Raw genomic sequence first — 72,089 nt, 5'->3', positions numbered from 1 at the left:
TGTAGGCAAGAAAATTGACTTCTGCCTTGAAAGCCAAACAATTTTTTTACAGGGATTTTCCCTTTTTGGATCATTTCTTTTTCTTCCCACAGCATTCAGTGAGTGGGATGTAATATTAAATGGGCACCTGCTTTGGGCACTCATCAGTAAGCCCTAGCAGCAGGTGGCCTACTTCACAATGACTACTTATTCTGTTGGTTTTTTTCCTCCAAATAATGCACCTCATCCATCTGACATATTTGAAACTGAAAAAAAAAACAATTATTACCCATTTTAATACTTCCACTATTCTGGACCTTTGTAATATTAAGGCTGATTTAATTTATTTGGCTAAAGATGCGTTTGTTTAAGGTACTAATGACTGTCAGATTTTGCGTATGTATCTGAACAGTGTAATCCAGATTAATGTGCCTTTTAAAAATGCTGGAAATATGAAGCTGCAATGCAACCGCGTAAATATTGCTGCAGGCCTGAAAACATTTCCTCTGCTTCAGGGCTTAACAGATGGAAAGTATGCTGAGATGACACACAGAGCACAAGGCAGGTGTCAGAGTTACAGCTTGTTCTTCCAGATCTCAGAGAACAGAAAGCTCTGAAAGTTTCTCTTTCCCTAACCCTAATTCCCATTCTAGCATGTTTGTTCTGTGCCTGTTTGGCTCTACCAGTAAACACCTTTTAGCACAACTCCTAGTAATAAGTCACCCTATGAATCAAAGTGCTTGGCTTGCATTTTAAAGTGGAGGCTGCCATTCACTGACTCATATGAAGATAATATTCACCTCATATAGTCACCATAACCCAGAGCAATATCTGCATGCCAAAATTCAGACCTGATACTTTTCAGCTTAAGTTCTGTAATTTAGTTCCCCTACAAAGCTTCTCACTTCTCACACGAGGATGTGTAAAGGCACAGGCAAGAGGAACCTCAGGCTGATGAGACTTCAGGTCTCTCTCATTTCTTTAAGATTCTTACACCCAACAAACATTGCCACAGAATCACAAGTTTTCAGTTCTCTTCCTAATCTTATTCTTTTTGATGACACATCAAAAAAAAAAAAAAAAGGACAAAACATTGTCTCATTGCAGGCTTTCATTACTTGAAGGGAGCTTACAAGCAGGATGGGGACTGACTGTTTACACTGTCTGATTCTTCACTCAGAGGGTGATGAGGCACAGGAACAGGTTGCCCAGAGAAGCTTTGGATGCCCCACACCTGGAGGTGCTCAAGGCCAGTTTGGATGGGGCCCTGGGCAGCCTGATCTAGTAGTTGGCAGCTCTTCCCATGACTGGGGGGTTGGAGCTTGATAATCCCTTCTGACCCTTTCAACCTAAGCCATCCTATGATTCTACGATTGTACAGCAAAACATTTCAATACAATAAGAAATTAATTCTGGACCCTCAAAAATGATTTTCAGGAACCTAGTTCACACTCTCCTTCCATGGCAAATAAGGAATATAACATAGCAAGCACCACAGATTTGTTGAATATTTTGCATACTGTCAATGTAATGAACAAGAGCTATTCTAGACTGGTCTCTCTGTTTCAGACTGTGTTTCTCGCAAGTTTCACTTGCTTTCCTTTCTGCCCTGAGTATCCCTTCTGGTCCCATTTTAAGAACAATGTCAAAATTTCATTATTAAAATTCTACATTTTCTAAAATAATATCTCCATTGAGGTCCATGGGAATGCTTCCTGTACTTTATGATGTCTAAATATAATGATAAATGCTCAGTGTACTACACTTAACTGGAATAATGCATGGGTAAGCATCTGCATTAAAATAATAACAATTATAATAATAATAAAGAAAGAAAAGTAATAAAATTAACTTTTTAAAAGCATTTATGTCTTCAAGGGCTTAAATGAGCAGGGAAAGGAGTTATATGAATACTATCTTCTGTTTTATGTTAAATGATGCTGGCTACTGATGAAAAAAAAAATGATTATAAAACTACTATCAGGATGAGTTGCCAGAAGAAAGCAGGACAACAGAGCATAATTTTAATGTGTTCACTTTAATTTTTAATATGATTTTCCATGGAAACCAAACTTACATGAATGTGTTGTCAGGGTATTTTTTTCTGTTTTGTTTCTCCTACTAACTTGTGAACAGTTTGGCAGAAACTAAAGAAATTTTGTGCAAGGATGATGGTCAGACAGAAAATGCTGACCATGAGGTTTTTTTAAACTTTGAGAAAAGATGCAGAGTCAGCTTGTACATTATTAAACACTAACAAATCTATATGAGGAAGACGTCTTTTAAATACTCCTGCCATAGAAAAAGCTGTTGTCATTTCTAGAAACAAAACAAGTCAAGTGTATGGCCCATGTTTCTGACAAAATAAGCTAGTCCTTGTGATCAGAAATCTACCTGGTCCAAGAAACTGCAATATATTTTAAAGAAAGAAGAAATTAAAATATCTACCACTTTTTTTCCTGAACACAGTTTTTTTGAAATTGAATTCCTCCATGCTGAAAAAAATGAACCTGCTGAAATTCATTGATGCTTGCTGAACATTTATGGAGAAGAAACAATGGATATAAGCACAGTGAGGCAGTGGGTGCTGTGTTTCAACAGTGGTGGCCATGCAGATTTTTATGAGCGTGGCATGTAGGCTCTTGTTCATCACTGGTGAAAATGCATAGCTAATACTGGTGACTATGTTGAAACACAGTGTTTTGTAGCTGAGCATTTGCTTTATCAAATATTATTATTTTTATCTTTGCAGCTTTTGTAGTTTCCATGCAAATAAGTAGGAGGCATTATTTTTGGAGCAATTTATGTAATTCAGAAAGAGCTTGTAATTAAATGTCTTTAACTTTTATTTCCTTCCAGAATAATATTCGATTTTCTTTTGTCTAAAGATATCTATGCTGTTCTTTGTGTTTTTTATGCCTAGTGTTTGCCTCTGTATCTCTGTTCCTTATAAAGTTGAAGATATCATAGATAGTCTTCAAAACCTGGGTTTGTTTTTCTCAGTACAAGGCTGTCAGCAACACAGGTGCTTTTCCATCAAGGTAAACATACAGCACATCATAGTACATCACTTATTAGCCCTGTATATAAAACCAGGTGCTTTTAAGTTCATAATCCCCAATGTTCTTCTGCAAAGCGACTTGCGTACAGCTCTAAATCTCTCATTAGTGACAGCCAAAAGTAAATAATCTATTGTGAATGATGTAATTTTCAAAGCTGCTTTACTTTGTCTTTGTAAATATCATAACAATACTTTATGGCAGCTTTCATGACTGACACCTCACAGAATCCCTGGAAATTTTGATTTACTGTTTTTTTTTTTAAGTGCTTTCTATCTATACCTACCAGTGAAACCATGGGAAGATTCCCCTGGGTTTCAGTGGACTTCGGGTCAGGTCACCCTGAGATTAATGGTCTTTAAGACTCGAAGAGATTATCAAAATCATTTGATATGAGTTGATGCACATGGTGGATCAGTAGCAGACTAGCAATTAAATGCTGTTTAAGTCAGCAACTTGCTCTTGAATTGGATTATGTCAGTTAAAAACAAACCGTAAGGTCAATACCTAATAAAAATTACACAGCATTACTCTGATTCCATAAGCCGCATTTGAAGGCAAAAAAGCTTGTGCTAGTGAAGTACACATGCATGCCTCAATTTTCTGCTGCTTTTGGGGTATACATTCTCAGTCAGTGATTGTAGAATCATAGAGTTGGAAGTGACACTTAAAGGTTATCTAGTCCAACCTCTCTGCAATAAACAGAGACATCTACAGCTAGACCAGGTTGCTCAGAGCCTGGTCCAGCCTGACCTTGAATGTCTCCTAGGACCACCTCTCTGGGCAACCTGTGCCAGTGCATCACTACCCTTATTATAAAAAACTTTTTTTTCGTATATCCAGTCTAAATCTTCCCTGTGTTAGTTTGAAACCATTTCCCCTTGTCCTATCATAACAGACCCTGCTAAAGAGTCCATTTCCTTCTTTCTTCTAAAACCTTTTAGATACTGAAAGGCCGCTAACAGGTCTCCCTGAAACCTTCTCTTCTCCAGGCTGAACAGTCCCAGCTCTCTCAGCCTGTACTCACAGAAGTGTTCCATCTCTTGGATCATTTTTGTGGACCTCCTCAGGATGCATTCCAACAGGTCTATTTCTCTCCTGTACTGAGGACTCCACATCTTGCAGTACTTCAGGTGAGGTCTCACCATCACAGAGTGGTAGGATCACCCTCCCTCAACCTGCCGGCCATGTTTATTTGCTTGGCTTTCTGGGCTGTGAGGGCACACTGATGGCTCATGTTCAGTTTACCATCCACCAGTACCCTCAGGTCAGTTTCTGCAGGGCTGTGCTCAATCCATTTTTCCCCCAGCTTGTATTGACAGCAAGAGTTGCCACTACCCAGGTACAAATCCTTGCACTTCGATTTGTTGAACATCATGAGGTTCTTCTGGACCTCATGAGCTAGGTCTCTCTGGAGGGTATCCCATCCCTCAGGGGTGTCATCCACAAACTTGTTGAGGGTGCACTTGATCCTGCTGTCAATATCGCTGATGAAGATATTAAAGAACATTGGTCCCAGTACTGACCCCTGAGGGACACCGCTCATAAATGGACACTGAGCCATTGACCCCACTTTCTGGGTATAAACTCACAACTATTTCCTTGTTAACTGAACAGTCCACCCATCAAATCCACATCTTTCCAAATTGGAGAGAAGGATGTTATGAGGGACTATTTCACAGGCCTTACTAAAGTACAGATAGATGACATCAGTAGTTCTTCCCTTGACCATTTCTAGTCTCTTTATTTCAGGTTTATGCTGGTCATCCTTAGTGAGTGGCTGCAACAACTTGAAGAAAACTTTTTTAATAGTCAGCAATTTTCTTTTAACATCCAATGCAAGATTGTTCAGGGTCAACCTATATCTATTTGTTCTTGTGCCAACATTGTTCTTTTACTTAAACAGTCCTGTTCCCCGAGGAGATAAATCTTATTCCCTCTCAGCCTTCCTTTCACAAAGTTAAACAAGTCACACCCATCCACATCTCATTTGTCAGGTTCTCTGCATGTATTTGACCAGAGCTGTGACTGTTCCAGATGACTCCACACCAAGGCCTAGCACCATCAGCCTACTCTTTGGCTGTCCTCCTGAAACTGTTCTGGCATGGAATTTCTCAAAGCTACATTTGATTTTTACAAGACTTCATGACAATTCATAGACATGCTGTGATTGTCAATAATGCCTTGTATTTCTTAAATATTTTCCACCTAGAATATGCAAATTTACAGCAAATATTTTTTGTTATCGGATCCCAAATCATATACTCATAAAAATAAAGCTACATACGGATGACATTCTGGACTAAATCTCTTCTGAATAGATCAAACAGTAGCAAGAGACATGTGTGCGTGGGTAACAGCAGTTAAAGATGAAAGCATGGAGTGAAATTGCTAATCTTCTCATTTAACCACAATAGGATTAAGTGTAATGCTTGCTCATATAATAATAATCATTCAGAGAGAGAGAGAGAGAGAAGAAAAAAAACAAACGCAACACTTAGTAGCATCCAAGTGCAGAGAAATAAAAACAAATATTGTAAATCAATTCACAGTGGCTAGACATTCTGGTAAAATATTTTACATTTGGTGGGGTTTTTGTTATGCATCAAAATACTGAATACAGTGAACTGAATGCTTTTACAACACCGGTATTAGCATGAAAATAAATATTTTTTGTTTTGTCTACAAACCAGCCTGTGTAGAAAAGGCTGCCTCAGAATAAAATTGAAATGACTTCACAACTAACTGGCTGTTCATATCTCCCACCTCGTAAATGAACATCTTTAGCAGTGGAAAGTACAACCTGTACTTGCACCCCACATCAACTAAACACTGCACTGAAATGGGAGTCAAGGCATCATATTTCAGTAGTGAATGTCCCAGTGCCAAAATACAGTCACCCTTTTCCTTCCTGTTTAGCATGTCTTGGTGTTGGCTTTTTTTTTTCCTGCATATTCCACAGAATGGATGATTAAGTAGTTAGGAGTACTTAAGACAGACATTCAGCATCCACGAAGATGGTACTCTGAGGTAAAGGACAGGATTTCAAAATCTCTCAGGCAGAACAGAACACTAAACCCCCAAATCTGTGAATTTATTGTATTTTTATATTTTCTGGATCAACATCCAAAGCAGAGAGCTTATTTTTTATTTCTTTTTCCGTATCTTAATCACTGCAACTTCTTCCATCTGTGTGTTTTGACACTTTGACAGAAACTCCTAGGACTGTCCAGTGGGAGGAATTATTCTCTCACTTGCAAGTACTGCGTGAAGCATGCAGATATGTAACTTTTTAAAGGAGAACTCTGAAGCTGAGACTGAACAGCTTTCCCTGACCTTTTAGATCCTTCTGTGTATGACAGGGAAAGAACAACTCTGCAATTATTCATACAAAAATATTCAGTTACCTCCACAGAATACTGGTCTTTTGATCTGATTGTGTATAGATTTTTTAAAATTATATTACCTATTACTGAATATCTCAGGCACTGCCTTTAGCTCTGCCAAAAACTGCAGCTAATTGGCTAGAATTTCCCCAAAAATTTTAAAAAAACTTGATCATTTCCTTGTGCATTTATGCAAATTTAAGGACAAAATACTACCTCATAAGGATAACTCATTTTGACAGTTCATACTAGATGAAGTTTACACTTTAGTTTCCTAGTTCACATATTGATTCTCTATTTATATATTCTAAAGAAATCACTGAAGAAGCATTCTGCATTTACACTGAAGACACTGGCCACAACTGTGCTCACTATGGCTTTTTGTTTTAAGCCTTTTTATTCAGAATTAGCACACCACTGTCTCTGGTTTCTTTAACAGGTAATTCTTCACTCCCTTCAGTTGTGATCTGAGATGCCTTCAACTCAAAGCATATCTTCTGGCAGACTTCAAACACCTTCGCCAGACTTCCCCCAGATACACACTGGTAAATTCCTCAGAGAGGGCCACTGCTTTCTCTTTTGAAATGTTCACTGTGAACATTTTATCAAGCAGTAAGAATTGTGTTTTTAGTATCAGATAGTTTAGTTCCTGTTATTTTCTGTACAGTTCTGTGAGGTCTTAGAGGTTATCTGTCCTTTGTCCTAGTTTAAAGAATATGCTTTTGTAAGCAAGTAGGCTTGGCTAGAGGTGTAAAGCTGAAGTAATTTCAGCCTTTTTAAGAACATGGGAAATATATTATTTTTTAATTCCTACCCCTTACACATTAAATATGAATTCTCAACAGAGTAATGCCAGCTTATCAATGTAATGACTAAATTTGTATTACCAGAAAGTTTACTTTCCATAAAACAATGTTTCACGAGGTTACATTTGTTTCAGACCAATTCATTCCTTTCATTGTTATAAGAGCAGTGTAAGCATGAAGAGTAGTTCTTAATTACACCAGTCAGCAGTGATTTTTGATACGTTTTTAATGATATTTTTGTTCACTTAAGATTTCTATTTCCTGAAACATTTTTGTAGATGTAGTTAATTTTGATTTCACAATTATATAGGGTAGTACATGAATTTACTTTGACTTGACAGTATTTAATTATAAGATGCAGTGGATATGATATGATTATGTTAGAACTAGAAAAAATATCATTAGTTTTAATAGTTGGAAAATGTTTTTATGCCTTTTTCCTAATCTTTCCTTCATTGTTTGTTTGCTTGTTTTACTGAGGGTGGCAAGGTGCTGGAACAGGTTGCCCAGAGAGACTGCAGACACCTCATCCCTGGAGGTGTTCAAGACCAGGTTGGATGAGGCCCAGGGCAACCTGACCTACTGCTTTATCTAGCGGTTGGCAACCCTGCCCTCAGCAGGGGCGTTGGAACCTGATGATCCTTGAGTTCCCTTCCAGTCCAAGTAATTCTATGATTCTGTGATTCCTTCTTCCTTCCCTCCCTTCCTTGCTATGATCTACAGAACGTCAGTGGTCTCCTCTGCCACATGCAGAGTGTATTCTTTAGGAAGCAGCTGCAATAAAGCCTCCCACAAATTACTGTCAAGAGGGTGTCTGAGAGTATGGTACTTACAAGATGTTCTTATATACATGTTACATGGTGAACAGAAATATAGGCAACAGTCACATTATACAAATGCTCCTTCAGCTACCAATTACTAAGAGGTCCTAAATAACGTGCAAATATTTCTCTCTCCCTTCTCCTTTCCCTCTCTTCCTACAACGTCAATAAGCTAGAACTCCTACAGATGGGAAGAAGTAACTGGCAAATCATGCCTTATTCTGTGTGACAGGAAGAATGATCATTAGTAGCAGAAGAACCTGTTCTGGTAGTTCCTTTTCCTATATCCTTCTTGCACTTATGCTGTGATTCTGGCAAGAAGCTAATACTTTTCTGAAAGCACAGAGATTTCAGTGATGCCTGTCAAGTTTTCTGGATTTCTTTTCCTTACACAATAAATAATGCATCAGTGTTATGACTCATGAATGCTCAGAATGCCAATTTCCTAGAAAAGTAAATATTATTATTCACTTTTACATTTTAAAGTGACATCATCCACCTGGAAAACAGGTCTGCATACATTTTAGGAAACCTCTCATTTGTCATGCCGAAAATTACCATTTCATGTTGTCTCTGAAGATTTACTGCCACATTTCAAAACCTCTCCAGCATTTTTGCAGGCCCACTCATTCATGACATTGTACTTTTCCATAGACACTTCTGGGAGCATGTTATTCTTCATCTGATACAAACGTACAACTTGATAGGCTGTTCTTGTAGGACTTGTTCTCCTTACCATATGTTTTCATTTGATCCATGAGCCAGCACTATTCTACAGTTGTTAGCATCTCTGCCACAATCCTCTCTGTGCAGCAGTTCTCTTCTCACGGGACCAAAGGGAGTTGCCCTTTTTAACAAAACAGAGTATGAGGAACCTGTCACTGGAAAGAGTAGCAACTTCAAAACATCAAATATCTTTACTATTCTCAAGAAGAAAGCAAAATTACAATTAGTATCTGCATATTACACGGCCAAGGTCATATCTCCAGAGTGTTTTCAATCATATATTTGCTGCCTCTGAAAAGACTTGCTAAAGTCTGTTGAGCCACGTTGCTGAAACGAGCTAATGAAATCATGAGAAGCAACAGTAAGTGTTGTGTTCAGATTACTAGCAGACACAGAGCTTGCCTATTCTCCTGAAATAACCCTCTGGGGCATATCTGTTCTATGATTTTTTTCAATGTGTTTTATCACGTCTAACATCCCCACCCTTTTGGGATCACAGCCAAAAACTACAGTCTACATCTGCAGAGTTGGAAAATGGCCATTGTACCATTCAGTAGTATTGGAGTCAAAAGCTGACGGAGTTTAGCAATTGTAAGAGGAGACAGTATCTACCAAGTAATATGTCACTCAGTCCTCTAGTAGGGAACTTCTCCAGCTAGGTGCTGTGGAAAAAAATATCTTGCCAGAACTGAAAGCAGACCACTGTTACAGAATGAAGTAGTAATCTCTGGGAAATGGCCAGCAATGGGACTGACTAGAAATGATGGTCTTCCACATCATGAACATTCTCAAAGTGATGAGCTGTGCCTCAAGGTCAGAGTTTGGCTTAGGCCATCTCATACCAATTCCTGGGATTTATGTTGCAAAACTTACAGATTAGTTGAACAGCTTCCTCTTCTTTCATAAGAAGACTTCTTTCTGTTTCTCCTGAAGTACTGCTCAGAGAAATGCTGCCTGTGAACAGCCTGTACTGCTGTTCCTAGAACCATAAACACAGCTTGTGGCTTTGGAAACTGTAAGGCCGCCAGATCAAGCAGCGATAATGCATTATCAGAGGTAGTTTTCCCTCTCCAACGAGACAATAAAGAATAACAATACCCAATTTCTCATCATTCAAAATTATAATTATTTATGCAACCAGCCTGCTTTTTTGCTGCTTCTATTTCTACTCCTCTGGGCAGTCTTTTCCCTTCCCAGCTACAGACAGGCCCAATTTCAAATTTTCAGCTACAATGAGGGTCAGACTGTAAGTGTGACCAGAATTTGCTACAGTGAAACTAGAGCATCATCATTGGTGTAAATTCACAGAGTCAACAAACACATGAAATACTGTATAACAGAAGTAGAACTCCAAACTGAGTAGAAATGGTGAAACCACAATGATATAAGATAAGCATTTTTTCAATTAACTCAAGCACATTACCAGAAATTTTGCAGAAGGCAATACAACCCACGTGTCTTCAGTTTACCAGTATTTTTTGCAGAAAATTTCAAGACAAAATTTGAAAGCTCAGATGCTCAGAGAGTATTCTCTGATTGCCTGAAATATCTGCTCTCTGTTCAGGAATAATACAATGGTGTCAGCATTTAGCAGCAAACTGAGGAACTAAAATCCTTCTAAGGACGTACAAGTGAATAATCACTTGATTTCACCTGTGCAGTAAACGGTCTGCATAGAAACTATTGGCATAAAGTCACCACAGCTAAATTAAATGCTAGTGATGAATCTATTCGGTAAACTGAAATGCATAACAGACTCACATGTCCTAGAGGCACCTTTTTTTTTTTTTAATTTCATCTTCCAAATACAAAGGTGATATTTTCTTGGAGTCATCTTGATTTAATAATTCATTTCATATTCTGTAGCTGTAAACATTCTGGTATGACAGACAAAATATTTAAATTATCATTTGATTTATCACCTTATTTTCTTCCATGACCAGGATGCCTCTAGCATGCGTCGCTCTAAGGTGAGAAAGCATTAGGCTTAATCTAAAATCACAAGTGATTGATAATTAATCACTTACGTGATCTCAAACATTTTACAGTACCATAAACTCATTAACTCCTTGTCTCCACCTATGCATATGAATGACACACACGCAGATATATGCTCTATCACTTCAGGATAGTTCTCAGATTCCACGATTGTAAAGAATCTCAGCAGAATATGACCATCTCTATACTCAGAGAAACTCATCTAACTAACAGTAAATCTCCACTTGTTGCTTTTGTGCAGAGTTGTGTCTCAGTACAGAATTCACTGTTATGTTATTCACTGCTGTTCCAGAAAATCTAGGTTTCTTGTACAGCCCATGTCATATCTACCAGTGGGTGCCTGAGATTCCTTTAAGCAATCAAAATGACTTTGAATGTCTGTGTTTAAGCAATAGGATCCTTCTCATTGTAGTCTCTAAGATGAAGTAAATTGTATGTTATGGAGTAGAGAGTGGGTAAAAGATTTTGTTCATTGCTTGACCTCTGAGCATTAACTATTTTTCTGGTTCGTAGAATTCTTAGGAAACAGAAGGTTTTACCAGAATAGTCACTGTTCAAAAGTCAGGATACTTACCTTCTATTTCAGTATGTATAGACAAAACCCATGAATAATTTGTCATCTACAAACTAAAGGAAATCATGTAGTAATGAGGGGGTAAAATACATTTTTGTTGACCATAGCTAATTTTCCAGTTACTGTACTAAAAAATCTATACATACAAAAAAAAAAAAACAGTTCTTAACATTTCAATATTAAGTTGACATTTTTTTTTATCTGTTTGGGCAGTCTAGTTTCTTAAACATCAGACATAAGGAATGAGTCTATTTTTCTTCAGAAATTTGGAAGAAACAGGAATTTGCAACTTCCCTATCACCAAATACTCTATCTACATTGCCTTCACAATTTACTAGATTGTGGTTACCGCCTATTGCGTATTTCCTTTCCTCATTTTTAGTCTGCTTCTTTCTAGTTCTGTTTTTCTTACTCTACATTGGTTCTTACTCCACATGTCTTTCATAGTTACAGCACTGAAAATTCTGCTGGATTCTGTAATCAAAAAATATTATCCGATGCCAGATAAACAATCAGAGAGAACAGAAGTTTCAAAATGAGGTTGTAATCATGTGATTGATTTATTTACCTCATTTTTCCTCATATAAAACTTGTTTTTAAATACTAATCTCAACAATGTATTCTCATGATAATTGACATCTCCTGTTCATATAACTTCTAGGTCAAGCAAGCAGCACGAAGCCTGAAGAATTCAAAAGATTCACACAGACCTTTTTCCTACTTTTACTCTTGTATCTATCCCTCTTATTTCATATTCTTCCTGAAAATTATTTTTGCATTATCTAGATGAAATCATTAACCCTCAGTTATCACAGGACTGATTTATTTAGTTGCAGTTGGCAGTTTCTGTATGTTGTTATCCACAGGGTGAGAAAGAAGCCTTCGCAAAGAACTATTTTGTTTTAGAGTTGAAATGAAGCATGTTTGTGTATATTTTAACTTAGAGGTCTTTTTTAAAAAAAAACTAAGAAAGTTGGCAATTTCTGCAGCTACATAAATCGATTATGTAATCTAAAATACACAGGCATGCATCAGGAAGTGCTAATCAAAGTGCTCAAGTTTCAGAACAAGGGCAGTCCCCCACACCAGAGCAGTATCAACAGACAGCCTGACAGCCTCATGGTTATGATACTTCCTAGAGAGATGTAGATTTCCATTTATTTATAAAGTGGAAAGTCTTGAATCTCTTTTTACTGTGCTCTACAGAAGAGCTCTAATTCTTTGGATATTTTGCAAAAACAAAACACAGTTAATCCCTAATACCCTTAAAATCTAAAGAAAATGGCCAAAACAACTATATTTTGTCTGAAGTTAACATGAGGCGGGACAGGTAAATGCTTAGGCAGAGAAATACCTATTTTAAACTACTGATCAGATTTAAATTTCAAACGTCTACCAATATTCTTAACCCTAACAAGATGACAGCCACTGAAGAGAAGAGAGGAATCTTGTGTATTAGAGAAGCTCTACTGCCACAAAGATAGACTGTAACATTGTTAGCAGAGCTTTTGAGAATCACGGTCTTATATTTAGATTCCGCAGCTCTGCTTTTGACCTTTTAATATTTTTAGGGATCTTAGCCTCAAACTCCCTGAGCCTTGATTTGAACCAGAGTAATTCTAGAACTACAGTGAACTGGAGAATTTTACCACAGGAAAGGTACTATTAACTTTCACAAGCTTGCTATCTGCAGTGAGGCCTGTCAAGAGTTACTAGAGCTAGTAGTGCTGTATCAGCTCCCATTAGGACCAGTAATAATAGCTGAAAGATGTTGAATAAGAGGCTAGTATAGATGCATCTCTGATTGCTTTGGCTGGTTATTTGTTCTCAGTTACAGAAATATAAGGAAGCTATGCAGTGAGTTTGTGTAATAAATTAAAGATGTTAAGCAGAGGGTTTTCCCAGTTACTGGCATTTTCTCCAACTTTGCTAATTCCTCCAGCTTGTTTTCCCTCTTGAGTCTGCCATTGCATTAGCTTGATTAGTCATATACCTAAGTGAATCAACACAAAATAATGTACGTATGTCATTTAGTCAATATTTTACTTGTCTGGATACCTAGATTCCTAGTTTATGATTTTGAATTCGTACAAGTTACTCTCTAAATTTTTGGAACACTTTGCTGGCTGTTGAGAGATCTTGCCTTGAACTTTCTGTGCTCCAGATGTGGTTAATAACTTTGAGCTAGAGCCCAGAAACTAAAAAAAAAAAAAAAAAAAAAAGACCAAAACAGATCTGGAAAAAGAACCTACAGTGCTGCCAAGATCCATCCTCACTTTTCATGTGCACTCTGAAAACTTTAAGCAAACAAGTGCTCCATCCACTGTCCCAAAGCTACAAAAAATACCTTTGGGAAAAAAAAACCGCCAAAAGAAACCTGAGAGCTCTAGCCTAGCAGCACAGTTTTTATTTACTAGCTACCTCTAATCCAACATACATAGATTTGACTTATGTGCACTATACCCAGAAAAAATTGCATAATTAACTTCAAGATAACATTTTAATGCTACAGATTCTAGACATTAATTAAATAAAAAGGAATAACCATGCTTACTTGTAAAGGCAAAAAGTCCAAAATAATGTATATGTGTGTATTTAGGAATGAACTACGCTATGATATTAAGAGATATTTTGGTATCCTTCTTTGTGAAAAATCTCATTATTTGATTCAAGAAGTTCAATAGACTTCATAGACAGAGAAAATTTTTAGCACACTTTAATATCTTCTAACTTTATAATTTGCAAAAATAACACACTCATGAAAGTCTGTTCTATCCACATCTATTTTTTCCTTTCACCCTCCACCAAATACTGGCCACTTGTTTTCTTTAAAACGTATTACAAACTCTGTGTCTTGGGATGTGGAATTATGATCGTGTCAGATTCTCAGTTCTTAGAAGTATAGGAGGCACAGCTTGTATGAAATTAGATTCATACAAATGTGAGACAAGAACTTAATGTTTGACCTTCATCTAAGCAATTCCAAGAGGAAGTAGTACAAAAATCTATCCTATAAAAGTTCTAAATATATTGCATATCAGACTTTCTCATTTAAAGATATTTTTTTTTGAGGTATTGAATCAAATATGTCCATTAAAAGGCCACTTTGAGACACGCATATATGCTTTTCTTGGCACTGCACTATATCAGCCCCACCTAATGTCACCCAAGCCAGGAAGAAAAACATAAACTCACTCTGTAAATATTGTTTAAATATTGTTGCCATTTTTCCAGGTTGTACCAGTTCAGGGAGTTTGTAATGGGCTAATTTATCTTTCAAGTAGAAGTTAGTGACAGGGACAACAAGACCATTTTCTAGGTTTAGAAATGTATTCGGGTTATGTGTATACATAGCAGAAACATGAATATACTGTGATTATTGAATGTATATTGATATATATTGAGAGAGCGACAGAGTAGAATATACCTAAATTGAGACAAAAAACTTCAAGCCTTCTTCAAGAAGAAACTTTATTTTTTTCTGAATCCTCTTATGTGAGTTTCACAGCCTGTTATGCATGTTGTAGTAATTCTGCCACCATCAACATGTCTGTGTTTTAGATATACAAATATTCCCTTCTAGTTAAACACTGATACACAGAAGCAGAGCTGGAGCCAAATGGAAACACCCAAAGCACAGGGCTCAGACCTATGCAGTGTAAGTGTAATACCTATATTTACTCATAAGCTCTACGTAACTCACTAGAAAAGTTCCCTCTTTGGATCACCCATCTAATTCTTTCCAAGAACTGTATAAAAAACATTGGTGCTTCACTTAAGTGATCTGAATCTAACAGTCAGGACCAGGTGCCTCATATCTTGGTGTTACATCACTTACTTAGGAGGAGTTGAAATACCGTTCCATATTGTGGTCATGAAATGCAGATTTATACTCATGATACGTTTATATGCATAGCAATGCTTCCTGGCATCATGAGCCTGAGAAAAAGTTCTGTTGATGTGGACTTCTTTAATTTCAGTGTTAAATTATGAGTATCTTCAGATCACCAAAGTATTTTAATTATACTCTGTTGAAGAGTTCTGTTGCAATACTATAAATTACCTTACAGATTTTGCTGTCTCAACTGCTTAGAAATGGATTATGTAGTCCTCTGCACCTAGACTACCCAAGATTTCACTCCAAAACTGGTAGGATGTTTTTATTACACCCTTGTGTATCTAATTGAAGTTTGAATAACACATACTTCTGTATCTTGTGGAAACTCCAGGATTTGAAGCAAAAAGCAATAATTAGAAGATACTAAAAGTTATGAATGAAATTTTTCACTAATGGGCATGCAGTCAAATAATATTATGAGGCAGTAGGGTTTGCTTTCCTCCAGGCAGACAATCCATCTAAACACATTTGTCTAATAAGTCTTAAAAACCCATGACTAGCATGGCATAGTACTTAAGATTCAATTCTATGGAAAATTCCCACATTTCACTGTTGTTTTTGTTACTGGAAATGAATCTGCAGTCATAAAATTTCACACTGATTCTTGATATGGAAGTTCTGGGGAAAAAGAATCAAACTGATGGGAAATTGAAATACAGTATTTCTTGATATATGTATAATAGAAACTATACTATGGTATAATAACCCTGCCCACAGAAGAGTGCTGGAACTAGGTGATCTTTAAGGCCCCTTCTGGCGGAGGTCATTCTAAGATTCTATGATAATACAACCAGTAGAATATAAGAGCCTAAATGAATGGTAACAAAACAAATTCAGAATTGAACATTTATTTTGCCAGAAAAAAAAATGTTATGGCTACTAATGAAATAAGAGTAGTCTTGTTCTAGAGATTTTTTTTAAAGTTTGTCAAAATAAATGTGTTGCCATAAGAGATTTGGGATTTCCTAATAAAGAAACATTGAATATTTACAGAGAATAGCATCCTGAGACATCATGTGGTGCCAGGAGCTAGAAAAATGGGATGATCTAGTCTGATTCCCCTCACACTTACAAAACAGCATGTCACTGAAAACCGTTCTGGTTTTAGATGCATCACAAATTATTGTGAAAGTATGTCTCTGTGTTCCTTCTCACACTCTTATTTTGGATTTTTGACTTTGTGGTTTTCAGGACATTTTTTGTTTGCCATTTCAAAAGACTAGAAACTGATCCTTTATATACCATATATTCTGCTGTTATTCAGAAATGCTATGGGACATGAAAAAATGAAAACAAAAGCAATATTTCTCTCTTAACTTATAAAGCACTTAACAAATTCAGAAAACCTTATTTAATATTATAATGGCATAGTACCGACAATTCCCATTCCAAGAAGTGTAATTCACTCACATACAGATCATAGAATCACAGAATCATTAAGGTTGGTGCTGTGGTTTAAGCTGGCTCAGCACCATACATTCGTTTGCTCACTTTGCCCCTTCCCACCAGGATGAGAGAGAGAACTGGGAAAAAAACAACATGGTAGAACTCATGGGTTGAGACATAACTATTTACTAAGATAGAGAAAAATAAAGGGATAATAATTATGACAAATTATATATAAATGTATATAACAAGTGATGCAACAGATGCCCAGCTAGTCCCCCAAACAGTGGAAGGGAGAGACAAGAAGCCCCACTCCCTTCAAAACTCCTTCTGCCCTTTGGCTGTTTTAAGTCAGCTTTCCTAATTCTGTTCTCTCCCATCTCCTCAGGGCCTCCATTGAGAATGGCCTTGGCTCTGTACAACACTGCTTAATAGCAACTCTAAACAACAGTGTTATCATCATTATTTTTCTCCTAGAACTAAAATATAGCATCCTACCAGACACGTTGCAGGAAACAAATCCATCCCAGATGAAACTGGGACAACTGGAAAAGACCACGACAATCATCTTGTCCAACCGTCAACCCATCACCACCATGCCTACTAAACCATGTTCTTAAGTACCACATTTACTCATTTTGGAACACTTCCAGGGGCTGCCATTCCACCACTTCCCTGGGCAGTCTCTTCCAATACCTCACCATTCTAAGTAGAAATTTTTTTTCAATATCCAACCTGAACCTCCCCTGCTGCAACTAGAGGGCATTCCTTCTTGTACTCTCTCTTAACTGGGAGTAGAGGTCAACACCCACCTCACCACAACCTCCTCTCTGGTAGCTGTAGAGGGCAATAAGGCCTCCCCTGAACCTCCTTTCTCCAGACTAAACAATCCCAGTTCCCTCAGCTGCTCCTCTTAAGACTCATGCTCCAGATCTCTCATCAGCTTTGTTGCCCTTTTCCAGACATGTTCCAGGGCCTCAGTGCCTACCTTGTAGTAAAGGGCCCAAAACTGAACACAGGAGCGGACACAGTACTTGAGGTATGTAGATCCATAGAACTATGGATCTCAGTATTCATGTAAAGGTTTCATTAATGCAGATGTGATAACTCTATCAACAGCAGCAGACTATGAAATAAATGAGGGGAGTTCATTACCCCAATAACTAGTCTGCCTGTCTCAATCCGAGATTGTTCAGCTCATACACTGGACACACTTCTAAGTTTAAGGCAATAAGTTGGAAACAGTAAAAGGGAGATATCTGTTGTGTCTTCACCTTTGTACTTTACTTTGTCTGACCTAATGAAATTCCAGTGTTTTCCTGTACAAGAAAGCCAGAAGCACTGCTTGAAGCCCTTGAGAATCTTAAATTTAGGTGGATAAACAACAGTTCTCAAATGGAAAATGTGTGGATTTGCACCTTACCCTCTTCTCTTATTAAAGGAAAATAAAGCAGGAAACACAGACTAAGCAAGTATTGTATCATGGAATTACTTTGACAAGTAGGAGTTGCACAACAGGCAAAGCACTGCCACGGCATTCTGTACAGAGCCCAGTTCAGACTGTGTATACCTCTCCCCACACCACAGCACATAGGATCAGTTAGGGGACTGGTAGGCTACATGCAAATATCTTTATGTACATACTAGACAAGGATTAACACAGTCAGTGAGGCAGTTTTCCTGGTAAAAACAAAAACATTTAACGAGTGCAGCAGCTGAACACATTTGAAGACTGCTGAAGTCCTTTGGCAGCCAGAGCTCTGCATGACATGACCAAATTACACAAGGAGTATGCAGTTGAGTGATCCCATGTTTCAGTCTTTGAAAGGTCATAAAATATTTAGTTCATATAGATATCACTAACAACGTTCTTACCTATTCTTGTATATTCATCTTCTCCAAGGCACCCACTGCTTCATAATCTCAGTGGTGGCATACTTCTTCCTTAATCCCACCACCAATTGTATTTCAATGTAAAATAAAGTCAATTCAAACACCTTTGTGTGCCTTAGTCCCATCTTCGACTTATCCATCCTAAATTTTGGGAGGAAAAAATATTTAAAATATTTCTTTTTCAGTCCTCAGCTTTCTAATGTATGCCTAAATATGCAGTTTTAACACTAACAATCATCTTCAGAACATTAAAGAAAATACTTAGGAAATTGAATACTATTACATCACACCATTTACCCCCAGAAGAGAACTTACTGATTAGTTCAGTCTCACCCAGATTTCTCAAAACTGTAGTGATACAATAACTAGAACAAAGCAGAACTGGAAAAAACAGCAACAGTAACAGCAGCATCCAAAAAACACATTAATATTGTATCAGAAAATGAAATATTTTATCAGATTTAATATTAGATTTTTTCAAGTTAACTGATATAAAATGGACCTTGGAAAAACATCCTTTGCAAGCTGTTATTTATAGTCACTGTGATTTTGTACAGCAGCTTAAGCATGGAATGATATAGCTCTTATTGGGGGATCAGAGAGAGGAACAGGCAGGAAAGTGAAGCCTCTACTCTGCAGAAAAAGATTTAGTTTTGGAACATTAGTTGTTCCAAAACAATAGAGCCACGTGGACTTTTAACCTGCCAGGACTTCCGGTCCCCTTTTTGTGGGAGTTCTATGGCAGACCAGAGCTAACTCAAATGCCTGACTACTAATCAATAAACTGAAACAAATATTGGTCTCAATTCTTACTGGACTCATAAGTATCTGCATATTACCGCTTTGAAGGAAACATACAATATGAAAATTTCTTACTTGTGACATGATAGAATTACAAAGACTTTAAATTGATTAATTCTAAAGGTGGTAAGGTAATTTATTGGATGTTACTACAAGGAGTGTTTATGCCCATGTAATATTTCCCAGCAAATGTTTGGTGTTGTCTTTTATGAACACCTCTAATTGTAGAAAAAAAATTAGAAAGCTCTACTTTTGAAGAAAAGAGTTTGTGCATTATGGTAATTTCAGCACATAAAGAAAAATACACATGTTCTGGAAATCTTTAATACTGTACTCAGCACATAGACAAATGTGACATTAATATCTTTATACCATTCTTTCCATGAATCTGTAGAGATGAGTTGAGATAAGGTTAACTCACTTTTGCTGTCAGTTGCTGTCCAAATTAACTCTGAATTAATCCCTTTTCTTTTTTTTCTTTGTGTTAGAAGGGCTTATTATTTTATTCTGTACTATAACTTGAAGTAGGAATATAGTCAAATGTCAGAAACCGGCTAAGTCAAATTATACCGAGACACAGCATATGTCACATATATCTGGATAATATTCACATTGCAAAGCACAACAGCTTCCTAAGTGAGAAAGACTTATATGAAGATTTCATGTAAAATATCTTCTGTCATTAGTAGTGTTTCTCCAGTTTTAAAAAAGAGTTCTAGAAAGGTACAGTGTTTTGCTGAACATGTTTTATTTGCTGTAATTTTCAAGATTCTTTGTACACTTTGTGCCCATTGCTTCTTGTCCTGTCACTGAACACCACTGAGTCTGATTGTATCTTCTTTACACCATTCTGTTAGGAATGCATACATATAGTTGAGTCTCAGCCCTCAGTGCTTCTCCTCATATGTCAGATGCTCCAGTCTCTTAGTCATTTCAGTGTCCTTTGTTGAACTTGCTCCAGTACTTTGACTTCCATGTCTCTCTCGTACTGTGGGGCCCAGAACCAAACTCAACTTCTGTGCCATCCTTAAAAAAAAAAAAAAAAAGGAAACAAGGACATACTGATGACCACGCTGAATACCTTAAATTGTTTAAATATTTAATGTGGCTATGGATTCTGGTTTTATATGATCTTGGAAGTATCTCTGCAGATTTGTTTAAATGGCTTCATATAAAAGAATTTCAATGCATTATAGGTTTACCATCTCCACAAAGCTATGACAGAAATTGAGTTTCATAACATAGAAAAAGATGATTTTTTTCCAGTAGGAATGTAGGAATCTGTAGCTCTCTTCAAAGAAACTCAGCATGTGCTGCCCTCCAGATGGATTTGTGCCAAAGATTTCCATTACAGCTTTGAGTATGGACAGAAGATTGAATGTGGCTACATTCACAAAGCATAGAAGCGCTTGTATTCACAAAATATGCTTCTTTTTCCAAGCTGCATAGGTCATGAACTCCTCTGCAAGTCAAGATTCACCCAACAATTTCAGCTGGAAAGCCAATAATAATCTCTTCTAGAATTAATAGCTGTAGTTTATTTTGTAGTTGTAAACATTTCAAATAATCAGGAATGATATTCAGTAATTAACTACTAGTGGTTAAAATAGTTCATAAGCAGGTTTAGTAGCGTAAGGAGAATGTGCTGGAGGATGTTCTGTCTGAAATTTTAAGTGTTAACTATAATTGTCTCTTGATGTAGATTTTTTAAATAATATAATCTATCACTCGGAATAACTACTTTTTCTAATTGATATATACATTTAAGATTACTATGTCTGAAACAAGTATGTCCATATTAGCCTTGTATTTTCACTATCTATAGTTAGATTTCCTTCAGAAACTAAGCTCGGTAGTTTCATGTAGTTATTTTTTTTGTTACTCAGTTGCTAAGCACAAAAATAATTACAGATTTTCAATTCATTTGTTGTTTTCATCTTACCACTTTGAGCCTGAAATGAGCAGCAATATATGAAGTGCCATTTGCTCAAAGGCTTTGGGTATTAAGAATGCATTAGGCTTCTTAGATTCAGGAATATACATTTAAAGCTGTAGAGATGTATTTAGAATCTTGCTGAAGAATTATTTCTTGTAAATATTCTGCTGTCTGCTATTATCACATACCCTAGTAATCAACAGCATTAGTTACAATTATCTTTCTTATTAAAATGAATTATTGTGCAATCACTGACATTCTGAAGATATTATCAATGTATAGTGTTATTTATTTATTCCTTGCAGTTCTCAGTAGGTCTAGTAGTAGCAGGTTTTTTTAATCCTCAGATGCTCTAAAAGCCTCTTAAAAAAAGAAGTCAATGAAGAAATAATTCATGATCAAATTGATGTAGTGCCCTTTTTAATGCTCTTTTTTTTTTTTAACATTAGAATGTCTTACACTTTGTCTTACCAGAATATCTGGTCATTTCCTTTCATATTTGCCCATTCCAGAGTTAAATTTAATAAAAAACATGAAGTGAACAAGAGACATCACCTCTAAACATTTGTCATTTATGACCTATATAATGTTTTCTTAGTCCTGCTCTTTTTCACAAACTAAAGTAAAAAAACATTCTACCACCATCAGCAAAAAAAAAAAAATTAGTAATGAGGGAACTTATTTTCCACTTTCATTTTGTGCTGTGGTATTGCTCTTAACTCTGCTACAAAGCAACAACAGGAGACTGTTAGCCAGATCCCCCTCTTTACCCACTCTGTGATGAGAGAAAGACCACAGCAAGTGTCATCTCCAGCAAGTGCATCTCTCATTACTTCTCTCCTTTTAATATCTTGCATTTAAGATTTGGTTCACTCCTCCAAATTGTTTCTGTACAGCACTGACAAAATAGTTCAGTTAACTAGATAGTAGCCATCTACTGTATGTCATAAGTAGATACTGCAACACTGCCAGGTTTTTGCCACAAAACAATCATGGATGTTCTTTAATTTCCACAAAACATACACTTAACAATCGCTTTGCACAACAAAGCACTCTGCAATCACCTCAAAAATATCTGTATCTAATACTGTAACATGATGGAAAGCATGGCAATTACTGCACAGCAGCAAGATCCTAGGCTGCAGCAAATGAGGATCTGCTCAAATACAACAGCCATGGGCACAGAGAGAAAGGAAAGAAATTGCTTACCTTCACAAGGGCTCAGGAGCACAAGGATCTCCAGCAGGATACCTTTACCTCCACTGCCAACCATTAAATGAGTTCTGGGAAGGGGTGGATCCTGGCTCCACTCCTTCTAGTCACTCAGGTGGATTGCATGCACCTGGTGGGTTGGCCCTGTCTTCCCACCAGGTGCTCAATCACTGGTTCAGGCCGTGACTTAGCATTTCCACTGCAGACACCTTTTCCTAAAACAAACCATCCAAAAACTGATATACCTAGGGTGATTGTGTGTATAGAGTAATAGGATGGAGAAATAATAGTAGCATGGAAGACAATTATATCTGTCTGAACTTACAGAAATTTAGGAAGCAGAATAATGAAAATTCATTAGATTCATGGCTCCCTGCTAATTAATTATTTTTCAAAGTTCGAGTGAAAGTTTTCTGGGAGTTCTCTCTCTCTCTCTCTTTTCTTTTTTATGTTCTTACTTGTTAGAAGTTAAAACACAATCAAAAACATATGCCATCTCTCCTCAACTGCATGCTTGTCGAAGAAAGCACATTAGTGTTTACCCAAAACATATTAACAAGAATCTAACATTTCAACCAATACCAAAGAGAATGTGCTTTATCTAATAGTTACAATCCATTAAGGAGGCAGACTATTCTTGGCTACACTAGAATTATACAGTTCTAAAAAACACAAGTTGCTTTATTGCATGGCTGGTCTGATTTTAATCGATCACATTAATTTTTTAAGAAACTTTGCACTTTATGTGTGCAACAATTTCCTTCCAAATATTTAGATATTTGCATTGCTTAATGAACTGGTAATCCAATGAATAGGGTAGACAGTCCTTTGCATGGTGTGTTGCCAAGGCTGCAAGAGGCATGGGAGGGGTTCACGTATTTTTGTTTTGTTTTTATTGCCAGCTGCCGTGCTGCTGCAGTGTTTAAAGACACTGCCAAATACAGGGTTTTAAAGGTCCTCCTATAATTATATCAGACAGAGAGAGGGCAGGGCATGCTTTAGCACTCAATCTCGCCTCATTCATTTAATGCCTGGCTACAGCCTCAAGAAGCTTGAGGCCTGGCAGAGCTGCCTGTAGGCGAGGCCTGTGCGGCATTGGCAGCGTGTGCTCACAGTCACACTCCTCCGGGAGCCTACGCTATTCCAAAATGTATTGTCACTATGATGCCTAAAATACTGACTGTGATAGTGTTGAGCGTAAAATTAGGATGTTGAGATTGCAGAGAAGGACAAGCTAGAGTGCTTGAAAGTCTCTCACTAGGAAGGGATCCCTAAATTCCCTTGTCCATAACTTGCTAAGCAACTATTTCCCTCCTCATCAAATATTTTCCATTGAATAATTTTCTTTACCACAGAACTTTTCTTTCAGCTATAACAGATATTTCCTCCAAATTCTTGTTGCTTCAGCTAAGTGACTGGAGGCTCTCTCTTATTGGTTCTTCTTCTATCGTGTCAGTTCAAGGCAACCTAAAAACCAGTCATTGTTTCCCTATCCTTTCATTTTCTGTAACACCTTCCTCACATGGTCTGACAAATCTTTTCACACAAACTGCACACTTTCTAGGCTTTCTTACAAATCAGAAGATCACATGGTACAAGTTTTCATTCCCTCTTTGAGTGTTTCCAGTTACTTCCCTTTTTCACTTTATAAAGCAAATGAACGAAGTCTTCAATTTCTGACCCTCTTTCTGCTGATAAAACAAGCCTTCTTATTCTCCTATTCTGATAAAGAACTGACTTCCATTTCTATTCTGTTAATGCTACTTTCAGTTGCTATTTCTCATGTTTTAATAAAATATATATTACGCTTTCTCCCACAGCCTGCCTGCTGTGCCTGAAAGCGATAACCACACAGCTGTTTTAATGTTTTCCTCTAAATCTTACTGTGGAAGTTTTGACCTCTTCAGCAACTTGTACAATATGATATTTGGTAATAGATTTTCCACATCTAGATTCTTGTACTCTGCTTTGATATAACCTGTGTTTTCTTCCTGTCTCCAAGTATAAAAAAAATTGTGGATGTACTGCTGTTGTCCTCGATGAGCAAAATATCCCACTTTCTGAGTCAGCATGGGCCGATATGGTTTTGTGCTATAAATATGCCTTTTGGCAAATACCTGAGCCTGTTATTAATTCAGTTTCTTGTCCTCTAAGAGAGCTGGACACCTCTGGCAGCCAGTCTATCTGTCTTGAATTATTCTGTATATTGCTGGCTATAATATCTGAAATAAAGCATAGCTGCATAACCTCATCTCATTATGCAGCAATTGCTGCCTTTCTAACTTAGAGTGTAACAGAGAGATCAAATATATCTGGCATCAAGAAAAAAAACTAGGACATGGGAAACTGTTATACTTGCTGAACAAGGTTTCTCGTTAAAGAATATTTGGTAAAACCACAGTTAGTAAGTACGTGACTTAATATTTTTTCTTTCAACCAACCCACACATTGTTAGAGATCTAGGACATTTCTCTAGCTCTATTTTCCACTTTTTCTTCTCAGTAGAATGTGAGGAAATTGACATACAGAAGTATTCATGCTGTGCAACTATGCTTGAATGCCCTCCTACATTAATTGTTTCATAGTTCATTCTGAAGTATGATATAACTTACCTAGTTATCATAGCAACTTGAATAGTACCTTGTAGAGTATGGAGATGGTCAGAGAAATGAGGCATTAGTCACTTTTTGGACGGAGAAAAAAAAAAAAACAAAAACAAAAAAAAAACCCACAATTTTGAGTGACAGGGTGACATGTCAGAGACAGATTGTATTCCAGTCTTCTTCTTAAAAAATGCATTAAAATCACCAGAATCTCTTCAAAAGGAAAGCAAAACTAACCAAAAACTTGTTAACAAAAATTTCTATGAAAAAACAGTAAAGCAAAATCCCATTCTGCACATAAGTAACATACAAATATTATATGTATTTGGCTTTGCATTTAGCGAGACAGGTGGGAGATTTTAATCTGAACAGCTTCAACTTCTAAAGCATTACTTAATGTTTCTGATATTTCTTAAATTAGAACAGAAAGTGCAGACTATCTATATGGAATTACTTGTCACTCAAAGCACACAAACCAAACATTCCTGGAAATATTTAATATCTTTTCATGCCTGTGATTTCAGATAATAGCCGTTTGTGATATTTATGAGTCCAGTTGGCATATTGTATGACAGATCTCTCTGGCAAGTGTTAATGTACATTCCAGTGGGGGGGAGAGGGAGGGAGGAGGAGAACACACACATGTAAAGGTAGCATGATTTATTTGACTTTTTCATTAAATAATGCATCACTGGTTTTAACTCCCTAATGTTTTCTTAAATAAGCAGATCAGCTTCTATCATATATTTGAAAGATATTGATTGCATATGCTCAGTCTCTGTAAGCTAACTACTTGGGAAGGTACAGCCTTCATAGTTGTCTGTTGAGGCAGTTCTTCCAAGTTCTTCTGTGAAGTCTGGTACGGGTTTTTCTCACGGACAGATTATTGAAAAATAAGGACCACTAAAAAGTGGAAGTCCTCATGCTTCTCTTTTCTTTCATGAACACTGAAGTCAAGGTTCAAAATCTGTCAAATGAACCATGTAGGAAAAGTATTTCCACCCAAATTTCATCAAGAAGTATATGAAGAGATGCTAACTATGGATTTCTAACAATGCAATTGTCTATTAAAAAGCTTTTTCCTATGGGTAACATTTAATCTTTATGCAGTTGATTGTACTACAAACCTGTGGTAGTAAAGGACTATGTCGCAGTGAAGCTCCTCAGAGTCAATGCAGTGAATTATAGCAAATCCAGTTTGAAGTAGCAGAGCATACACATCCCTCACAGCCATACAAACTGCTGGGCCTACTGGTAAATCAGAGAGTCATCTCTCAGGTATTTCCCCCTATATTTGAGTGAACTGATACCTACTCTGCTAGCTAAGAATATGTCTCTAATTTCAAATACATTTTGCCAAGTTTATTGATGTGGAACATTTTTTCTGTCTTCTTGCATGAGTATGTACAATGGACCCTTTCCATTATTCCATTCAGTGAACAAAAGCATATTCAGAAACCTCGAGTTAGTTTGTTAAAATACTTCTAAACAATTTGAGCCCTTCATGCCCAGGATTATATCCAACCAATCCACCTGCTGGGACACAAACCTGCAAGATTTGTTTGACACAGTGTATGCACTCAAATCTTAAAGCACTCCACTGCCGCTGAAGAGTTCGTCTTGCTCTCAGCATTCATGCAGAAGTCATCAACAGTTTAGAAAGCAGCTGCCGAAGGCCATCCTGACTACAACTATTTGAAAACTCACATTTTTATTTTAACTGATCTTTTCCTTTGTATAGCACTTTAAAAAATATATTGATATGTCATGAAAGTAAAGACCATGACAGATGGCCTAAGGTTGACAAAGGGGGGAAGATGTCAGGGTTGTCTTCAGGGTGATAGGCTCCACTACAATCCTATTAGGTGCCTATGTGGTAACGCTGTTCTCCCAATGTGCCTTTGACCAGGCGATGTCCTCGCCTCTCAGCAAATTAGGGAAGCTGGCTCAGCTGGTTGGGAAAGGCCTCGTGAGGCAGGGCAGTTTAGGTGGCACAATGCAATCTGGAGTCCTCCCAGAAATACAAGTATCACAGTCAAGAAAATCACTAATCCCAGAGGCCAGCTCTGACTGCTTTTGTGAAGCACTGTGAATCATGATCTTTAGGAAAATTAAATGGCTGCTGTCCAATTTAGCAGCCGGATTACATTAGTTCGCATTCTTAAGGACAAAGGTTATAATAACAAGTTCTTGTGTTACTCAATTTACTCAATTAGGTAACATTGTTACCTTAATGGTTCTGTAACAGTTTGCTGGTGTTAGGAGTAATATAATTTGTTTCTTCTAGGTAAAAAAATGAAAGAAGGGAATCCCATGTATGAAGGCAGCATAGTAGAAAACAGTCACCTGGGAGGAGAAGCAAAATAGCTATACTGTCACTGGGAGGTAAGGACCAACTGCACAGAGGTTAAAGAAGAGATGAAGTCTGAGTCAGAGTACTTGAGGGCCTTGAAAACACAAGTGAAAAGTTTAAACCTGGTACACCAGGCAGAAGAAAACAGCCTCTGAAAAAAAAGTGAGTCTTACTACACACGCATACACAACATATGTATGTTTATGGAGCTTAAGCTTAAGAATGATGGATTTTTCCCATCTGCCCAACACCGCATCATGTTGTGTTTTCTGTTGGCTAATGTTCATGAACCTCCAGCGAAATACCAATGAGCAAGGAACTTGATTTCAGCTATTAGATTGCTAAGGTTTCTCTTGTTTGTAATGTACACTGATATACATTACTTGGTGTTGATAGATTCAATCAGATACAACTTGTGTTATAGCAGGATCTTGTTTCCCAGCTGTACAAGAGATTAAACACTTTTTTAAAGCACAAGCTGCAGACCTGACCATGTCTAGAAAGCAATTATCCTGATACGCTCCCAGCGTTTAGTCACTGCCTTTTCGTTCAAGTCTCCCTGCTGGCTGAGGGGAGAGCACCCATGGGCCGACCCGCGGAGTGAGAAGAGGCTCTGTGTTTGTTTTCTCCGAGAGAGCGTTTGCTTTCCCCCAACGCTCGCGCAGCTCCGGCCAAGCAAAGCACGCACGGCTGGAGCTCCCAGGAGCCCTCCGCGAAGCCCGAGCCATGCCGCTCCCGGCGGCTGCCGGGACCCCCGCCCGAGGCCCTCCCGAGGAGCCGCTGTACTCGCCGGCCCTAGGCGCAGGGGTTCACGCAGGCACCCGGAGAAGGCGTGAGCGGGGCACGATCCGCTCCACCCCCGTTCCTCCCCCCCGGCCGCGGCGGCTCTCGGCGCTGGGTCGAACGCGAGGGGCGCGGGGGGGAATGAGTTGCGGCTGCACCGGCGGGAGGAGGAGGAGGAGGAAGAGGGAAGGGGGGAGGGCAGGAGGGAGGGAGCGACGGAGGGAGGAAACTTGGGGCAGGTGACACCGCGCTCGGTTCCTCGGGATCGGCGGGAGATTGCGCCTCTCGGGCGGGCAGCGCCATGCACGTCAATGGCAAGGTGGCTCTGGTCACTGGCGGGGCTCAGGGCATCGGCCGAGCCTTCGTCCAGGCGCTGCTGGGCAAGGGAGCCAAGGTAAGCAAGCCCCGCGCCGCCACCTCCCTTCCTCCGGGCGCCGGCAGCCCCCGCCTCGGCGCGGCCCCGCTCAGCCGTTCCCTCCCTCCTTTCCCGGGCAGGTAGCGCTGCTGGACCGCAACCCCGAGGCCGGGCAGCAGAGCAAGGCGGCCCTGGACGAGCAGTTCGAAGCGCAGAGGACGGTGTTCATCCAGTGCGACGTTACGGATACGGAGCAGTTGAAAGGTAAGAAGGAAACTGTCGGCGCGGCTCCGGCTCGACATGCAGCGACCTGACGGATCCCGGGCTGCCGCTCCGATATGTGCAATTCGGGGGTTCTGGAGGGCAGCCTGCTCTCAGCCCGACCGTGACTCAAAAAGGATTTGTTTGTGAACCTGCGGACGTGAAATATCGTTACCAGCGCACGTGCATTTCACCGTGTTACTTGGCACATCGTAAAGAAAAGCCAAAGAAATGGCTTCTACTGAGTGCCATGTGATATTTTTCCATGAAAGCCTCTGCAGAAGATACTTGTTGTTTTATGAGTAATGTATATGAGCTTTAAAGCACGGACATGATTTTTATGAGGCTTCAGTACAGACTCCAAACTGCATTCTCTCATCACGGAAGCAATAAATCCTGCTCCGGGTTGCAGTGATCTTTCCATATGGCATGCTTATGTCCAGCATCTGCTGCTGGAGCTGGAAGGGTCGACAGAAGATGACATGGCACTTCAGCCTGGTTTTTGATACGGATCAATAACATTCTGCATGTGTCTGGCAGATGCAGGGCATGGCAAGGAGCTTCTCTCTTGTATGATTGCTATTATTTATTGCCAGGATTTATGATCACCATTTATTTATTTAGCGAATAAATCCTGCACCCTAGTGAGTTCTTAATATAGCTTATAACATTAATGTACTCTTCCCAATATTTCATAACTACCGCATCACTTCATTGAAGTTCCATTCTTAAGAGAAACATCCATAGGTGATCAGTCAGTCAGATACAGATTTAGGAATCACTTTCGTCAGTGTCCTTTCCCAGATTCAGTTGTGTCATGCTAGATGTGAAACCTTTGACTTCTGCTTTTACACACTGCACTGCTCTCACTGCTTTCTCAACAGTCAAGGTGGAACACAACGATTCCTCTGTAACAAATCACTGCAGCTAGTCCACAGCTCAGCATTATTGTTCCCAGCTCTGAGGTAGCATGATCATGCCTGATTTAAAAGTTTTGTGTTGGAGATGCTGGGCAATAATTCTAAGAGATACATTGACCAGCAAACATTCTTTTTAGCAGTTAAGTTGATAAGTGACTTTTTCTCCAAGTGAGAGGGCTAACCCAGGAGCAAGAATAAGTCTCACAGGGGTAGGAATAGCATGAGCTGCAGCACAGCTTTTACCTCAACTTGCTTTCTCTTACCCTATTCCCACATTTCCTCCACTTTTTCATGCCAGGCTAGTGCACGGCCTATGGGCTGAGCACTGGGAATTGGAAGGAGATGGATGGCACACAGAGGGAAATTCTGCAATCAAGTTAGCAGGAAAAGAGCAATCAGAATAGGATCAGAGGGATGGCAAGGATCAAGGGCAAGGAGTTGCTGTGCTTCTCTAATAGGGCATTATTCCTGTTGCAGGTTAGGTGGCAGAAAATTTGCAGTCGTGACTTAAAATCCCTTAGGGTTTCCTTTTTTTTTTTTTTTTTTTTTGTGGCTGCCTTGTTTTCCTGCTTTCTTTGCTTGCAATTGCAAATTGCTACATAATAAGCCTTATCTCACTCAGAGTTTTAAGTACTTAGTGGAACTTAGAGGATGTATCAAATCCTATATCTGCTTTTGACATTCAGTGTCAGATTTTTAATAATCTTCTTATTCCAACTTTCACTCTTTCAAAATGAAGCAAATCACAATGCTAGAACAAGTATCTGTAGGTACATAATGCTTTGTGCAGGAAATCCACTACTTTGTCCATATCCAGGTCTTTCCTTGCTTTTTCCTGTGGTGGCTTTCTTGCATATATCCTCACATAAACCTTCAGTTTTAAAAAAATGACCATACATTTATTTTTGCTTTCCATGAAAATTTAGGAAGTTCACTTTTGACTGGTATTTATACTTACTTTCCACTGTTTTTCTTACCTCCCTGTGAAAATCGATCCTCTCTTTCATTTTAATGATTAGCATTTTGCATGATCATGTGCTTTTCTTTTTTATGTTTTAATAAACTCTAAGCACAGTTATTCTTCATCCAAAAAGGGAAGAACAAGTTAGTTTACAGTGATGTATGAGTGATAACATTATCAAGAAGGCAGAAAGCCAAAAAGAGAGCCTTTAAAAATATTTAAAAACTATAATACAGACTAAGAACATAGAAAAATCTGTACGATAAGAGCAGTTGGACAAATAAAAGCTTTCCCAGGAACTGCTGAGCTCTTGTTCTAATGTCAAGATGATCACTGTGACAAACCTGCAGCGGCATTCGGGCCCATCAAGAAAACACTGTCAGGGTACCAAGCATCTGGTAAAATCAAAGCAAAGCAAAACAAACTTTGTAAACTCCTGCAACTGTTGAAAAACAAAACAAAACAGAGAGGTATTTACTTCAAGGCTGCTGCTGTACCCTTGATTGACACTAATAGCCAAAGACAAAAGGCCAGAGAATTCAGAGGGTCACGGTATCAGCTCTTAGGAAAGTGGTTTCATTAAGGCCTCTCAAGCATAACTTCAATATACCTGAAATAATCAAGATTTTTAGTCAGTCATTAACCGACGTTTTTTAAAACAATATTTGGGGGAGTGGCATTTTGCATAATAATAAATGTTTAGTGATGTGTATCCATTCTTGGAGGGAAGAACAAGGAAGCCATGTATAACTTCAGATCAGGTCTGCAGTCATGGAAAAACTTAGTTTGAAACGAACATGTGGAGGTCATCTCATCCAACTATTGTGTCAAAGCAGGGTCAGCCTAGATGAGTTTGCTCATCACTATGACATCATTGCCTGTTTCCATACACATCTTTTATCTTAGTTCAAACACTGTCTCCTGGGAGAACACAGTGTCACTACTGTGGAAGTTTCTCTGTTCTTTATTTTCAGTTTCTTTGGAACACAGGACAGTATTTTCATTAACAGAATGAAGAAGATTTGAATTTGACAGACACATTATTAAAGTTACCTAATGCACAAAAACCTATTCATAAATTAAAAATATAATAATCAAGAACTATTTGTACTTGAACAATCTGTATTAGTTGTATCACTGAATAAGAAGTGCATTCTTAAAATAAGTTAAATTCAGGCCAGCCAATAAAACTGTTCTGAGTACATAAAGCCTTTATTTTACACTTAAAATAGATGGGGCCAGATCTGGAATTTATTAATTACATCAAAGTTATACAGTATCAAGCTATAAATGTTAATATAATTAGGTGCTAAACATCCCACCTAATGTAAAATGTATGAGTGCTAAGAACTTTCATTTGTTCGTGTTATCAGGCATTGTAAAACTGAATGAAAAGTACTAAGAAATTTCACCTTTGGATTTTACTATAGGTGCTTTCAAAAAAGTAATCGAACATTTTGGAAGGCTGGATATTGTGGTTAATAATGCTGGAGTGAACAATGAGAAGGACTGGGAAAGCACTATACAAATTAACTTGGTAAGCGTTATCTCTTCTCACATACTCATCCTTCAGTAATTGACATTGGAATGCACTTAACTCTCCATGGCTTGTACAGATTGTGCCATGTGACAGAATGTGGATTATTAGACTGGTAAGCACGGCTGTCCAAAGTATTACCACCTAATTGCATACGTATAGACCAATAAATGTATGCGTGGTGGCTCCTTTACGTCATCTATCCAAGATGTATGGCGCCGTGTAGAGTTACAGCAGATGATGTTCTCCTTCTTAACAAAGCCCAATGAAATCCCACGTAGGTGTAATAATATGGCACCTAAGGCAATAGAGCTACACCTACATGAGACCAGTCTGTCTATATGAACATTTTAGAATATGTTAGTTACCTGTGAGATTCAGCTGGCCTCTACTGGAAAATAAGTTACCATTTTTGATACTACAGGAAAACTTGTTCATCCAAGCTCCATGGTTTTTTTCACCACTGAGGCAAGCATACAACCTGAGTTTTTAATATCGGCCATTTCACCATCATGACTAATTGAAGCACATCACTTAAGAGCACTTGTTAAACTCAATACATTCACAAGAGTTAAATTTATTTTGAGACTGTTACCAGTTCTTTGATATTATCTGGCTAACTCTACAATGAAGTCCCATTCCTTTCACCGGGAGAGACCTCAATATCTATTTCTCAGTTGAAAATGATTTTTAATTTAGGCTACACAGTTAGGAGATCTAAGCTCTGTAGGAAAGACCAACTTTCTAGGTTAACAACATACTGGTCAGCTTGTTTTTTACCATCTATAATGTTCTAATTGGATGGTGTCATTCCTGTGAACATGCTTACAGAGTGTTATAGCCTTGACATGCAAAGAAAGTAGCAAAAAAATCTTGGAAGAACGCAATGTGGAATATGAATCGAATTAGTCATTTGGAATTTGTCAGCAGGACGGGAGAGCTCAGGATATGAAAATTAAAACCTTGTTTTTTACAAAAGTTCTATGGACAAAGGTATCTGAGTCATCGAATTCTAATGCCTCTCTGAAAAGAAACAACAACAAAAAACACCTGGACATGTAATGCAAGCTGTATCTGAGATAAGATCAGGAAAATTAATGGATAAATACATATTAAAAAAAAGTTTTGATTTAATAATACTTTTTCTTTACCTTTTGTATCTATTCAAGCTTATTGCTTATTCTTGTAATCATACATTAAGGTTCCCGCAATAAGAGAAATACATTTTTTCATTTTTTTTTCTCATTCCTTTATATATTCCTTAGGATTTAACTACTCATGACTCTCCATCTTTCATTTCTGAAATATTCTGACAAATTAAATATTAGGATATTTCATACTGTGAACTGACAAGAGTGTGACATCATCAGTTCCATGCATACATCTGAGATTAATATAGGCTATAATTTACAGTAGGTAGCCATCCACTTGTCAAATGTGCATGCACAGATAGTTAGTCACGACCAGAAAAATTGAAGCCTGTGTGAGCAATTCATTTGTCAATGATTCACCTACAAATTTAGCTCAAAAAATGAAGGCACTTATGGTCAGCAAATCTTGAAGATATTTAACACCTAAATAAATATCTTAACTTACAGACTGATGTCCAAACAATTTTATAATTGCAGAGTAGGAGGAAAGGTTACCTCATGTATAACTTAAACATAATTGCGTAGGTTAATTCACTATAAAGTTCTCCTTCATAGTTGAAAGTTGAATAAATACATCAACTCATGAAGATGACTAGAATGAGTACATTTAAAATGATTAACCTGAGTAAAAGCACAGCTATGTGCATTGAATTAAGGACAATCTAAGATTCACATATCCTCATTTATCTTTTAATTGGAATATTCATTAACTGTCTAATTGTGAGCCAACTACTTGGCTTATTTCCATAGATCATTTCTAGCTAGTTACAGTAATTTCTGTAAACCAAGATATTTGTGCTTCATGTTTATTAACTATGAAAAACAGAACAGTAAAAGCTACAGTATGTAATTTAGTATGTTGGTCAGTTCCATAAAACGTGTTTTGCTTCTGGTAGAGAAAGGAAAAAAACATGTATGAAAAATGCAATTTAAAAATGTCTGTATTTCTCCAGCATAGGACATTTAAGCATCCTTTGCATTATCCCTAATAATGGGAATAATTTCTATAGCCACACATTTTGATATACACAATGTAAACATTTAATAGATTTAAAAAAAAAAAAACTGGGGGGAGAAAAACCTCTACATGCCAACCTTGGTCTTAGTGACATTATTTATATATCTATACAACAAATATTCCCTGCCCCAGTTTAAAGTACGAAGTACAAAAGTAGAGCAGTACAGAGGAAGATAAATCAGAACAAACACATGTGGGGCGTGTTCTTTATGGCTAAAACAGTTCACAGAACCGGTTGGTCTTCAGGAACATTTTTTAAAGAGCTGCAAGGAAGTTCCTTGATAGGACTGCTTGAGAAAACATAAGGAACAGAAATGAAGAAGTAAATTTAAAGAATGGGACATACTGCAGTAGGAAAAGGAGAGAATAAAAAACAATCCTTGCTTGTATCCATTACAGATTCCTGTGAAGGAGACAAGGCAGATTGATGGTGAGGAAAAAAAGAGTAACAACCACTAGAATGATTTTTCTTGCAGTGCTTTTCACAGTCCTACTGTATTTTGTGCTAAACATCATCCATCTTTTCATTACTTTATTAGTATTTCTATTAACACTTCTAATTGAGCATTCCAGCAATGCCATCCATCCTCCATGACAAAGCTCCAGGTCTGGAAGCACTGACTTGATCAAAATCAGCTTGAGCCATTTTTTTCATTTACTGATACCTTGTGATACTGATGTCTTTTTAATACAATGTATAGAAAAGAACCTGGCAACCATATAGAAATTTCATTTTAAGTGGATATTACCTATGTAGTTTCAACAGTCTGTCACAAACATATAACCAGATACAGAAAGTCATGAGGCTGCATGACACGCACATTCTTATGAAGGTACCTACCTACATTTATGCAAAATGATAAGAGTAGTGTTTCTTGCATCCCACTTCACAGAATTTATGCCTAAAGAATCCAGAAATTTTATAGCTTTTTTCCTTAAAGTCCTCAAAACAAAACAAAACAAAAAAGATTAAATTTTGATAAACTTTAGAAGCACATTAGTTAAACAAAATTTTGTGTCCTGAGAAGCTTTCTTGTCTTGTAGGCCTTCTGGAACAGATAGTGGCTGGGATAGTGGGATAGTGGGGACATGGTTTAGTGGGAAATACTAGTGGTAGGTGGAAAGTTGGACTGGATGATCATGGATGTCTTTTCCAACCTTGGCAATTCTGTGATTCTATGACTCTAACCTCCAAAGATTATATACATTTGCTGATACACAAAAAGTTCTGAGAATTGTTTCAGGGAACACTTACATTTTTTAAAGACATTTGAAAAATACCTTTTTTTCTGAAACCTAAAGAGAAACAAAATGAGTTTTTAGGTAGAAGTAGAAAAAAAATGGGGAAGTTGGCATTCTTTGTCATTTGGAATTCAGATGGAATAGATTTTGAGATGAAATAATGTTCTTATTTAATCTCATCTGCATTTTAATTATAAAAACAGAATTATGTATATATGCATATATATATATATATACAAAATGTGTCTTCATGAATACCAAACGTCTTAAGACAGTTATCAGAAATTTGTGAATAAAACATTCTCAAGGCAAACCAAATTTTTATTTCCTCATATATATGAAATTATATATCCTCATAATTAATGTGTCAACAACAACTTTAAGGTTAACTAGGCAAGCTTCATCTTATTTACTTCTGGGGCAAAGATGTAATGATCGCTGCAGGGCTGTTCCCTTGTGCAAGCCAGATAAGGGATCTCTTGGGTGTATCTCTTCTGGTCCATACACCTTTCTTTCCTTTCCCATTTTACCAGAAGAAATTACACAGGCTGAACTTACACCTCAAAATAATGTGACCAGGACATACGGCTAGATTCAGGAGCTGGGATTTACCGCTGGGGCCCACGGTACAAACAGGCAAGCAATTTCTTAACACTACGAATGTAACCGCTCAATGCAAAGCTTTCTAAAACAAAACAAAATAAAAACAGTGCTGTCTGTAGAAGAGTAAACGGCACAGGTAACTAGTCTATCAAGATTGCATTCTAAGAAATACACCAACTCTGTTTTTCAATGGCTTAGCTGCCTGTTCCTTCAGCATGTGATGTCAGAAACGTGACTAAGTGCCTACAGAGAGATGTGGCCACCAAAAGGTGAGAAGTAGCGACTATCTTGAGATCAGTGGCATGAGGGTCAACCCTCCAAATGCATAAAGAAACCTGTAAGTATAATAAATTTTGCTGTCTATATTAGGAAGCACATAGATAGACCTTAATTGCACAGTAGGCCAGTGAACTTCACAGCTTATTGTTTTAATGTATGTTTATGGTAGCCAATGTTCAAATACAATGAAAGACCAATGTATTTGAACCAACCACTACCTGAGCCCCGGTACTCAAAATACAATAATATTCCTTTATCCTTGTGGAATTTGGAGGGCAAAAAAATTAAAGAAAACTGCATTAAAAAACCTTAAACATAGTGTTTCACTCTCACATTGTACCAAAGCTACTGATCTCTGGCAAAAAAAACAAATCCTTTCATCCATGCTTCCTGCCTCTCTCTCTTTGGGATTTCTAGCTGTCTGTAGTTTAAGATGGAAACTCAAACTCAAGAGCCTACAATTTCATTTTATATAGCAAGCAAAGTAATAGAAGTGCCAAAGGACTTGCATGCTTACTAAAATCTTCTTTGGAAATTTACAATAATCAGTCCCACCTTCCTGACATACAGGAAACTGCTAACATTTTCCATGGGAATCACCACCAGCAATTAGTTTCAGACTTTTTAAGTTTGCCCTGTGCTGTTTATGAATGGTTCATGAGGTAGTTAGAAATGTTTGATAGCCATCAATTGACAACATCATAGTACAAAAATCAAATGATCTTTGGTGAAATGATCTTCTGTCAAATTCCAGCTCTGCACTAACCTGCCTTACAAAACCATGATTCAATTGCTCTTCCATTCATTGCATGTTTAGTATCCCTAGCACATAGGCATAAGCTACATTAATTCAGCAACCTACATCAAATATTTTGTTTTCTCAGAGGAAGTCATACTGATTTAATCATCTTGTTAACATTAGAGAAGTCATCTTCAGAATTGAAGGAATGTAGAGATAATTTCTCAGCATAAAATACTGTCATACCTAAGGAGGAAACAGAAGTATCAGACGAGGTGGCAAGGGAAGCCCTATTAAATAGGCATAAGAAACTAATTTATTTGGAAAACCTTCCTTGAAACACAAGGAAAAAAAAAACACTGTATACTAAATTACTTCCTAAAGAATTGCCATATGCAAAGGATGATGACTAAAGATGTTTTGGAAGGAACCACTACAAAAGAAAACATTTTTACTATTATTATTTATAGATTAATCTAAATGTTAAAATGAAATATAGGATAAGAAAACTGCCTTAAAAGTGTTATGTTGGAATACAAGAACACTGTACAACACTGGGTAGTCAGATTCCTAAAGATAAAACAAATAGAATTAGGGCTCTACTGAAAACTAAAAATCTTACTAGAATCAGTGTTTCAAAATACTATTTCTTTAAGATCAACAATTAAAATCATACAGACATGTATGGGACATACAGACTTGTAAAGTGCCTTAGATTTTGTAAGTTTTGTTTCAGATTTTGACACTGATAATTAAATTGCCAATTTGTTACATCAGTTGCTGATTACTGATAGGATGCTTCCAATTGCAACTACAAACATTTTGAGAAACGGCACAATTATTTTCCAAAGTTTACATCAGAATGTCTGATCACCTCTAATTCAAATCTGAATTTTTCAAAAGACAATACTAGGAGATATTAAGATTTAACTGGAAAGAATCCTGAACTTTCTACTTTCTACTGACAGATATAAAACTTCCTCCCTTGGGAGCATGCTCAGACCCGCAGTGCACCTTAATGGATTGTCTTCATTATTTGCTAGAGTAAATAATTATATTTTGATAAGAATACAAACAGTAGTATCACCAAGGTCACAGGTTTTTCAACAACTAGGAGGATAACCATTCTGATTATTTTCAGGTTTTAATGATAGTTTTCAGCAGCCAACAACAAATGTGAAAAATCGCGGCAATCAGGAGAAGTCCTTGGTGACTGGAAAAAAGGCAACATCACACTCACTTTAAGAAGGGTAAAAAGGATGACTCTGGGAACTACCATCCTATCAGTTTTACCTGTGTGCTGGGAAAGATTATGGAGCAGATCCTCCTGGAAGCTATGTAAATCCTGTTTGGCCAACCTAGCAGGCTTTTATGATGGTGTCATTGCATCAATGGACAAGGGAAGAGCCACTGATGTCATCTGTCTGGACTTCAGTAAGGCCTTTGACATGGTACCCCACAACATCCTTCTCTCCAAATTGGAAAGATAGAGATTTGATGTGGTTCAATGGATGGAGAACTGGCTGCAGGATCAAGTCCAGAGAGTGGTGGTCAATGTCTCAATGTCTGGATGGAGATCAGTGACAAGTGGTATCCCACAGGGATCAGTGCTGGGACTGATACTCTTCAATATCTTCTTCAATGACATTGACAGCGGGGTCAAGAACACTGTCAGCAAGTTTGCTGATGAAACCAAGCTGTGGGGTGCAGTCAAAACTACAGAGGAATGGGATGCCATCCAAAGGGACCTAGACAGGCTTGAGCAGTGGGCCCAGGTGAACCTCATGAAGTTCAACAAATCCAAGCGCAAGATCTTGCACCTGTGTAAAGGGAACCTTCACCACCAATAAAAGCTGGGGGATGAAAGGATTGAATGAAGTCCTGCTGAAAAAGGTCTGGGTGTACTGCTTGATGGCAAGCTGGACGTGACCCAGCAATGTGCCCTCACAGCCCAGAAAGCCAACCGTATCCCGGGCTGCATAAAAAGAAGTGTGGCCAGCAGGTCGAAGGAGGTGGTCCTGTCCCTCTGCTCTGCACTGTGATACCTCACCTGGAGTACTGCATCCAGATCTGGAGTCCTCAGTACAGGAGAGACATGGACCTGCTGGTGTGCAACCAGATGAGGGCCACAAAAATGATCCAGGGGATGGAACACCTCTCCTACAAGGACAAGCTGAGAGAGCTGGGGCTGTTCAGCATGGAGAAGAAAAGGCTCCAAGGTGACCTGAGAGCAGCTTTTCAGTATCTAAAGGGGAGCTACAGGAAAGAAAGGGGCAGACTCTTTAGCAGTGTCTGTGGTGATAGAACGAGGGGAAATTGCTTCAAGCTTAAACAGGGTAGTTTTAGGTTGGATATAGGAAGAAAATCATTTACGGTGAGAAATCTTCTATGCTGAAGCACTGGAAAAGGTTGCCTAGTGACGTGGTTGATGCCCTGTCCCAAGAGACTTTCAAGGCGAAGCTGAATCAGGCCCTGGGCAACCTGATCTAGCTGAGGATGTCCCTGTTCATTGAAGAGGAGTTGGACTAGATGACCTCTAAAGGTCCCTTCCAACTCTAAGGATTCTATGCTTCTAGTTACACAACCTGAAAACATCTTCAATTTATTTTAGTTTTTTGAAAGGCAGATGGGAAAAATTTTTCATCGTATCCCAAAACCAAGAATGCATCATTCTTTGACTTACTTATTGTGTATTTCATGACACAGTGAAGTAATAGTTTATAAGCTGTCTTCTGGAATGCTAACGCCCAGGAAACCAGTGTCACATTCCATACAAGAGGAAGCCTCAGAATGCAATTTGCACTTTTCCAAAGATGAATTCCATATCAACTCTCCCCCCAAAATACACCTTTTTCTTTGAAAAACATCTTTCCCATCTTAGTTCTTGGCACCTAGATAGGAGAGTCGCCTTGGTTTGTTCGCTCAGCTGGATCCATGGGCTTGGCTGGACAGCAGCACTTAGATTCTAAGAATAAATCGCAAACTCAAACAACAGTGAGTTCAGCCACTGCTGTTCTGCCTTTGAAAACTATTGAGAGGACTTTCTTTTCTGGAGAGGGGAATGTTGGCAAGTGAGTGGAAGATCTATCTCACAGAACACCTTCATCCCGAGTGCCATCTGATGAGTGTGCAGAAAACAAGGTTCTTTTCACCCTCTCTATTTTGTTCAGAGTTTATTTCCAGAATAATTTTTTGTGTTACAAGCCCAAACACCAGAAATAGCCATGATCAAGTACACTTATTGAGAAGTTCCATGCAAAGATAACAGCAGGTACTAGGGTAATATCCAACTGAAAGTCTGCATTAATTCTGAATATAACCTCTCACAATACCTACAAAAAGGCTTCTCCCAACTCACCAAGAGATGCTGCTAATGGGGTACAGTGAGGAAAAAAGAGCAATAATACAATTTTGATAGAAATGTCAAGCTACTTACTATTCCCGTCTTCTACTTGTGGTTTGGCCAAGGACTCATCTTGCTCTTTTATCTCTTTGAATGAGAAGGCTGGATGGATAGAGAAGTCCTCAAGGAGCCCCAAGCTACTTCCTTCTCCAACTGATTTATTTCCTCTCATCATTCTAAGTGGCATTCTCCTTTTCTGTTCAACAGGCTGAGCCACTGCTCCAGGGCATGATAGGACCTGCACCTGCTTTCCAGAGACAGCATTAACCCTTGCTTTTCTAAACGGTCTTGTATACAGCTTATATATATACATACTGATGCAAACACCACCCACCCTTAATACTAAGTCTAATTTTTCTGTTAAGCTGTCAATGAGTTCATCTTCAGAATAGATGTACCTTACAGCATTGCTGCCAGACATAAATAATCTTATTTTTCTATACATTCTTTGAAATTTAAATGTGACAATCAACATTAAACACTGCAAGACTACAATTATAATGGCTCTGCTACTTTCCAGGGCATGCAAGAGAAATCAAATTTAATTTAGCAAGACACTGAGAACAGTCCTTTGGAAAGTTTATGTTAAAGTATTCAGTAAATAACATTTGTTTGACATTAATCAAAATGTTACTAGTGATATGCTGAAAATATACTGATATTGAAAATATCATATAAAATACTGCAGCTACAGAAAATGAAGAAAAAATGAGCTGATTCAGTATCAATATTACAAAGCAAACTTGGTAATGAAGTTTAAAGCTGTTATGTCTCTGTCAAAGTGTAGTTTAGATTTACGTTACTCGGATAAAGAAAAAAAAAAAAAAAAAAAGGAAGACATGCAGTCTTCCAAATAGGATTCCTGTTAAAACCAACAAGCACTTTTCTTGTAGACAGGAAACAGAAATTGAATTAGGAGTCTTATTAAAAATGCAATGTAATAAATGTCTAAAAATTATCCATCTTTTTTTTGCTTGGAAATTTAGATAATGGTAGAAAAACACTTTGTGTTCCATTTGCAAATGCTTTTTTTTTCCTTTCCAGTACAATTAACCACTAATCATTAGGCTTTAATAATATACTTTGGGATATTTCTGCCTCAGCGATTCAAAGTTGTTTAAACCTTCCGTGACACGTATATGGACAGATTTGCAGGGCCACTTTTTCTGTTGAGCATCTTAGTTTTGGTCAAATAAATAGCACTAGACAATAAAAAAATATATAAGTGGGGTTCTTGTTTAAAAACAGAAACAATATTTCTGGAAAAATAAAGGTGATTCAGTTCAGTCGTTCTTTTTTAGTTGAAACTGTAAACCAAATAGAAATTGATTATGCAGAGATCTAATGAAGTTGGTAAATAATTATGAAACTCATCACAAATGCAGTAATATTGCAACATTTCACTGAAGTTATCATCATCTTTCACTTAGAGCATCACCACAACTTTCTATTATTTTCTCATTAAAATCTCCAGCAAAGCAACTTACCTTCTTGGGGAGACTCATTTGCTTTAAATATCTGAAGGTTGGTGGGATAATTCCCAGCAGTAGGGTTCAAAACGAGATCTTAAGCAATCAAGATAATACAAGCCTCAGCAAAACTTTCTTCCTTAAAGTTCTTTCTTAAAAAATAAAGTAAATGTACATACTGTGGCTAAAATTATACTAATGCCTTCTTTCACACCTTGTAGAAAGTTATTTTCTTTTTTTTTTCCTTAACTGTACTTGTCTGTTTGAACTTTTGAGAGGAATGGTAATAATGTGCTAATTTCAGTCAGGAAATACAAATTTTAGGACCAGAAATAGATTACGTAACTTAATTCTAAGAAGTGCAAGTTTCTCATGTTGTGAGTCAAATGGGGCCATAAGTGTCAAGAACATCTTCAGATTCAGTCTGTACATTTTCTAAAATGAATAATTCATCTCAATAAACACTCTGGGATTATGAACTGTTTATCCACTTGTTATATCCTCAGACAAGGCATGTATTTTGTTTATAAATTATTTACTTAGTATAGATTTTCTTTCCTTTACAGCACTTATTTCAGGCTGTATGTTTCAAATGACATCTTTATGAGAAAAATAATGAAGCTATTATTATTTTATCCACAGTAATTGTGCTTTAGAAATTATTTAGCTGAATTACTTTGGAATGCCTTCTGTGCTTATAATCTTCAAAGTATAAATAAGACCACAAGTCAAGTAAAGCAAGTTTACAATTAAATGCTATAATTAAAGCAAGATTGATTTTTTAGGAGTAAAAAAGAAACATATTTTGAATATAATTGTACTTTTTCCCCTTTATGTCAGACATCTGTGATTAGAGGAACATACCTTGGCCTAGAATATATGAGAAAAGGAAATGGAGGTGATGGAGGAGTAATCATTAATATCTCATCACTGGCAGGTGAGAATATTTTCTATATAAACACTTTCTATTCACTGGTTTGTTTCTAAAATCAGTGGATCATACTGATTGCTCACACTTTTTCTTCTTTCTATGGCTCTTCCTTGTTTAATCTCATTTTGAACTAGTTTTTGTCATAGTAACAGAAATAATATCAAAGGACCATAACTTTGATTTGCTTTGAAATATTCAGTAATTTCCCTAGCTTTTCAGTCTCATATTTAATAACCTATAGCATGATGTAAATGCTGCATCAGAGTTATTTGCATGTTCAGTGGGGAAAAACCTAACCAGCCTCAATTCATTATGCATACTCAACACTATTTAGTAACACTGCTGAGTTACAATGGTACTTACTCAAAGGTGGGAACCATAGTCTAATTTATAGACCTTAGATAGTGGTGGCCCTAGGTCCTGATTGTGGGTGGGGATGAGTACAGGATGGGTATGAGTGTTCTCAGTACATTAAATTAACTTGTTAACGGGGTTTCTGCAAGGAAGAATCCCGTCCACCCTATTGACAAAAATCATGAGGATCTGATTTCACACATACGTCATGCTTCATATGGGTGAGGGTTTCTTTAGCAGAAGCCTCCACATCTGACTCCACTGTCTGACACATTGTCAGATGGTAAGTTTATCTCCACTGGCTCAAATTGACCTTGTATCAGGACCAAATTAACCTGAAGAAAACTGCTATTGCAGTAAAAGATTTCATCAACACAAGTAAAAGATTACACAGTTGTAGAGAATTGCTGATGCCCACGGAGTGTTTAAGAAAAGGCAAACATAGCAAGCAGTTTGATTCCTGTTCTAACTATTCCAAACTGACAAAAAATATTTTGTGTTTATGATCTAACAGTTTGGTTTTCATCAGTTTGTGTCATTATAATTATTATAATTTGCATTTATTTAATTAACATTATGCTCTAATTATTGTGGCCATCTACCAGAAACAGCCTCCTTTGTTTTGTTTGCTTTTATGAGTCTTCTACGTAGCAACTGCTTCCAAGATCATAAGGAAAGCCATGTTATAAGAGCTGACACACACTAACTTTTTATAGTTTATTTATTTTTTACTGCTCGTGCTTTGTGACTCTAATTCTCCTTTACAGTCTCAAGGTCTAAGTCCCTCAGCTCACTCCATATATAAAAGGCAAGCTGCCATTGGCTTGTGTAACATTCCCTGCAAGTGTTTTCTTTTCTCAAAGCTAGCTTCTGTTAATCATTAAACTTTTGAGTGGTTTTAATTTCACTCCCCCCCCTCCCCCGCAGCCAACTACTCTGTAAGATTGCATCGGCTGTGCTCTGCAGACAGACAGCAAGAATTCCCGTGTCTTGTTGAGCAGCAACAAGAGTTATATGCAATTCCTGTGTAACATTCAATAACATTTGCTTCACGCATTAATTAGTTCCCAGTTCTTAACCATGGGAATTTTGCCAGTGATTGAACTAGAGACAGAATCAAGCCTTACTATTTTATATTTCCAAAGAACACCCACGGACCTACTTAAATGCTTCCTATACAGTGGATGCTGTAAGTGTTTGGCTGGGTGAAAGCCAGAACATCCACCATTTCTTTCCAGTATTGAATCTTCCTTTCTTTAGAGCGTCCCTGCAAGACAGGCCTAATTTGAGAGGGAAGGAAGCACATAAGCTTGCGTAGCAAATACTCAGCTCCTAACTCAAAGTTTCTTAAAGCTCTGAAACATTCTTAATTTTATGGGGTCTATGTGTTCAGATCAAGAGGAAGTAATTCCACTAAAACTCTGAGAGAATGGGAAAAAATATGGTTTACTGCCAACCTGCCCCCATAAAAGAGAATGCCAGTGGTGGTAGGATTTTGAATACATTGTGATAAACTTAATTGCAAATTTAAAAAGTAAATTTTGCTAAAACCCATTCTGTAGGAAACTACTTATGTTAAGTTTAATTTTTTTAAACAGAGTAGATAGAAGCAACAGGAACAGCACAAAATACTGAATTTAGCTCCTGAAATTAATTACATGACTAAATTTCACATTGTCTCTTATATTTTTTGTGGCTGATACCTATACACTTTTAGTAAATAAAGAGGAAAAGGGAATTCATGTGTGTGTGAGCATTTGTTTTCAGAGTTTTCATGAAGTTGTTCTGTAAAACTGAATTTCTATTTGCCTAGATTCTACCAGATTTAAAACAAACAAACAAACTTGAAGTACTTATAGAGGTATATAGAAATATAGTAAAGTATTTAGCTTAAAACGTGCTAGTTTAGATTGCTCAGTGAGAAGTTATTTGATGTGTAGTCTATCTGGCATGTACAACTGCTGTATAATTGTATCAATAGTTTGATTCAACTTCAAGCACACAGGCTCCACAAGCAGCCAGTTTCTTCTCTTATAGAAAGCTTCAGCCAAAGGAAATGCATGCAGCATTTCTTCACAGCAGAGACTTCTTTAGGATCTGAGATATATGTATATATCACAAGAACAACTCTAGACATATCATTAACTTCATTTGAGTAAGGACAAGACTGTATCACAGCAATGGAGAATAGTAAAGGTGCAAACACCTGTACAGTTGGGAATCCAGTTCAGCATCATAAAAGAGTTTCTGTTCCCTCCCTCATTTAAATAAAGAGGATGCTGAGCAGAATCTACCAAGACAAGATTAGAAAACTTAGAAACTATTCCCTGGAGACTTTGGTTCACTGTTAGGAAGTTACCTAAAAATGATGCAGTTTACAATTTCCTTTTGTTTTGGCACAGATCCCAGCTAACATAATGAACATAATATTTTATTCCTCCATACTCTTAAGAACAGGGTATTATATAAACCCCTTTAATCAATTCCCTCATCGCTCCTTAGGACCATCATGCCTCTGGCTTATTTCTCTGCTTACATAACTGCTTCTTCTCAGGAGGCTTTGACTTTCAGAGAACATTGTGAGCGTATCCTACACTGCTTATCCAGACTTTTGCCCCGGGGTGACAAAAGAGATTTTGTGATGTGGTTTGAAAAGACATTTAATTTAAATAAATATGTCTGCATCTTATGTTGTTATTTATTTGTAAGTATTCTATGTGTTACAATAGGCTGTCATTGCTATGCTTCATAAAGCAAACCTAATAGAGAAAGGAAACACATTACTTTGGCAATATTTTCCAGTAAATAGAGATGCACCTTTTGGCTTGCTTTAAAACAGGTTCCATCAGTTACCCAAAACACACATGTCAGCATCTTCACCTCTTTCATTAAAAAATAAAGTAAAATAAAATTATAAATTTAGGATGGTACGAGATATTGAGGTTATAAAATAATAGTGAAAAATATTGAATAGTTATTGGAAATAAGCTTAATCTCTGCATAATCATAGTGTAGAAGCACTGCTTTCTAATGAGCTCAAAGCCTCTCTGAGATGAACAGCCAAGTTAGAAAGCAGGCTTTGATTTCTTATTCTCTACTGTACGGTCATTCAAACACAAAGGACACTTCTCAAAGAATTACTGGAACAAAGATACTATCAAGCAGAAGAAAATTTGTCTCAAGCTGCCTAACAGTGTGCACCCATGAGGAAAATAAGAGGGTAGAAAGGTCATCTAAAAGCTCATAAATCCTACTCAAGGAAGGAGACTTGTTCAAATGCCAAAGGACAACGTGTTCAGTGGGAAAGCATACCTGGAAAAAAATCCCTAATTCTGTATTCATTAAAGCTCTTCAGTCTGTAGAAAATAATGGTTTCTACAAAGCTTACTGATACAATTCGAGCTTATTGATACAATTCTCCACATCCCATACGAATTTATCAAGATGTGGACCATGAAACTTAATTGAAACTGTTTACCATGGTAAAGAAGCAGCTGTATTGAGAAGCCTGAGGTCTGAAATGAGTCTTGACACCTTATCAAGGAGAGGGCTACCATATAGCCAAGGGCACAAGCTGCCTGTCATCCTGCTGAGAACTGAGAAAAGGGAAAAAGAGCACAGGATTACTGCTGGTCTACTCAATGTTTATGGTAATCAAAAGAGCACCTTCAGTCATTATGAAATCATGTCAAATTCAACAACTAGTTCTTGATTAAGATCTTTTGAGAGGGGAGGAAGTTTCCTGTCCCCTTTTATTAACAGTTCTGTGCCACAACAACACCCAGAGAGAGGAAACTCAAGATATAGTTGCCTCCCCTTGCCCTAGCACACTACTTCCATTATCGTCCATTTGAACATTCTTCCCACGCACACTTTTTTTGCAAATAATGTTATCCAGCCTGTTTCAACAAAGCTGTTCCACTTTGCATAAGATAATTAAATATTTACAGAAGGAGCAAATAGAATCCAGATGTTCTAAAAAATGAATGCCCTAACCAAATATACTATGAAAACATACTCATGAGCTGGCTGAATACTCAGGCAGAACAAAATCAATGTCACAGAGCAGTTCTCAAAATATTTTCCAGCACAGCCCTTAGGACACACCGCGAACAGATACAGCTTCAGCTCTCTGTGGGGCTGGGGAATGGCTCAGAGCTGGAAATCCCACACTGTGGGACTAGGTGCTAAAGTCAGGAACAAAAGCAAAATAGGACTGTTGATGTAAAGGATGCAAGGACTAGCTCTTCATTGTTACTGCTTTGGATGAAAGTGAGTTGATTTCTTCGTGGTTCTCCATTTTAGCAAAAAAATAATTTCAGTTATTCAGAATGGCTTTAAAGTTTTGATTTAACCAAAAGATGAGTTACTTGTTCCACTCTTCCTGCCAAGTTATTCTTGCTGTCTTTTGAAATCTAAGTAAGTCTCTGAACCTTCTTCCACTACATTATAGTGAACTGTACTCTTCCTATGTTTATTTCTGGACTTTCCCTTCCTTTTTCAAGTAAAGTAACTTGTCTTACTATGGTTTAAAAAAAAAAAAACAACCTTTGATTTCTTCCTTTGTATTTCCAAGTACATTTTGTCTTATGCATGTCCATTACCTGAGGCCTCATTAGGAGGCCTTTTTCATCTTTAAAACACATAAAACCTGTCAAGGGTGAAAAAATAATAATAATACCATAATATTTCAAATGAGACAGTATTCTAGTGTTTCCAGTTATCATTAAGAATTGTGATGATGAATGACAATCAGAATTCACCAGAAAGGAATATTGCAATCACAACCCATATCAGATACCATGGAAGATGTTTTTCAAATACAGATTCTCAATCAAAAGTGTAATGCATCAATGCAAGCTGAAGACACTAGTCACAAGGTTCAGTTGTTCATTTCCCATCACTGAACAGTGCTGCTTTCACTGTCTAACCAAAGTAGCATTTAAACTAAGACAAAACCTTGAAGCTTGTTATGGTTACATTTGAAGCTTTCTTAGTAAGTCCTTTGGACAAAGTGGATTCCACAACAAAGAGCCCACACAAGTCTCTTAAATACATATTTTTCTGGAAAATCCATACTTAAGAACTGAGTATTGTCTATCACCCATTGAGATAAGACACACTCTTCTTGATTCTATCATTTAAAGATATGAAACAAATTATTTCCATTACATTTAAATAGCAAGGCATCAAAATCAGCATCCAGATTTTACAATACAAAGGAACACAGACAAATGCCATCCCTTAACTATAGGACAGGCTGTGGTTTGCTTGCTTTTCAAAAGAACTTCACATTCAGGTGGAACTAGAGCATCCATGTGGTCCAGTTCAGCTGTTATTGCATCGTAGATATTGTTGGCATAATGTTTAAAAATACACATACATACTCATGATCTATCTCTTCTTGACAAGCTTTTTGCCATCAAACTCTATGTTACTAGAATTAACCTATTTTTTAACTTATTTTTCTACCAAGTCTCTGCTCTTCTTACTTTTACTGTAAATAATCATTTTATGCTCTTCCACTCCCACCTAAAGGTTCACAGCCACAGCAGTCACTTTTCATTTTGCATCTCCTTTTCCTTATAGAACACAGCAATGTTATTGCCAAGTACTATTAGCTCTTTTTCCTGCCCCCTTCTAAATATCACGCTGGTTTTTCATTTCTGAACAGAGGCCACTGTAGGAGGTACCATACAGTGAAACCCATTTCAGACAATCTAATCCAGTCTAGAAAATGCTTTGAGAATATTTCCTACCTACATCTCTGCTTTTGTTTCTTTCTGCTTAATAAGGATTACATCTTATTCCTTTATCAGTGTTTAATCACTCATTTCCATGCTCCCTGGTATGGAGGAGGTCTTGCATTCATTTCTTTGTGCTTTTTCCATTTGCTTATTGCAAATTGACTTTCCTATTTCATGTAAGTCTTTTCTTAAAAACCATCACCTATGAAATATTATTGGAGCAGCACTGTAAGTAAAATAAATTTTACAATGCCTTTGATGACATATTAAGTCTGAGCTATTCTGTTATACTTGCTTCTTTGAGCAAAACCCACTATGCGATGTAATTTACTCTTTGTTGTAGTACAAACCACATTATCAAATAGACAATAGTGCTATTTCATGGGCAGACGTGTTGACTTACTGCACTTCAGCCAGCTGAGCAGCACATTCATTCCTATCTCTCACACTGGGATTTGAGGGAAAAGTTTTCTCAGCTGTTTTGTTTTCTTTACTATCTGAGAGAAACAATGTAAGCAAGGGATTTAAGTCAGACATTTTATTTATTTACTTAGTGAAGTGTTACTAGCATAACAGTAATTGAGTTACAGTGGCCAAAATTGACTTTGCTATTTCCCTCATCTTGACCCCCATTTCTTCCTTAAAATCACTGCAAGTGAACACAGGTGTCCAGTTTGTGTAACAGCAGTTAAGTTTTCAGTAATGGAAGTATCTAAAATACTTTACATATATCCAGATTCATAGAAAAAAGGCTCTAAAATTCTTTTTCTTGAGTGTTTCCTTCTAGATCTTGTCCTCTATTTTATCTTTCTTCAGAGACAGAGCTTTAATCTTAAAACTATACTTTTTTTTTCCCATTACTCCACTGTTGACTCCATGTGTTTTTATCTATCTCATACCTTTTTCTCACTTACCTCAAATTAAAAAACAGAAATTGCAGATTTTTACTAAATTATTTTGTTGCATTTCTATGAATTGATCACTTTTTTACATTATTAACCTACATTTGTGTTTAAGATCATCATATGTAGGGGTACCCAACATCCTTATTCAGATAACTTTTTATTTTAAAGGACTCATGCCTGCTGCATTCCAACCTGTGTACTGTGCTACAAAGCATGGTGTAATTGGATTTACACGCTCAATAGCAGTAAGTATAAGTTTTTGAAAACAGTATCAGCATCTCCTTGGGAACATGCTGTATTTCGTGCTCCCTCCTATTTTGTCACACAACTGGAACAAACTGTCTTAAAGCAAATGAAGAATCTGAAGTGCTGGAGAGTCCCTCCTTTCACAAAAAGAATCTAAAGATGGAATAAGTAAATCATTTATGATCAATTTGAGTTTTAGAAAGGTTTACTGAGCAAAGGAGAAAGAAATTGTAAGGCAGTTTAAGGACAGACAGAGGAGCTCAGAAGTCATAAATTCTTTTCCAAACATTATAAATAGTTTTCATAACTCCATCCTAGTCATTTAACATTTTTCTTATTTTTAAGCCAGGTTCATGATGTTGTAATGATAAATATGTACTAAAGCATGGAAAAAGTGACTAGAACACAAATATGTTGATTGTTATTTATTATTGCCAACTCTTAACAAGCTGAAATGTAAAAGAACGCATTCAGGATGGGACACGTTAGATGTTATGTGAACACATAGCAAATCTAACTCTGACTACAAAATTTTCCAGTTAAATCTGTATGAGAGAATAACTTGGAGATAGTGAAATATGATTACACTTCCATGGGTTAAGCGTAAAGAAGATAACCTACTTATAAAAGATTTCCACCCTAATTTCCAGAACAAAGCACCTGAAATAATCATTTGCTTAGTTGTCTGGATTTTATTCCCCTACTCCCCACACAAATCACTCCTTTTTAATCTTAAGCTAAACAGATAAGTATGGTTAAGTGTTGCACATCACATATTAGCCACTGCACAAACCTGAAACCTGGTTTTCCAGTTTTACTTTCTTACGAAAGTGTAATTAAACATCATCACGTAAGTTCAAAAATAAAGGGTTTTCCAGAAAATTAGAGGAAATTTTGTCTCTCTGTTGAACATGAGAAAGTTGAGGAGAAAAAGAAAAATCAGTATAGAATCACTTTACTTACCAGGGAATGCAGTACAGCCTAGCATCATGGAGGCATGATACGAACTATATAGGACTTCATTTTCTTTTATTTTCCAGACCAAAAATGCAGGCTACCTTATCACAAAAATGAGATGAGATTTACATAATGTCAGGAAGAGTTCCTGTTAAATGTTAAGATAATTAGCTAAGCAATACTCCTTAAAAAAACGTTGATGATGAATGCCTAACTCTATCTCTTTTCTAGTTAGCTGCTAACATGGAAAACTATGGTGTGAGACTCAACACAATTTGTCCAGGATTTGTCAACACACCAATTCTTCAGTCAATAGATAAAGAAGAGAATATGGGCCAATACTATTCATACAAGGATGAGATCAAAAATATGATGCAGTTCTATGGTGTGATGGAGTAAGTCATATCAGATACATTGTTTTTTGACCTTTGTAAATAAGGAACAAGCACAAGTTTGCATTTTCAACTAATTCTTAGCAGGCAAAATTAAAGTAATGAAAGGGGAATGCTGTCTCAGATCAAATTCTATCAGTTGTATCTTATAAATAAAAGAGTAATGGCAAATACTTAAGGCTATTTTAGGAGCATCTTCTACATGGTGATACTTCCCTTTATGAATTTTCCAGTTCCAGCAAAGTGCAAATCAAATTCCTGACTTACAGATGGTGTATTAATTTTGAATAGTCCTTGGTGGACCTTTCCATAAATTTGCTAAATCAAGATTTTTATGAGATATGAAGAGTATCATTTGTATTTGGTTTCCACAAAACTGGGAGGTGAGACAAAGAGGAATCAGACCAAGTACTGGACTAAATTCATAAATGCACAGTAGTGACTATGATAGATCAGATTAGAGTTACCTAGTCCATTAGGGAATTGCCAAGAAAGGCCAAAAGCAGACACTTGGGAAAAAGAATGAGAACGAGACAAACCTAAAGTGACTTTTTTTTTCAATACTTTATCAGTTTCTTAACAATTAGCTTCTCAGCTCCTTCTACACAAAAGAAACCTGTGTTGTTTTGCCCCAGATTTTTCATATCTAAATTATATTTTATCTATTGACCATATCAAACCAATGTGACAAAGTTCTCCTTGCACTAATTTGTATCACTCCTGCAACAAATAAAACAAAATAAAAAAGCAGCAAAGTGCTGCAGAGGGCTACTTCTGCTATTGCCCCAACAGAGAAAACTGATAGAAGGCTCAGTAGTACCTGGATATCCACAGGGATTTAGCAATACCTGCAGCAAACAATAATGATTTGCAAAGTTGCAGCTTTATGTTCAATCTCCTGATTAAGGAGATGGAATTTCTCTCCTAAAACAATAATACCACCTTTGCTTTTCTAAAAACAAATATGTTTGAAAGCAGGTCAAGCTTCGGGGTATATAAACTTACCTTGTGTTTTTATAATTTCCATTTTCACAGTCTATTACATTATTATTATTGAATAATAGCCTCTTTTTTTTTAGCCCATCAATAATTGCTGAAGGACTGATAACAATAATTGAAGATGATACTCTGAATGGAGAAGTTATGAAGATTACAGCATCCCAAGGGATTCATTTTCAAGAATACAGCCAAATACCTTATACATCAAAGAGATAAATCTAACTGTTTTACTCTAATTAACTTTTGATTTTTAAAATAGAAAGAATTTTGGAAAAATTTTTGGAAAAAAAGGTTAATGATGTATCTAAATCAGTGACAGTATTCCAACATTCACACCCTAATTGCAGAAATGGAGAAGAAAATCAAAACTGGGGAAAAAGTTATCAACTTATTTTGATTCCATATACACTGATATTATTTTTTCAACAGAATGTACACACTCTTCTGAAGATTTCTGATTGCATAGTAACAGGGGCCAGTTTTTTCCTTCTTGTAGTTCTGTGCAATCATCCAGTCTACATACTCCATGCATATTTTGGTGGACCTGACTTAGTATAATTCTTTTCACAGAAACAAATGTATTATTATTTACATCTTGAATTCTTCAAATCAAGAATTCAGTTCAGGATTCTAGAACAAACCGTTAAAAATTAAGAATTTACTTTTTCTTATAAAAACACAAAAATAGAACAATAGGCAAAATTCTTGTTCCTCATTTATACATGCAATTGAATATGTAGCATATCATATAAAGAAGAACAGATTTTTCTCCTCTTGGATTATAGCTCTTATAGCTCTTGGATTATAGCTATTTATAAACTACTTCTAAAATATTTTTGTTTTCTTTATATATATATATAAAATATATACATTCTATATATATATTCTATACATATATATATAGATATAGATATAAATTCTCTCTATATATTTTATATATATATATATAGAAAACAAAAATATTTTAGATATATATATGCCTGCCTTGACTGATTAAAACTTGAATTAAATCCTGAGTGACCTGCTTGTTTCACATTTGTACCTATCCATTTTGGTATTGTACACTTACTTTTAGATGTAATGAATCGTACAACAGCAACAGAACTGAATTGATGAGTTTCCTACTTCCGATGCTCCCCTGGACTTTCTGAATTCAGTTCAATCACCAGCTATAAATATGAAACAAACCTTGGTACTCCATGGGCTATATACCTGAGTAAAAATACAGTTTAATACAGTAATTTATTCAGACTCATAGCATAAGAAGATATAACCCCTATGAAAGCTGGAAAAAGTTAATAGTCAACTTCCTTGGGAATACTGTCTTTAATTTCACTGATTTAAGCATTGCTTTTTTTCAGGATTGTAACTAAAGAGTGGAAACACTAATATTTATCTTTTGTGGAAGTCAGCAAGTAATAAGACTGTGGGGAGAAGAAAAGAAGCAGACACACATACCTTGAATTACTCACTATTCTTCCCTTGCATCCATTTTTGGCTATGATAACACAGATATTTTTAAAGCCTATTTTGAATGAACACGTGGTGCTAGCCACACCATCAGCATCCCTTAGAGCATCTGTAGGTCCCTCTGGACTAGCATCTGCTATCCGTCTTGACTGTATTAATTTCTAGATTTATTTCATTAATATCAGAACATGATAAAAGATCTTACAATTAGTCTACAGGACACCTGGAAAATCTGAAACTATATTTAGGAAAAAAAAAAAAAGCCGGATCTTTCTTTTATGTATAGATCATTTCTTCTGGATTATTTTTGTAACTCAGAGACAGAAGTTTTCAAAACACAGCCATATAGAATGCCTTCATGAAAGGTAGAGACTACATTCATTTCCACCTGGTAATCTGATAAGGAAGTCTCAGAATGCAACAAATTTATTTGATCAAATAAACATTTATACTAAGACAAATCTCAAAAGATTAGCACATCTGAAACTCACTAAAAGAAACAACAAAATAACAAACAAATAAAACTCTTGATGCAAATTCTAACAGGAAAAATAGCTATAAAGTCTCTACCTTTTAATTTTTTAAAAAATGCCCCAAACCAAATATTGTATTTTCCAGTTTCAGTTTGTCTGTATTAAAACACATCTGAGGGTTTTATCTGCACAGGAAGAACAAGCCCTAAATATGTTCTGGAAAGGTTTCCTGGAAGACTTCCCCCCAACCTTTGGAACCCTTCCAGAGAGCAAGAGAAAGAGCATATGTTTGAATTACAGACAGAAACACCCAGAGAAGTAGTAGGTAGAACGATGAGCTAAAAGGAGAAAGTGAACTTCATTTTGCACAAAGATTGTTTTGAAATTCTGTCTTCAGTTAAAAATCTTGACATAATTCCAAGACTTAATTTATTTTGCTGGGGTGATCATCATTTTAAAGGCAAATGTTCCAGTTTTGTAGAAAAATTCAGCCAAAAGGAAAAATAAATATTTTAAATAAGAGATGCTCATTGCCAAGTACATAAAATGACGAGTAATAATCTAGACTCAAATACTGGTCATTAGTTGTAATGCACGTTCAATGCTATGGTTCTATAAGATATGTTAATACAAGTTTACTTCTCAGCATGTCTTTACAGTCTAAGTTCGGAATGGGAAAGAATAAATATTACTAGTCAACTTCATTTTTTTTCAGTTTATGATACCACATGGAAGCCCAAATAATAAGGCATTTCCACTTCTACATGATATTACAGTGTTACTTTATTAGCATTATTTAGAGCCTTGATTCAAGGAAATCTGTGTGTAAAGGTACGTATATCCACAGTCATCAATGTAACTATTGTTATGTACAGCTCAGTAACCCAGCATTGACTTGTTTTATGCATAATATAAAGTCAAATGTGTATCAGTTTTATTAGTGAAGGGAGTGATAGATGCAGCAGCTAGTCCTCCTCATTTCCTTCAATTAAGGGAGTTTAGATATGGAAGATTAGACCTCTTTCTCTTGTTTGGAACAAAAGCTTTCCAAATATTAAACGCAAACTCTGTTTTCCACTGAAATCTAGCATGTGAGCATAATCTTCAAGGGAACAGCATTAGCAATGTCCTAGTGCTATGGCTTTGGGGCAGGATGAAGTTCTTTGACAGATAATGATTTCCTTCCTCCAGCATTGAACTGCTCTAAACTTTATACAGGATGATTCTCCAGCTTAAACTTCCCTTTTTGCCAACTCTATTTGCTTTCCATCAGGAGATGTTGACAGTTTGCAGCTCTGTCTCCAGAACTCCAGATGGTTCAACGAAAGTGAAGGATATCATCATATGACATGGTGTTTCAGATTTTTTTTCCCTCCAGTACAAAAAAAAAGGAACAGTTTAATGTCAGGTCAAATCTGTAATTTAAACTGATAGGGACAATAAACACAAAGAGTTGTGCTCTTTCTTGCAAGGGTACAATAAACAGGAAGAGAACAAGTCAGGTAAAGAGATGTAAGAAAAAGGGCTAAAGAAAGGCTAGACCTACAACAGATCTCTAAACTAATTAACTTAATCTCTGTTTATACTGAAGACCATTATGTTGAGTTGTGGATGAAATCTAAGCCTGAATATTTTCTGACTAGTACAGAGAGACATAATCAAACACATCATTCTCAGGGATTCAGAGGATAAGGTGGAGATCTTGAGTAAAAATCAACCTTAATGAAAAAGTGCTTTAAGCAGTGAAGCATTCACAACAGTTATGAATTCAGGTCCTTTAATTATTCATTAGGTCTGTGTTAATTCACTGTTGGCACTGAGCAAACTTCACAGAGACTATCACCACCACAGAGGCAGAACTGATTTCTTAGTATAGCACTTCCTCAGCTGTTGCTTTCATCAGAGGCTCTCTAGTCCACTTACTTCCATCCACAAAAGAGGTCACTTGGTAGGATGATGATCTGAGGATAGGTCTGACAACTGGGACAAAGCTTCTGGGTGGCATAAGGCTGTAGGCTTAGCCTTGTGAAACAGAGGTATACTGTAGTCATATCGAAGCAGAATGCAGATCGATTGGATGTTCTGATCAAATCCCCTGACCTTGCAACTTCCTTCTCTGTATCATTCCTTTGGACTACCTTAAACACAAACACCTCAGCAGTAAGGTAAGCTTCACACCCACCAGAATACAGCTACCTCTCTACAGCAGTCACCAAGAACATATTTTCTTAACACATCATTCATTTTACTGATTTCAGACAAACTGGAAGGCCAGTTTATTAGCTCACATGATGCTCCCCAGAAACAGCCAAAGGTATCTCAGCAGTGTTTTTTGTGATGTGTGCTTGCCTCAGCAGCCACAATCTTGAGAAACTAAAGAAAGAAGAACAGGAAATATGGCTCCAAGTTGCACATCTTTGAACTTCTTTTTTCCCATAGTACATGAGAATGAGCAGAATTCTGCCTGCTTTCAGAAAAAGTTCAGAGCCGACTTTCAGTGCTCTTTCCCACAGCTGCAAAAAGAAACTACAGAAGAAGAAGTAAAAACATTTTCAGAACATTGAAATTTAAAACTTTTCAGAAAAATAGCTGTGTTTTAGCCCAAATGACTAACACTTCAGAATCCTGTCCATCATCTGATCTTGCAGAGGTATTGCAGCAATTAACATGACAAGCAGTTAACTTCACATATGCATGAATACTGCAATTCTCAAGACCCATAGATGGGCAGAGAACACTGAAATCTGCCACTTATTCTGGTATAGCTGTTATCCAAGTGGCTTCCTTGAATAGTAGCCTCCTGGCAAACTCACTTCAAACAGATGGAGTATTCCTTTAGGGAGTTCTTTTCTTCTCTGCATTTGGCAGGCTGTTTAAATACACTGGTCTCAGCCATGTGCACAAATTAGTTGACACTTATCAGAAAGATTCCTGTTGTTTTAATATAAGAGAATTACTTTCTTTGGTATGAGTTAATGAAAAGCTAGAGAAAATGGAGGTATCTTTTCATACATACCCATTGCTTGAAATGTATGCTATGCCAAGTGCTTCATTTTACACTCATATTTTCCTCAAGGAAGAATAATGGACATTGACATTGTACCAGGACTACTATGCTTTTATTTTCACACCTTCTGCACATGTGAATATTATATATATCTCACAACATGTATATGTATCTATGTATCTACACTGGCAGAGTATACATACAGTAGAAATTATCATTTGTGCTAGAGCAACATACATTATCTATGCAAGTGCCCAAAGCTAGTAACTTTTCCAAAAGTTGTAGAGCATTTTTCAGTGACATTCATCAGACAAATCTGTTTGAAGTTCACAGAATATGCTTAAATCTGTATTAGATATATTTCAGCCTTATGAGAAGTGGCTGAGGGAACTGGAATTGTTCAGTCTGGAGAAGGGAAGGCTCAGGGGGACATTATTGTCCTCTACAACTCCCTGAAAGGAGGTAGTGGCAAGGTGGGAGTCGGTCCCTTCTCCCATGTAACTTGTGATAGCACTAGAGGGAATGGGCTCAAGTTCCACCAGGGGAGGTTCAGGTTGGATATTAGAAAAACTTACTCTCCGAAAGAGTGGTCAGGCACTAGAACAGGCTGCCCAGGAAGCCGGTTGAGTCAATGTCCCTGGAGGTGTTCAGTAAACGTTTAGACGTTGTATTAAGGGACACGGTTTAGTGGGAATTATTGGTGGTAGGTGGGCAGTTGGACTAGATGCTCTTGGAGGTCTTTTCCAACTTCAGTGATTCTGTGATTAAGCAGGTTTTATTTAGTCAAAGTCTAATTTGCAATTTCATTTTTCATCTCAGATTTCAATTTTACCAAAAGAAGATTTTCTCTTTAAAAATTCTGCCATTAATTGATATACAATCTTAGGGATACATACTATGTTAAAAACTTCACTGTCACACCAAAATAAACAGTCTTGCCCTCCTCTCCAGGGACAGGTAACTGAGTCTCCAGGTACAGCTGTCAAGAAACAGCATTCCAGAAGAAAGAAGAAGAAAAAGACAGTTGTCATACAATTACTTTTTCACAGGTACAGGTGCAGATCAGCACCCACCTTCCTGCAAAGACTACAGCATTATAGTATGAAATCCTTCTAAATTTTTTTATATTTATAGGGATTTACTAGAGAGGGCTTGCTATCAGTTAAGCAGGTAATGTTATGCTACCAAAGGTACCCTCAACAAACAGTACAGCTTCACACTCTGGTGACTTCCGTAAACTTCCATAAGCTGATAAATATCAGCGTTATCCATTAATAAGCAGCAAGTATAATCCTTCTTGGAACTCAGCTACTTTTATAATATTACAACTTTGAGGCAAGATCAGACCTACAGAATGTTAGCTATTAGGTTCTATTTAGTTTTTTCTGTTCTGCATGCTGGGTTTTTTATGTTTTAATTAAAAAAAAGAAACAGACTGTACGAACAGGCCTCTAATCACACAGTAAGCAACCTGCACTACCAGATCCTCAGAATTTGCCTGACAAAAATGAGGTTTTGTTGGTGTTAAGCAATTCTGACAATGGTGCTTGGCAGAGAAGCTGGAGTCTAAGTCCCAAAGCAAAAATGCAAATTACTGTAATACAGAAAGTAAATGCGTACTGATTTGCAAATCTTTGCTTTGGATTTAGCATGTACTCGTGTCTGATTAAAACCCAGAGACTGAAGTACAACTATTATAATTGGATTTCTAAAGCCTATTATAATTTTTTTTTAAAACTCATTAGTAATTCATGCATTTTGATCACATTTTCACTCTCTAGTAATTCTTTAAAGTATATATTTGCAAGTGAGCTGCATAAGAAGTTTTATGATTAGACAGATTCAAACCAATTCAGTGGCTTTGTTTATAGGGCAGCTGCCAAGACCTGAGTCACTGAGTCAGCCTGTGACATGCCCGCTTGTATAACTTGTGTTCTTTGGCATCCTTTGAAGACTTTGTATATCCGTTGTTGGATACGCAACACTACTCACATATCAAACAATATTAAAAAAAAAGAAATTGAATGATAAATTTGTATAAAATTAAGACTCTGCTCATTAAATCAGTGTATTTTTTACATCACGCACCACTCTTTTACTTGGTGACAGAAGAGAAAAACTTGAGACTGGTAAAAAGCAAAGCTTTTACTGTACATCACACTTTTGTACAAACAAACAGCTTTAAAATCTGCTAGAATGCTGTACCTTCTCTGATAGCAGAACCTGACAGACACAAAAAAAAGCCAACTGAGCCAGTTCATCAGCTGTAACCTGCTGCAAAATCATATCCACATACACAGAGAGCAAAAATACATCCTGTCTCTCCCCTTCAACCTAATCAAGTTAGGGAAAGGACAGTAAACTTCAGGCAGATTGCTTTGCTTTTTAAGAAAAAGTTGGATGTAATTTCAAATATAATAATATTTGGCCTCCACCATTCAGAGATTAGGCAGATTTCATACCTCTGGGAGTTGTTTCCAACCTAAATGCCTTGAGAACAACAACAAGAACAAACATGCTTTGAGACGACTGGAAGGACATTAGAGTTTGCTTTGCTTCCTCTAATGTTTAGAGAAATTTGGGGCTTTTTAAACCTTCATCTTTTGTTTTCATATACAGCTTTTCAGTTCTGGATCATAGAAGTTCCTAATCAATAACTGTTATTTTTTGCTCCTAAAACAGAGGTTTATTTAGTGAAACAACTAATTCTCATCAATTTGATTACTTTGATATCATCTTTAGGTGGTATAATACAATCCAATTCCATATCTGACTTTTTAGTTTGTCAGAGGTTGTTCTTATTTATCTTTCTCTGGAAAAGAAAGGAAATGTTTTGTTTGCTTTCTTGTCTCATTCTGCCTTTGAGGCTTCCAGCGGGTCAGGTTGGAATCCAGAATATTAATTACCTTGTGCACCATGACGTCAACATGATCTGGAGGAAACAGATTTTCCTGGGTTTCCTGTTCTAAACTGATGTGGGTTAGAGTCAGATTGAAAATCTGATAGCTAAGAACTGGAACCTCTCTAAATGCCGTCAGTTCTTCTTTACCTCACACAATATTGATTTTAATGTTCTGTTATGTTAGTATCAGGCTGAAATTAAAATACCTTTCCACACCCAGAACTTTGCATTTCCACGCTTAGAGAGAGGGCTGTCTGATGGTCAAGGATGAGAAAATGAAGTAGAGGTAGTCATTAAGGAAGGAAAACTGCAGAGTTTCGGGTCACCTTCATGGAAAGAGAATATGAGGACTCCGCTTGTATTTAGAATTACACTGGTACCGAGTTACTTCCAACTTGTTCTGGAGAAACACATTTACCAGATGACTAAATATAGAAGAATTTGAAGGTCAGTATTTGGAGATCAGTCCAGAGCCTGAGAGATGAAGTGTCAAAATTCATATGGGGAAAGAACTTGAACCAGTTTCAGGGAAGATCATAACAGGTAAGAGGGCAAGCAAGATTCCACCCAAGCTACAGGCAAGCCTCATTAGAGGCATCTTATCTGGGACAGAGAAGTCCATAATGTTCTGCACATTCTGTACTCTTTAAATACCCTCTACATCCCCCTATACCCAGGAGAATGTCTGGGGAAATTACTGTAGCTTCCACCCTCCTGCTTCCTTGACCCATGCACCAGCAGAAACTGATCACTGACCTGCAACAAGCATATCCCTTAACTAATAACTACAATCCTGATTCTGCAGCTTGTAAATCATGGAAAAACTATGCCTGCAAGCTTACAAAGAAAGCTGATGAGAAGGACTGAAAGACAAAGGAGGGAACTCACACTCATAGGTCCCTGCTACAACACTGACTGAGATTGGGTCTCTCTTTGCAAGAGCAGGCAGCTTTCAAGATGGAAAACAAGTTCAATGGGACTACTTAGTAAGTCAGGAGTCCTCACATAAAAAGATCAAATTGTTAATTAGTAAAATCCTGTCAAACCTCTAATTTCTCTGTAATTTTGTATTTTTCAGAAGACATAATTGGCTGTGATAAGTAAAGGCTTAATACTTTTCCAGCATTAAGGGAAAAAGCAGAAGTTTTATTTTATCCAAATGGTAAAAATCACTTTATATTAAAAAAAAAATTGTCTATGATAAACAGAATCTTAAATTTTGTTTCGTCAGGAGTATTAGATGCACTTGCATTATTTTCCTTGATGGGCAGCTCAGGCAAAAAAAAAAAAAAAAAAAAAAAAAACCAGACATTTTCAAAGAGAATATAGAATCATTGAGGTTAGAAAATACACATAAAATCATCACAGAAAATATTTCCAGCATTACTGCATGAGTTGATATCATTTATTCCCAAAAATCTCATGACAAGTTTGAAACTGAAAGTCACCATAACCCTGTGTAAGTTCTGTGACTCACCTATTGTGTAGGGGTAACAAATCTGTTTCTTAACCAGTAATTGATATTAAATATAATTTCTCTTTTCTCATGAACACTAATTGTCATACATTTATCATAATACACTGTGAATGGGCTTCAAAGTGCAATAGATTTAGAAGCAAGGAAACTGACTGAGGAAGAGACGAAAGAATTTCTATTAACATTTAAAAATATCTACATAACAGTAGAACATAACTTACTCTTTGTGAACACTTAAAATAGCAATAAAGGTTTTTGAAGGTCACTTTAAATTATTAAGTTCAGGAAAAAAAAGGTGAATTTCAATGTTTCCGCCACCATATGTGGCAACATATGCAACATAGCAACAACCATGTGACCTGTACCATAGACATTCACAGTTCTTGCAGAAAAACAAACATGCTTTAGATAGCTCCATGTTTGTCGCATTTTTTTTTTCTTTTTTGCTGTTGCAGTTGTTTCTGTTCTGTTTCAATTTACATATAATCACTTTTACTACACAGACTCATAACAGAAAAACTGAAACACGTATGATGTGTTTTGTTTCTTGAGTAAAGCATTAACACAAGTTACAGCTTTGGAGGTCATGCTTATATATGCAGACAGAGCTGAAATTTAGGATGGTGGTATAAGAGTGAAGAGCACTAAGAATCCACACTGCCCCTGTTCCTTCACTGCCGGACACTCGTCGCATTTGGTCACATTATGGGTTTCCTCAATGAGCTGTTCCTGGGGATAATCAGTAGCTGATAAAGCAGCAGAGATAATCCAAGAGATTCTCCATGGTTTCACATACCATGCAATATGTAATTGACTCAACTTTGAGAAGGCTGAGGAAGTTCACACGACTAGGCAGCACCGCCATCAGATTTGGTATGGGATCATGGAGGTATGAGGATGACTTGCAAGCCCACATCCTGATCATGCAATGCAGGAAGATGTTTATACATAACCAGCCAGGCTTGCAAGTTCTGCTTTTTCTTTCTGAGGAGTAATGCCTACTGAGAGATGAAGCGTCAAAATTTGTATGGTAAAGATCATGAACCAGTTCCAGTGAAGAGCATGACAGGTAAGGGGAGAGGAAAAATTCAATTTCAGCTACAGGAAAACCTCATCAGAGGTATCTTGTCTGGGACAGAGAATCCTATTCTGCACAATTTTCAGGAATATTTAATTTCTAAACCATCTCTGGATGGTACTTGTCAATGAAGAGCTACCCAAATTTTTCATGAATTAAATTGTACTTTTCTAATTCTGTCTCTCTCCTGACTTCTTAACTTGCTTTTTGAAATTCCTACTTTCTGGGACATTTCCACAAGGAAGTAATTATCAGCAGAAGTAGTACAGTGTAAAATCAGTAGGCCTAATTTAAATAAAAACATTTGCCACAGAAAAATGTAAACACTCATTATATATAAAGTCTGGCTTCTCTCTACAAGAAACTTCACAAACCTTGATCCTAAAACTCTTTGTCAAACTGGTCATACTAAGGACTAGGAACCCTGAAAAGCAGGCCTTTTTCTTGGAATCATGATGAACCTTTTACAGATGTGTTCATAGTTCTGTGGTAAGGACTATTCTCAAAAAATGGCGTCTTGGACTGGGTTTTGGAAGACTCACCACAACTTTTATGAGATCTTGAATATAATAAATTTTCATTTAGATTGTTACAGATAATAATAGTCTTCTGTCAGTATTTACTAAATGCTGCATTGTAAAATTAACTTACATTTTAACATTGAGCCGCAAATAAAATTTTTCACATTGAAATTGCCTTGAGGTTAAGTGCCAGCATGCTGTCACTAAAACATTTTGAAAATATGTATAGATTTTGCCAGATTTTGCTTTGACTAAGATTTATAAATTAGGGGGAAAAATTGTTAAAATGGCACAAATATCAGCTTAAAAACATTTCCTTGCAATGAATCTGTGGGGTTTTTTAAAATTTAAATGCTTCAAATTACAATATGTTGTTTCCCTTGACACTAAAATTGTCAACTGTCAGCTTACATTTCCATTTTGAGCAACATTATTTCTAAGTGAAATGAAATGAAATATATATTACAAAGTTTTTAATCAATCCAGATAGTCTTCCAGTTAATTATTAAAATGCCAGTCCAAGCGTCCACCTACCACCAATATTTCCCACTAAACCATGTTCCTTAATACAACATTCATCCTTTTTTTGAACACATACAGGGACGGTGACTCCATCACCTCTCTGGTCAGCCAGCTCCGATACTTCACTACTCTTTCTCAGAGGCTTTTCCTGATATCCAACCTGAACTTCCCTTGCTGCAGCTTGAGGCCATTTCCTCTTGTTCTGTATCTAGTTGCCTGGGATAAAAGGACAACCCTTACCGCACCACAACCTCCCTTCAGGTAGTTGAAGGGAGATATAAGGTGTCCCCGAGCCTCCTCTTCTCCAGACTGAACAACGCTAGTTCACAGAATCATAGAATTACCAAGGTTGGAAAAGACCTATGAGATCATCCAGTGCAACCATCCACAAATCACCAATAGTTCTCCCTAAACCATGACCCTCAACACAATGTCTAAATGTTCCTTGAACACCTCCAGGGTCGCTGACTCCACCACCTCCCTGGGCAGCCCATTCCAGCACCTGACCTTTCTTTTGGAAAAGTAGTATTTTTCCTAGCGTCCAGCCTGAATCTCCCCTGATGCAACTTGAGGCATCAGGGGAGTACCCTGAGGGTAACTGGCCTGACTATTAAAGATTGAAGAAGGCATAGAGAATCTCAGTCTAATCTTGGTGTTTAGTTTTTTTTGTTGTTGTTGTTATCTTTTGTGTGTTTTTTTTTCCCAAAAAAACTTCCATAAACAAAATGTATGGAGGCACAGGAGAACTACTTTACACTGCTAGAAAAAAATCCAATAAACTAGGGCAATCCAAAGACATCAGACACTGTAAACAGAGCAAAGCCTGAACACCATGAACTGGCTACAGTCAGATGACAAAAGTGGGAACCAGCAGTAGCTGGTTTGTCTGTATTGTTTTTTTTTTCCTTAAAAAGGAAAAACAGGGATCAAAATTGTTATGCAATCCCCAAATTTAGGACAAAATAGTATTTTCTGTTCCTTCCACCCACAGGAGAAGGGAGAAAAATATTAATAAAAAAAGTTAAAAGTCTGAAATGCATGTAGCTTCTCCTGAATGTTTTATGAAGTACTGCTGCAGTACATAGACTTTCCATACAGCTATTCTGTATCTGTTTACTCTACTAAAGCTAAAAGAAATACTTTCACTCTGCATTGCTATCTGCTTTACATAAACACAATGAACATATCAGAGAGTACACAGGAATTTGCAAACTTCCATATCCTGTGTCTGATAGTGGTCACTACCACTGTTATAAGAAAGCAGGAGACAGCAATGAGATAACCCTATCACCGCAGAAAGCTGTTCCCACCGCCTGAAATTGATTTGTGCATCTTCTCAAAATAACTCTAAAATCTATGACTAATCTTGACACCCCTGCAAGGAAGCTGCATGTTCTTTAGCCCTTTGGCTTTTGTATTATATCAAAATTCTTGACTTTCCGGTGCATTTCCAAAAACATCTCAAGATCACACCTCTTGCCCAACTATATAGCCAAATGATAGAAGCATTTTCTTTCCGCAGCTAGGAGACACAGACTTCAAGTGCAAGATTTTCAAGTGAAGGATTGCAGACAGCAGCAAACAAAATCAGGGAAAAACACCACACCAACTGCAGTAAGTTTCTTTACAATCCAAAAACCACCCTCAAGATGCATCAGTGAGGTTCAAATTAGACGGTGGTTTTGATCACTATTAAAATTCACATCAAGCTATTTACAGCTTTCTACAGAGACATGCTAACAATCTCCAAGCCACTTCCCTCATATTCCCTATTTTATCAATGATGGTCTACTGGACCACTGTGAGACTAGTGCTGCTTCTCAGTAATGAAAAACACAATTTGGCAAAGACATTCTGAGCTTCTTAAAAAATTTAAGGCATTCTCTGAAACCAATCAGAACCATTTCTTTTTTTGTTTTTCTCCCATGGCTCTGATACTCTGCTTACCTGTAAGAAGTCATGTCTTCTTCAAAGTAAGCTCAAATGTGGACTGAAAAAGAAAATTGAAAAAGAGGCTTTTTCAGCATGAGTGAGTAAACTGCAAGGAAAATTCAGCTTTAAAAAGTTTGTATACTCTATAACACTATCTTTTGTAAACTAACTTAAATTTTCCTTATAAAACTTCAAGAATATTATTCTCTGATATCTGAAGTCACACAAATTCCATTTCTTGTGAAAAAGTCGTAGTTTTCCAAGATGATAATAAGAAATAACAATGAAAATATGTTGCTGTGTTGAGTAGGAAAATGAGTGAATTAGTAGTAGGATTTAGACAAAACTTCGGAGTGAGTTTTCATTTTGCATTTCGCCTTTATACCAGGTTGCATTCCCCTTGTTACTAGGTATTAATTCATCAAATTAGAACATTACTATAGGATTTCAAAGCTAATGGTTTTTTTCTTTTACTTTGGGCATAAAGGGAGAGGGAGAGGATTTTTGACCTTTGGAAAGGACAAGAAAAGAGACAAGAGATAAAAGATTATTATACCTTAGAATAATAGAATGATTTGGGTTGGAAGAGACCTTTAAGACCACCTAGTTCCAAACCCCTCCAGTGTAAGGCGAGACACTTCCCATTAGACCACATTGTTCAAAGCCCCATCTGGCTTGGAAATCATTCAACCTACTCAGTAAAGATCGCTCTGTACAGACGTTATTTAGTATAGTTTCTCCTATAAAAATCCCCCGCATGCTGGGATTTGTACTATTTTTAATCAAATACCCATTTCTTGGTAAATTTTACACTTAAGAATCTTTTACATACTCTTATTTTAATTTTATTTCACAGATTTCATCCTGTTGTATTGGCTTCTAGCTCAGTGGACTGTACAAAGTAATTCCTTGTGTTTTTTGTATGTGTACATGCAAAAAAAGTGAAAAACAAATTGTTGTGTTTTCTTACCTTCTCTTTTCTTTTTCTGCCATTTTTCTGAGATGATCATTATCACGACAGAGATGAGAGTCATGTCAAAGCTGAATGTGAAAAAAGGATGGCAAAGAGGCCACACTGTGCTCTTAATATAACGGGGAATAGCTCACAGTTAGTATGAGATAAGCCAGCACAGAGATGCAAAATTCCAAAATAACTTGCACCGCCAACAATTCTGTTTAATAAATAATTAGTTACTGACTAATCTACTTTAATTTTCCAAACTAAAAAAAAAAAACTTGAAGACTTATTACACAATATAGAGGAAGAAAATTATGTTTACATTCCTATCATATAGCAGTATAACTTCACATACAACGCATGTGCAGAACTAGGAGAATAAAAATAGCAAGTCCTAAAAAGAATTTGAAAAAAGCAGTTATTTTGAGATGTTGTACACCTGCAATATTTTCTCCATAAATATTTTGATTAATTCAGGATCCCCACAAAGGAGAACCTTACTATGAATCACCTTCTGTTTGGCTGGCTTTCACAAAGCCACAGGAATGTTCCCACTCTGAAATGTACATTTAATTGGAAGGAATTCATCAACTGTTTAGAGTAGGAGAAAAAAAATAAACTCTATCTGTTTGAAAGCACAGTACTTTTTAGGATACTTGACTCAACAGTAAGTTGTCTTGTAATTTTCTGATGATTTCTCTACCTTAATAAGAACTTGAAGTATCTTCAGCACAAAGAGAAGTGGATTCTAATCTTTCTTTAATGTTCTTCTCTCCTTTCTATTCTTGCTGCACACTCAATTTATATACGGAAGTTTCTAACTATTGCCTAAGAATTTTTTTATCCAGGAAATCTGAAATGATTACAATTTACCCAATTATTCAAGCTACAAACATTCTGGGAAGAAAGGTTTCTATCTGGCAGCACCTATTCTTTCAAGAAGATGAATGGGTTAACTTTTAATGTGTTATGATGGAGTCCAGTACTGCAGAGCAATCTAATCATCCCACAGTGAAAAGGAACACCACATTGCAACACAAAGGTCTCTGAACAGCCTGTACAACTGTCAGCTGATATCACGTCAATGCTAATTAAGTAGAGATGACACAACTTTTGTAAGAGGGTATGGGGAAAGACATCTTAACTTGGGAAAACTTGCATTGTTTTCTTGAGTAATATTCAGCTTTAGAAAGTATCTTATTTATATATTGCTTACCAGTTCTACCTAAGGAAAAAAAAAACAAATGTGTACTCAAATCTGAAAGGAAAGACGAGTTAATCTTGGATCTTACAGAAGTAACAGGTAACAAGTGGATACTGTAAGGAAGAAAAACAAGCGTTCCTATAAGGTAATTGAGCTTACAAAGTTGAAAGATTCCTGGTGCCTATGAGAAACAGAAATTCAACAAGATTATATACGTTGTTGTAATAATGCCATTCATTTCAGAAGAGCTTCTAGATGGGACATAACTACTTACATACCTTATTGATATAACAAATTATGCTACACTAAATCATAAAAGATAGTTATGTATCCATTTAACTGATTAAAAAAGTAATGCTTTGAGTTTTTTGTTTTTTAATAAAATAACAAATATTCCTAATTTCATTTCTCTTTTAAGAGAAGAAGAAAGACACTTCACTTTTTTTAAGTGTCTTCTTTCCCACAGCTGGTGAGGGGTCTGGAGCACAAGCCTTATGAGGAGTGGCTGAAAAATCTGGGATAGTTTAGTCTGGAGAAGAGGAAGCTCACGGGAGACATTATCACTCTCTACAAGCACCCGAAGGGAGGTTGTGGCAAGGTGGGAGTTGGCCTCTTCTCCCATATAACTGGTGATAGGACTAGAGGGAATGGCCTCAGTTTGTACCAGGGGAGATTCAGGTTGAACGTTAGGAAATTATTCTCCAAAAGAGTAGCTGGATGCTAGAACAGCCTGGCCAGGGAGGTGGTTGATTCACTGTCCCTGGAGGCGTTCAAGAAACGCTCAGATGTTGTGTTAAGGGACATGGTTTAGTGAGGAAATATTGGTGGTAGGTGGACAATTGTACTGGATGATCTTGTAGGTCTTTTCCAACCTTGGTGGTTCTGTGATATTTTAAGTAATAGCTACCAATACAGTGTCATGAACATTTTCCACACGTGGAGATTATTCATATGAAGCCAAGGATTATACACTCTTGAATGGGTAAAAAGGACAGATCAATAAACTCACATGCAGCACAGTACTCCTGAGTTTACATGAAGAGCCTGGATAAAAAGAAACTTAGAGTGAGTTAACACGCACACGCGCGCACGCACACACACACAATATAATCAGAACAAAAAAACTAGAAGTCAAAACTGTACTGAGCATCAGCTCAGCCCAATTTATAAACTAGGTTATAAGTTGTGAAAAGAAAAAAAAAAAAGAGGAGTGGAACCAGTCCATTAGAAATCAGTATTTACACAATATTTCATATTCTACAGACTTTTTAAAATGACTTTTTCCTGTGAAAAAAAAACATATATACACAAACCAAACAGCTCTCTCAAGGTCTTAAATCATTTGAATTTTTTTGGAGGGGAGAGATTAGTGAACATGTAACGTGTCATTTGAGATATCTGAGTATTGAAAGAGATGATAAATTGCAAAAGTACTTTCGAGTTCAGATATAAGAAAAATAAAGCTTAATAACATGTACTGAAGACATTAATTTTGCAATGACTCAGATAAAAGGAGTGTCCGCATATTAAGAAAAAGGAAACTCGCAGTGGTTGACAAAGCACTTCTTCTGGAAATGTTTGTGAAGTGGATCTTGGCCACTTAAACACACAATAGTAGAATAAAATAAAACAAAACAAAATAAATTAAAAGACATAAAGTTAGCACATAAGATTATTATTGAGGCTTTCCTTTGTGCGTGTACTACTAAAATAAAAGTGACTTACTAGTTCACAGAATGAAGCTCTTGTGGCTTGACAAGGGAAAAGCAGTGGTTACCATGGTCAGAGGTACTGCACAGCCAGCAAAGTAGCAGTTGTATGTACATTAAACAAAACAGAAAAGGATGACAGTCAGTGACACACCAGGCTAGCTTCCCTTTTGAGAAACATGTAGGGAGGATCATAACCCCTGAGGGCAGAAAGCTCCGTATCACTTTGGCAACCAGTGGGAGCATATCAAGTTGTGTTCAGAACGCAGTGGTGATTCTCTTACAATATACCATGCACCTCTAATTGAAAACCTTCCGAATTTTTTTACATAAGCTCTCCCTTGGGCTCATAATATTGCTTTTTCACACTCCTGTAATTTAACACAGCCTCTTTTCTTTATAATGATACTTTCTAATCTCATTCTGATCTCCCTCTTTTCTTTGATTAGGTAAAAAAATATATATACACATCACCTGCAGTGACAAGAATGCAGAAAAGCTCTTTTACAAGTGGATGTGCCAGCAAGGAAGTCCAAGACATCATCTGACAAGTGAGCAAAATAGCGTCACACTTTTTCATTTGAAACAAGTGAATTTTTCACAAGCTAGAAGCATGTGGGACTACAGCTGGATATGATTCACTATTAATTGTAATGACAGATTCAGTGCAGTAGGGGTGCACACTGAAAGCCACAGCAGGGTAGAGGAGCGTGAGGTCCCAGTCAAATAACATGGCAGACAGACAAGAACTGCTGCAAGCTGAAGAGGCAAACATGTCTATTCTCTGTAGAGCAAATACACTCCTGTCCAGTGAATCTACTTTTGAGTAGTCTTCCTTTTATATGAGCAATTTGCCACTTTAAATTGTAAACTAAATTCTAAATTAGAAGTATTTTTTGTTAACAAAATGTACATGATATACAGTAATGCAGCTGCTGCGGCAGCAAACCGGTTTAGTTTGTCACTGTATCTTAGCACTAGAAAGTGCCAGTGCTCAGGGCACAGTCAACTCAACGAGTGTCTACTAACTCATCACTTACAAAGCAGTTACTGGTATGATACTTTTTCAGATCTTTGTGTTGATTCTCCAGTATATACAATAAGTGCTGGTACATTGCAAACAAAACTGAAAATGTCTATTAATGTTTATTAGCAGCTTCTCTTTATTTCAAAGGATGAATCACCTCTTGGCTCTCCGAAACTCTGAGCCACTCCTGCACTGATTCATACTCACTATTATTATTATTATAGGAACTTGAGTGAGATACGCCAGTCCGTATAACCAATGCCATAACACATCTGATTCATCCCAAAAGGCTCACAAACAGTGAGCACAGTATGATACCAGGATGTACACAGCAACAGAAATGTAAAATCAGAAATCTTAAATATATTTGCTGAAGGACTAGCAGCTGTGTAAGACTCTGGGTAGCTGTCAGCAATACACTGATGCTCATGAGTGGTTTAGATTGAACTAATAGATACAGAGCCCTACAGGCTCCTAAGGCAACAGAGAAAGAGACCATTTGCATACAGGCAAGGCATCATTGACAGGAAACTTTCTCGTTTATGTCCATCTCAAAAATAAAATTGGGGCAGGGCAGGAAATGCACACTGACCTCCAGAGATCGTTTTTATCATTTAGGTTTCTCCAGAATTTTTAAGAATCTATCAATAAATGTGTGCATACCTGGTAATTCTCTACTGAAGGATGTTGCTATGAATCTACCACTACCACACCTTATAGGTACTTGTATGTAGATCCAGAGTAAGTTGAGGCTCCAGTGCAAATCTTGGCAACTCCAGAAATACCTTCCTGGAAACAAGGAAAATAAAAGGTGCCGTTTCTTAAACCTATTAGTCAAAAATGCAGTTGCAAATGTTTTTAGCGACAGTAGAAGTAAAATGTAGTAGCATAACTTCTTAATAGATTATTTAGTTTCAAGTTACAAGTATCCTGTTGTGACTCCCATCAGTAAGAATTTGATATCCAGGTTACAGGCAGTACAGCCTCAACTCCTCATCTCCCACTTTTGGATTGATAGCAGATCAATCGCGTGGTCTACTGCCTCTAATCTAAAGCAGCTTACAAGTCCCATGGAGCATGTTTTTTTCCTTCAAGTGATGTTTTCCCTTTCTTCTTCCTCCCACCA

General features: G+C 37.0%; 1 protein-coding gene and 3 long non-coding RNA genes across 7 annotated transcripts; 1 reads left to right on the top strand and 3 right to left on the bottom strand.

Moving 5' to 3' along the window:
• Positions 20,057 to 22,890, bottom strand: LOC110397262. The gene is made up of 2 exons (XR_002437655.1): positions 22,473 to 22,890; positions 20,057 to 20,353 (listed from the first exon to the last, which is right to left on the bottom strand). It is a non-coding gene; the product is annotated as an uncharacterized LOC110397262 (long non-coding RNA).
• On the top strand, positions 28,019 to 54,421 carry HPGD (hydroxyprostaglandin dehydrogenase 15-(NAD)). 4 transcript variants are annotated; one of them, XM_021395758.1, is made up of 7 exons: positions 28,019 to 28,608; positions 28,710 to 28,833; positions 32,142 to 32,248; positions 42,993 to 43,089; positions 50,258 to 50,334; positions 51,524 to 51,687; positions 52,764 to 54,421. In XM_021395758.1, exons 1-7 carry the CDS (start codon positions 28,516 to 28,518, stop codon positions 52,897 to 52,899), a joined length of 798 nt encoding a protein of 265 aa, XP_021251433.1. In that variant the 5' UTR covers positions 28,019 to 28,515; the 3' UTR covers positions 52,900 to 54,421. The 4 variants fall into 4 exon arrangements, with proteins under 4 accessions (XP_021251433.1, XP_021251434.1, XP_021251435.1 ...); XM_021395760.1 differs by lacking the exons at positions 28,019 to 28,608; positions 28,710 to 28,833 and adding an exon at positions 36,193 to 36,295; XM_021395759.1 differs by lacking the exons at positions 28,019 to 28,608; positions 32,142 to 32,248 and having other exon boundaries at positions 28,704 to 28,833.
• On the bottom strand, positions 55,466 to 68,492 carry LOC110398270. The gene is made up of 3 exons (XR_002438295.1): positions 67,036 to 68,492; positions 66,081 to 66,123; positions 55,466 to 57,152 (listed from the first exon to the last, which is right to left on the bottom strand). It is a non-coding gene; the product is annotated as an uncharacterized LOC110398270 (long non-coding RNA).
• LOC110399146 lies at positions 68,832 to 71,749 on the bottom strand. The gene is made up of 3 exons (XR_002438917.1): positions 71,627 to 71,749; positions 69,953 to 70,018; positions 68,832 to 69,271 (listed from the first exon to the last, which is right to left on the bottom strand). It is a non-coding gene; the product is annotated as an uncharacterized LOC110399146 (long non-coding RNA).

Source organism: Numida meleagris, chromosome 4 (genome assembly GCF_002078875.1).
Source record: "Numida meleagris isolate 19003 breed g44 Domestic line chromosome 4, NumMel1.0, whole genome shotgun sequence".
NCBI lineage: Eukaryota > Metazoa > Chordata > Aves > Galliformes > Numididae > Numida > Numida meleagris.
Note: the sequence above shows the minus strand (reverse complement) of the source record. Positions and strands in the feature narration are given on the sequence as shown.

Coding starts and splice junctions, on each gene's coding strand:
- HPGD (XM_021395758.1), top strand. CDS start 28,516: ATGCACGTCAATGGCAAGGTGGCTCTGGTCACTGGCGGGGCTCAGGGC. Junction 28,834..32,141: donor GGATACGGAGCAGTTGAAAG/GTAAGAAGGAAA, acceptor ATTTTACTATAG/GTGCTTTCAAAAAAGTAATC. Junction 43,090..50,257: donor TAATATCTCATCACTGGCAG/GTGAGAATATTT, acceptor TTTATTTTAAAG/GACTCATGCCTGCTGCATTC.